At 39.1% G+C, this 58,799-nt stretch overlaps 2 protein-coding genes and 6 long non-coding RNA genes across 10 annotated transcripts in view; 6 read left to right on the top strand and 2 right to left on the bottom strand.

Annotated features, from left to right (window-relative positions):
* Positions 1–14,449: 14,449 nt before the first annotated feature.
* LOC124866402 lies at positions 14,450–15,207 on the top strand. Its single transcript, XR_007037797.1, has 2 exons — positions 14,450–14,484; positions 14,564–15,207. It is a non-coding gene; the product is annotated as an uncharacterized LOC124866402 (long non-coding RNA).
* A 1,571-nt stretch (positions 15,208–16,778) lies between these two features.
* Positions 16,779–17,536, top strand: LOC124865386. Its single transcript, XR_007037562.1, has 2 exons — positions 16,779–16,813; positions 16,893–17,536. It is a non-coding gene; the product is annotated as an uncharacterized LOC124865386 (long non-coding RNA).
* A 1,532-nt stretch (positions 17,537–19,068) lies between these two features.
* On the top strand, positions 19,069–19,826 carry LOC124865387. The gene is made up of 2 exons (XR_007037563.1): positions 19,069–19,103; positions 19,183–19,826. It is a non-coding gene; the product is annotated as an uncharacterized LOC124865387 (long non-coding RNA).
* A 1,989-nt stretch (positions 19,827–21,815) lies between these two features.
* LOC124866151 lies at positions 21,816–24,423 on the top strand. Its single transcript, XM_047361828.1, has 2 exons — positions 21,816–21,995; positions 23,962–24,423. The coding sequence occupies exons 1-2, from the start codon at positions 21,816–21,818 to the stop codon at positions 24,421–24,423; spliced, it is 642 nt and encodes a 213-aa protein (XP_047217784.1).
* Positions 24,424–26,896: 2,473 nt separating this feature from the next.
* On the top strand, positions 26,897–27,951 carry LOC124865357. The gene is made up of 2 exons (XR_007037555.1): positions 26,897–27,118; positions 27,308–27,951. It is a non-coding gene; the product is annotated as an uncharacterized LOC124865357 (long non-coding RNA).
* A 4,333-nt stretch (positions 27,952–32,284) lies between these two features.
* On the bottom strand, positions 32,285–42,705 carry LOC124865356. The gene is made up of 3 exons (XR_007037554.1): positions 40,187–42,705; positions 36,544–36,696; positions 32,285–32,419 (listed from the first exon to the last, which is right to left on the bottom strand). It is a non-coding gene; the product is annotated as an uncharacterized LOC124865356 (long non-coding RNA).
* Positions 42,706–48,794: 6,089 nt separating this feature from the next.
* smarcc1a (SWI/SNF related, matrix associated, actin dependent regulator of chromatin, subfamily c, member 1a) overlaps positions 48,795–58,799 on the bottom strand; it is a 25,105-nt gene continuing 15,100 nt past the window's right edge. For all 3 annotated transcript variants that reach the window (XM_047360972.1, XM_047360973.1, XM_047360974.1), the window contains 7 exons: positions 58,325–58,380; positions 56,439–56,592; positions 55,971–56,149; positions 55,736–55,870; positions 52,171–52,567; positions 51,785–51,910; positions 48,795–51,475 (listed from right to left, as the gene is read on the bottom strand). In XM_047360972.1, coding sequence (XP_047216928.1) covers positions 51,384–51,475; positions 51,785–51,910; positions 52,171–52,567; positions 55,736–55,870; positions 55,971–56,149; positions 56,439–56,592; positions 58,325–58,380 — 1,139 coding nt within the window. In that variant the 3' untranslated portion in view covers positions 48,795–51,383. The remainder of the gene's footprint in view (positions 51,476–51,784; positions 51,911–52,170; positions 52,568–55,735; positions 55,871–55,970; positions 56,150–56,438; positions 56,593–58,324; positions 58,381–58,799) is intronic.
* LOC124865671 lies at positions 56,555–58,285 on the top strand. The gene is made up of 2 exons (XR_007037646.1): positions 56,555–56,655; positions 57,196–58,285. It is a non-coding gene; the product is annotated as an uncharacterized LOC124865671 (long non-coding RNA).

The raw sequence follows: 58,799 nt of genomic DNA, 5'->3' as shown, positions 1-58,799 counted from the left end.
TTTTCCTTAGATCTGGTTTCCATTAGTTTTGTCATCCTGTTGGGTACCTTGTTTACCCTCTGTTCTGTGCTTATCTTGTTAATTGGTCACACTCCTTCTGTCTCCCTTGTCGTGGTCCAGTCCTGTTTGCCTTCCTGCCTGTTCCCTAATTTTCATGTGGGTTATTTTTTTCACCTGCCTAAGTTCCTGTGGCTGGTCAGCTGTAAGTTTATTTATTTTCTATTAAACCTTTCACCAACTCCACTCATCCTGCATTTGGGTCCTACATTAAAACTCAGCATGACAGAAACTACAGTAACACACTAAAAAGTACAATACCAATACAACATCAATAATATAATAAAAACAAAAAATACCAATACAGCAACAACATTTATACAATAAACAGTACAATACAAAAAAGGAGTATCAACAAGTTTACATTACAAACAGAACAATACAAAAACAGCAGCAAAGTTAAAACAACACAATTAAAACTGTAGAACACCAAACCAGAAACTACAGTAAAAAAAATAGAGTATAATACAAATGCTGCAAAAACAATACAATAAAAACAGAAAAATACAACATCAATGCAACACAAATTCAACACAGCTTAAGGACAGCCAGATGCTTCAGCTCCAACCACTGCTAAAAAGCAGCTAGATGCTTTAGCTGTTGCCTCAACTGAAGGTCTGCCAGATGCTTCAGCCCCTGCCTCCAAAGATCAGCCAGATGTTGTGGCTCCTTCAGCTGATGGTCAGCTAAATGCCTCAGCTTCTGCCTCTGCTGAAGGTCAACCAAATGCTTCAACTCGTTCCACTGAAGGCCACTCACTGAAGATCAGCCAGGTGCTGCTGCTGCTCCTTCTGCTTAAGGTCAGCCAGACACCTCAGCTTAGGACCACCTCTTGGCCATCCACCTGAACTCTGTTTTTGTTTTGGTTCTTGCTGTCTCATATTCCTCCTGATTAGTTCCTCTCTTAGTTCATTGGTCCGCACTCCATTTCACTCAGTATTTAAGCTCTCTGGTTTTCATTGTTCTCCACCAGTTTCTACTGATGTCAACCCTGTTATCATCCCTGGATGTTTCCTTGTTCTTGTCCTGCCTTGAATCATTTCCAGCCAGTCTGTAACTCTTTTGTTTACCATTACTAAAACTACACAAGAGTACCATGCTGCTACATTGCTCGTTCCTGCACGTTGGTCCTACAACAACCTCACACAGCCCGACACTACAGTAATACAAGAAAAGAGTACAATACGAAGACAGCAACTACAATCATAATACAATAAAAACTGTCAAATGTCAACAATAAAAAACAGCAGCAATATTCACAATACAATCAAATCTGTCCAATACAAAATCAGAAAAAACAATAAAATTAAAACAATACTAAAACAGCAACAACAGTAATACAGTAAAAACAGAACAATACAAAAACGGCCCAATAATCAAAGTACAATAAAAACAGCAGTACCAATCACAGTACAATCAAAACTGTACAATACACAATCCGAAACATCAGGAATACAATAGAAGAAAACAATACAAATACAGTAAAACTAGTACAATACATATAAGGCAACAACAGTTATACAACAAACACCGTACAATACAAAAATCAACATATAATAAAAATGGCAGCAATAAACACAACACAATAAAAAGTGTACAATACCAAAACCAGAAACTACAGTAATACAATAAATAGAATACAATACAAATACTGCAACAATACAATAAAAACAGAAAAATACAACCTCATCACAATACAATAAAAATGGTACAATTTCAAAATATCAAAAATACAATGAAACTGAACAACGCAAAATTAGCAACAACAATATCCATACAGAAAACAATAAAATACAAAAACAGCAAGAACATAATTAATAATGTACTACAGACCGTAGAATACAAAACAATAGTCACAATACAATCAAAACTGTACAATACACAATCTGAAACATCAGTAATACAATAAAAAGAGTACAATACAAAATACAGCAACAATGACACAATAAAACAGAACCGCAACACAAATTCAACACCGCTAAAGGTCAGCTAGATGCTTCAGCTCCGTCGTCCGCTAAAGGTTAGCCAGACGCTGCTACTCCTGCAGATAAAAAGAGTATAACACAAAAACACCAACATCAGTTATACAATAAATATAATACAATACAAAACAGAAAGATCATTAACAATTGTACAATACAAATAATACAATACAAAAATTAACATATAATAAAATGGCAGCATTAAACACAACACAATAAAAAGTGTACAATACCAAAACCAGAAACTACAGTAATACAATAAATAGAATACAATACAAATACTGCAACAATACAATAAAAGCTCTTGCCTCAGCTTCAGCTCATTCCACTGAAGGTCAGCCAGATGCTTCAGCCCCTGCCTCTGCTGAAGGTTAGCCATATGCTTCAGCTCGTTCTGCTGAATGCCTCCGAAGATCAGCAAGATGCTGCTGCTCCTTTCGCTGAAGGTCAGCCAGACGTTTTACTTTCTGCTTCTGCTGAAGGTCAACCAAATACTTCAGCTCGTTCCACTGAAGGCCTCTGAAGATCAGCCAGATGCTGCTGGTCCCTCTGCTGATGGTCAGCCAGATGCCGCTTGAGCCCAAAACTCCGCTAAAAAGCAGTTAGATGCTTTAGCTCTTGCCTCAACTGAAGGTCAGCTAGACGTTTCAGCTCGTTCCACTGACAATCTCCCAGATGCTTCAGCCCTGGCCTCTGCTGAAAGTCAACCAGATGCTTCAGCCACTGCCTCCAAAGATCAGCAAGATGCTGCTGCTCCTTTTGCTGAAGGTCAGCCAGACACTTCAGCTTTGGCCTCCACTGAAGGTCAGCCATATGCTTCAGCTCTGCTCCTTCCACTGAAGATCAGCCAGACGTTTTCGTTTCTGCTTCTGCTGAAGGTCAGCCAGATGCTTCAACTCGTTCCACTGAAGGCCACTGAAGATCAGCCAGATGCTGCTGCTGCTCCTTCTGATGAAGGTCATCCAGACACCTCAGCTTAGGACCACCTCTTGGCCATCCACCTGAACTCTGTTTTTGTTTTGGTTCTTGCTGTCTCATATTCCTCCTGATTAGTTCCTCTCTTAGTTCATTGGTCCGCACTCCATTTCACTCAGTATTTAAGCTCTCTGGTTTTCATTGTTCTCCACCAGTTTCTACTGATGTCAACCCTGTTATCATCCCTGGATGTTTCCTTGTTCTTGTCCTGCCTTGAATCATTTCCAGCCAGTCTGTAACTCTTTTGTTTACCATTACTAAAACTACACAAGAGTACCATGCTGCTACATTGCTCGTTCCTGCACGTTGGTCCTACAACAACCTCACACAGCCCGACACTACAGTAATACAAGAAAAGAGTACAATACGAAGACAGCAACTACAATCATAATACAATAAAAATTGTAAAATGTCAACAATAAAAAACAGCAGCAATATTCACAATACAATCAAATCTGTCCAATACAAAATCAGAAAAAACAATAAAATTAAAACAATACTTAAAACAGCAACAACAGTAATACAGTAAAAACAGAACAATACAAAAATGGCCCAACAATCAAAGTACAAAAAAACAGCAGTACCAATCACAGTACAATCAAAACTGTACAATACACAATCCGAAACATCAGGAATACAATAGAAGAAAACAATACAAATACAGTAAAACTAGTACAATACATATAAGGCAACAACAGTTATACAACAAACACAGTACAATACAAAAATCAACATATAATAAAAATGGCAGCAATAAACACAACACAATAAAAAGTGTACAATACCAAAACCAGAAACTACAGTAATACAATATATAGAATACAATACAAATACTGCAACAATACAATAAAAACAGAAAAATACAACCTCAACACAATACAATACAAATTGTACAAATTCAAAACATCAAAAATACAATGAAACTGTACAACGCAAAAGTAGCAACAACAATATCCATACAGAAAATAAAACAATACAAAAACAGCAACAACGATAACAAAACAGAGGGTATAATTCAAAACAGTAAGAACATCATTAATAATGTAGTACAGACCGTAGAATACAAAACAATAGTCACAATACAAAAAAAACTGTTCAATACCAAATCTGAAACATCAGTAATACAATAAAAAGAGTACAATACAAAATACAGCAACAATGACACAATAAAACAGAACAATACAAAAACCGCAACACAAATTCAACACCGCTAAACGTCAGCCAGATGCTTCAGCTCCTGCCTCTGCTGAAGGTTAGCCAGACGCTGCTGCTCCTGCAGATAAAAAGAGAACAATACAAAATACAGCAACATCAGTTATACAATAAATATAATACAATACAAAACAGCAAGATCATTAAAAATTGTACAATACAAACAGTACAATATAAAAATCAACATATAATAAAAATGGCAGCATTAAACACAACACAATAAAAAGTGTACAATACCAAAACCAGAAACTACAGTAATACAATAAATAGAATACAATACAAATACTGCAACAATACAATAAAAGCTCTTGCCTCAGCTTCAGCTCGTTCCACTGAAGGTCAGCCAGATGCTTCAGCCCCTGCCTCCGAGGAACAGCCAGATGCCTCAGCTCCTGCCTCTGCTGAAGGTTAGCCATATGCTTCAGCTCGTTCTGCTGAAGGCCTCTGAAGATCAGCCAGATGCTGCTGCTCCTCCGGCTGAAGGTCTACCAGTTGCTTCAGCCCGTGGCTCCGAAGATCAGCAAGATGCTGCTGCTCCTTTCGCTGAAGGTCAGCCAGACGTTTTACTTTCTGCTTCTGCTGAAGGTCAACCAAATACTTCAGCTCGTTCCACTGAAGGCCTCTGAAGATCAGCCAGATGCTGCTGGTCCCTCTGCTGATGGTCAGCCAGATGCCGCTTGAGCCCAAAACTCCGCTAAAAAGCAGCTAGATGCTTTAGCTCTTGCCTCAACTGAAGGCCAGCTAGACGTTTCAGCTCGTTCCACTGACAATCTCCCAGATGCTTCAGCCCTGGCCTCCGCTGAAAGTCAACCAGATGCTTCAGCCACTGCCTCCAAAGATTAGCAAGATGCTGCTGCTCCTTTTGCTGAAGGTCAGCCAGACACTTCAGCTTTGGCCTCCACTGAAGGTCAGCCATATGCTTCAGCTCTGCTCCTTCCACTGAAGATCAGCCAGACGTTTTCGTTTCTGCTTCTGCTGAAGGTCAGCCAGATGCTTCAACTCGTTCCACTGAAGGCCACTGAAGATCAGCCAGATGCTGCTGCTGCTCCTTCTGCTGAAGGTCATCCAGACACCTCAGCTTAGGACCACCTCTTGGCCATCCACCTGAACTCTGTTTTTGTTTTGGTTCTTGCTGTCTCATATTCCTCCTGATTAGTTCCTCTCTTAGTTCATTGGTCCGCACTCCATTTCAATCAGTATTTAAGCTCTCTGGTTTTCATTGTTCTCCACCAGTTTCTACTGATGTCAACCCTGTTATCATCCCTGGATGTTTCCTTGTTCTTGTCCTGCCTTGAATCATTTCCAGCCAGTCTGTAACTCTTTTGTTTACCATTACTAAAACTACACAAGAGTACCATGCTGCTACATTGCTCGTTCCTGCACGTTGTTCCTACAACAACCTCACACAGCCCGACACTACAGTAATACAAGAAAAGAGTACAATACGAAGACAGCAACTACAATCATAATACAATAAAAATTGTAAAATGTCAACAATAAAAAACAGCAGCAATATTCACAATACAGTCAAATCTGTCCAATACAAAATCAGAAAAAACAATAAAATTAAAACAATACTTAAAACAGCAACAACAGTAATACAGTAAAAACAGAACAATACAAAAATGGCCCAACAATCAAAGTACAAAAAAACAGCAGTACCAATCACAGTACAATCAAAACTGTACAATACACAATCCGAAACATCAGGAATACAATAGAAGAAAACAATACAAATACAGTAAAACTAGTACAATACATATAAGGCAACAACAGTTATACAACAAACACAGTACAATACAAAAATCAACATATAATAAAAATGGCAGCAATAAACACAACACAATAAAAAGTGTACAATACCAAAACCAGAAACTACAGTAATACAATAAATAGAATACAATACAAATACTGCAACAATACAATAAAAACAGAAAAATACAACCTCAACACAATACAATACAAATGGTACAAATTCAAAACATCAAAAATACAATGAAACTGTACAACGCAAAAGTAGCAACAACAATATCCATACAGAAAATAAAACAATACAAAAACAGCAACAACGATAACAAAACAGAGGGTATAATTCAAAACAGTAAGAACATCATTAATAATGTAGTACAGACCGTAGAATACAAAACAATAGTCACAATACAAACAAAACTGTTCAATACCAAATCTGAAACATCAGTAATACAATAAAAAGAGTACAATACAAAATACAGCAACAATGACACAATAAAACAGAACAATACAAAAACCGCAACACAAATTCAACACCGCTAAACGTCAGCCAGATGCTTCAGCTCCTTCCTCCGCTGAAGGTCAACCAGATGCTTCAGCCCCAACCACCGCTAAAAAGCAGCTAGACACTTCAGCTCCTGCCTCTGCTGAAGGTTAGCCAGACGCTGCTGCTCCTGCAGATAAAAAGAGAACAATACAAAATACAGCAACATCAGTTATACAATAAATATAATACAATACAAAACAGCAAGATCATTAAAAATTGTACAATACAAACAATACAATACAAAAATCAACATATAATAAAAATGGCAGCATTAAACACAACACAATAAAAAGTGCACAATACCAAAACCAGAAACTACAGTAATACAATAAATAGAATACAATACAAATACTGCAACAATACAATAAAAGCTCTTGCCTCAACTTCAGCTCATTCCACTGAAGTTCAGCCAGATGCCTCAGCTCCTGCCTCTGCTGAAGGTTAGCCATATGCTTCAGCTCGTTCTGCTGAATGCCTCTGAAGATCAGCCAGATGCTGCTGCTCCTCCGGCTGAAGGTCAACCAGTTGCTTCAGCCCGTGGCTCCGAAGATCAGCAAGATGCTGCTGCTCCTTTCGCTGAAGGTCAGCCAGACGTTTTACTTTCTGCTTCTGCTGAAGGTCAACCAAATACTTCAGCTCGTTCCACTGAAGGCCTCTGAAGATCAGCCAGATGCTGCTGGTCCCTCTGCTGATGGTCAGCCAGATGCCGCTTGAGCCCAAAACTCCGCTAAAAAGCAGTTAGATGCTTTAGCTCTTGCCTCAACTGAAGGTCAGCTAGACGTTTCAGCTCGTTCCACTGACAATCTCCCAGATGCTTCAGCCCTGGCCTCTGCTGAAAGTCAACCAGATGCTTCAGCCACTGCCTCCAAAGATCAGCAAGATGCTGCTGCTCCTTTTGCTGAAGGTCAGCCAGACACTTCAGCTTTGGCCTCCACTGAAGGTCAGCCATATGCTTCAGCTCTGCTCCTTCCACTGAAGATCAGCCAGACGTTTTCGTTTCTGCTTCTGCTGAAGGTCAGCCAGATGCTTCAACTCGTTCCACTGAAGGCCACTGAAGATCAGCCAGATGCTGCTGCTGCTCCTTCTGATGAAGGTCATCCAGACACCTCAGCTTAGGACCACCTCTTGGCCATCCACCTGAACTCTGTTTTTGTTTTGGTTCTTGCTGTCTCATATTCCTCCTGATTAGTTCCTCTCTTAGTTCATTGGTCCGCACTCCATTTCACTCAGTATTTAAGCTCTCTGGTTTTCATTGTTCTCCACCAGTTTCTACTGATGTCAACCCTGTTATCATCCCTGGATGTTTCCTTGTTCTTGTCCTGCCTTGAATCATTTCCAGCCAGTCTGTAACTCTTTTGTTTACCATTACTAAAACTACACAAGAGTACCATGCTGCTACATTGCTCGTTCCTGCACGTTGGTCCTACAACAACCTCACACAGCCCGACACTACAGTAATACAAGAAAAGAGTACAATACGAAGACAGCAACTACAATCATAATACAATAAAAATTGTAAAATGTCAACAATAAAAAACAGCAGCAATATTCACAATACAATCAAATCTGTCCAATACAAAATCAGAAAAAACAATAAAATTAAAACAATACTTAAAACAGCAACAACAGTAATACAGTAAAAACAGAACAATACAAAAATGGCCCAACAATCAAAGTACAAAAAAACAGCAGTACCAATCACAGTACAATCAAAACTGTACAATACACAATCCGAAACATCAGGAATACAATAGAAGAAAACAATACAAATACAGTAAAACTAGTACAATACATATAAGGCAACAACAGTTATACAACAAACACAGTACAATACAAAAATCAACATATAATAAAAATGGCAGCAATAAACACAACACAATAAAAAGTGTACAATACCAAAACCAGAAACTACAGTAATACAATATATAGAATACAATACAAATACTGCAACAATACAATAAAAACAGAAAAATACAACCTCATCACAATACAATACAAATTGTACAAATTCAAAACATCAAAAATACAATGAAACTGTACAACGCAAAAGTAGCAACAACAATATCCATACAGAAAATAAAACAATACAAAAACAGCAACAACGATAACAAAACAGAGGGTATAATTCAAAACAGTAAGAACATCATTAATAATGTAGTACAGACCGTAGAATACAAAACAATAGTCACAATACAAAAAAAACTGTTCAATACCAAATCTGAAACATCAGTAATACAATAAAAAGAGTACAATACAAAATACAGCAACAATGACACAATAAAACAGAACAATACAAAAACCGCAACACAAATTCAACACCGCTAAACGTCAGCCAGATGCTTCAGCTCCTGCCTCTGCTGAAGGTTAGCCAGACGCTGCTGCTCCTGCAGATAAAAAGAGAACAATACAAAATACAGCAACATCAGTTATACAATAAATATAATACAATACAAAACAGCAAGATCATTAAAAATTGTACAATACAAACAGTACAATATAAAAATCAACATATAATAAAAATGGCAGCATTAAACACAACACAATAAAAAGTGTACAATACCAAAACCAGAAACTACAGTAATACAATAAATAGAATACAATACAAATACTGCAACAATACAATAAAAGCTCTTGCCTCAGCTTCAGCTCGTTCCACTGAAGGTCAGCCAGATGCTTCAGCCCCTGCCTCCGAGGAACAGCCAGATGCCTCAGCTCCTGCCTCTGCTGAAGGTTAGCCATATGCTTCAGCTCGTTCTGCTGAAGGCCTCTGAAGATCAGCCAGATGCTGCTGCTCCTCCGGCTGAAGGTCTACCAGTTGCTTCAGCCCGTGGCTCCGAAGATCAGCAAGATGCTGCTGCTCCTTTCGCTGAAGGTCAGCCAGACGTTTTACTTTCTGCTTCTGCTGAAGGTCAACCAAATACTTCAGCTCGTTCCACTGAAGGCCTCTGAAGATCAGCCAGATGCTGCTGGTCCCTCTGCTGATGGTCAGCCAGATGCCGCTTGAGCCCAAAACTCCGCTAAAAAGCAGCTAGATGCTTTAGCTCTTGCCTCAACTGAAGGCCAGCTAGACGTTTCAGCTCGTTCCACTGACAATCTCCCAGATGCTTCAGCCCTGGCCTCCGCTGAAAGTCAACCAGATGCTTCAGCCACTGCCTCCAAAGATTAGCAAGATGCTGCTGCTCCTTTTGCTGAAGGTCAGCCAGACACTTCAGCTTTGGCCTCCACTGAAGGTCAGCCATATGCTTCAGCTCTGCTCCTTCCACTGAAGATCAGCCAGACGTTTTCGTTTCTGCTTCTGCTGAAGGTCAGCCAGATGCTTCAACTCGTTCCACTGAAGGCCACTGAAGATCAGCCAGATGCTGCTGCTGCTCCTTCTGCTGAAGGTCATCCAGACACCTCAGCTTAGGACCACCTCTTGGCCATCCACCTGAACTCTGTTTTTGTTTTGGTTCTTGCTGTCTCATATTCCTCCTGATTAGTTCCTCTCTTAGTTCATTGGTCCGCACTCCATTTCAATCAGTATTTAAGCTCTCTGGTTTTCATTGTTCTCCACCAGTTTCTACTGATGTCAACCCTGTTATCATCCCTGGATGTTTCCTTGTTCTTGTCCTGCCTTGAATCATTTCCAGCCAGTCTGTAACTCTTTTGTTTACCATTACTAAAACTACACAAGAGTACCATGCTGCTACATTGCTCGTTCCTGCACGTTGTTCCTACAACAACCTCACACAGCCCGACACTACAGTAATACAAGAAAAGAGTACAATACGAAGACAGCAACTACAATCATAATACAATAAAAATTGTAAAATGTCAACAATAAAAAACAGCAGCAATATTCACAATACAGTCAAATCTGTCCAATACAAAATCAGAAAAAACAATAAAATTAAAACAATACTTAAAACAGCAACAACAGTAATACAGTAAAAACAGAACAATACAAAAATGGCCCAACAATCAAAGTACAAAAAAACAGCAGTACCAATCACAGTACAATCAAAACTGTACAATACACAATCCGAAACATCAGGAATACAATAGAAGAAAACAATACAAATACAGTAAAACTAGTACAATACATATAAGGCAACAACAGTTATACAACAAACACAGTACAATACAAAAATCAACATATAATAAAAATGGCAGCAATAAACACAACACAATAAAAAGTGTACAATACCAAAACCAGAAACTACAGTAATACAATAAATAGAATACAATACAAATACTGCAACAATACAATAAAAACAGAAAAATACAACCTCAACACAATACAATACAAATGGTACAAATTCAAAACATCAAAAATACAATGAAACTGTACAACGCAAAAGTAGCAACAACAATATCCATACAGAAAATAAAACAATACAAAAACAGCAACAACGATAACAAAACAGAGGGTATAATTCAAAACAGCAAGAACATCATTAATAATGTAGTACAGACCGTAGAATACAAAACAATAGTCACAATACAAACAAAACTGTTCAATACCAAATCTGAAACATCAGTAATACAATAAAAAGAGTACAATACAAAATACAGCAACAATGACACAATAAAACAGAACAATACAAAAACCGCAACACAAATTCAACACCGCTAAACGTCAGCCAGATGCTTCAGCTCCTTCCTCCGCTGAAGGTCAACCAGATGCTTCAGCCCCAACCACCGCTAAAAAGCAGCTAGACACTTCAGCTCCTGCCTCTGCTGAAGGTTAGCCAGACGCTGCTGCTCCTGCAGATAAAAAGAGAACAATACAAAATACAGCAACATCAGTTATACAATAAATATAATACAATACAAAACAGCAAGATCATTAAAAATTGTACAATACAAACAATACAATACAAAAATCAACATATAATAAAAATGGCAGCATTAAACACAACACAATAAAAAGTGCACAATACCAAAACCAGAAACTACAGTAATACAATAAATAGAATACAATACAAATACTGCAACAATACAATAAAAGCTCTTGCCTCAACTTCAGCTCATTCCACTGAAGTTCAGCCAGATGCCTCAGCTCCTGCCTCTGCTGAAGGTTAGCCATATGCTTCAGCTCGTTCTGCTGAATGCCTCTGAAGATCAGCCAGATGCTGCTGCTCCTCCGGCTGAAGGTCAACCAGTTGCTTCAGCCCGTGGCTCCGAAGATCAGCAAGATGCTGCTGCTCCTTTCGCTGAAGGTCAGCCAGACGTTTTACTTTCTGCTTCTGCTGAAGGTCAACCAAATACTTCAGCTCGTTCCACTGAAGGCCTCTGAAGATCAGCCAGATGCTGCTGGTCCCTCTGCTGATGGTCAGCCAGATGCCGCTTGAGCCCAAAACTCCGCTAAAAAGCAGTTAGATGCTTTAGCTCTTGCCTCAACTGAAGGTCAGCTAGACGTTTCAGCTCGTTCCACTGACAATCTCCCAGATGCTTCAGCCCTGGCCTCCGCTGAAAGTCAACCAGATGCTTCAGCCACTGCCTCCAAAGATTAGCAAGATGCTGCTGCTCCTTTTGCTGAAGGTCAGCCAGACACTTCAGCTTTGGCCTCCACTGAAGGTCAGCCATATGCTTCAGCTCTGCTCCTTCCACTGAAGATCAGCCAGACGTTTTCGTTTCTGCTTCTGCTGAAGGTCAGCCAGATGCTTCAACTCGTTCCACTGAAGGCCACTGAAGATCAGCCAGATGCTGCTGCTGCTCCTTCTGCTGAAGGTCATCCAGACACCTCAGCTTAGGACCACCTCTTGGCCATCCACCTGAACTCTGTTTTTGTTTTGGTTCTTGCTGTCTCATATTCCTCCTGATTAGTTCCTCTCTTAGTTCATTGGTCCGCACTCCATTTCACTCAGTATTTAAGCTCTCTGGTTTTCATTGTTCTCCACCAGTTTCTACTGATGTCAACCCTGTTATCATCCCTGGATGTTTCCTTGTTCTTGTCCTGCCTTGAATCATTTCCAGCCAGTCTGTAACTCTTTTGTTTACCATTACTAAAACTACACAAGAGTACCATGCTGCTACATTGCTCGTTCCTGCACGTTGTTCCTACAACAACCTCACACAGCCCGACACTACAGTAATACAAAAAAAGAGTACAATACGAAGACAGCAACTACAATCATAATACAATAAAAATTGTAAAATGTCAAATATAAAAAACAGCAGCAATATTCACAATACAGTCAAATCTGTCCAATACAAAATCAGAAAAAACAATAAAATTAAAACAATACTTAAAACAGCAACAACAGTAATACAGTAAAAACAGAACAATACAAAAATGGCCCAACAATCAAAGTACAAAAAAACAGCAGTACCAATCACAGTACAATCAAAACTGTACAATACACAATCCGAAACATCAGGAATACAATAGAAGAAAACAATACAAATACAGTAAAACTAGTACAATACATATAAGGCAACAACAGTTATACAACAAACACAGTACAATACAAAAATCAACATATAATAAAAATGGCAGCAATAAACACAACACAATAAAAAGTGTACAATACCAAAACCAGAAACTACAGTAATACAATAAATAGAATACAATACAAATACTGCAACAATACAATAAAAACAGAAAAATACAACCTCAACACAATACAATACAAATGGTACAAATTCAAAACATCAAAAATACAATGAAACTGTACAACGCAAAAGTAGCAACAACAATATCCATACAGAAAATAAAACAATACAAAAACAGCAACAACGATAACAAAACAGAGGGTATAATTCAAAACAGCAAGAACATCATTAATAATGTAGTACAGACCGTAGAATACAAAACAATAGTCACAATACAAACAAAACTGTTCAATACCAAATCTGAAACATCAGTAATACAATAAAAAGAGTACAATACAAAATACAGCAACAATGACACAATAAAACAGAACAATACAAAAACCGCAACACAAATTCAACACCGCTAAACGTCAGCCAGATGCTTCAGCTCCTTCCTCCGCTGAAGGTCAACCAGATGCTTCAGCCCCAACCACCGCTAAAAAGCAGCTAGACACTTCAGCTCCTGCCTCTGCTGAAGGTTAGCCAGACGCTGCTGCTCCTGCAGATGAAAAGAGAACAATACAAAATACAGCAACATCAGTTATACAATAAATATAATACAATACAAAACAGCAAGATCATTAAAAATTGTACAATACAAACAGTACAATATAAAAATCAACATATAATAAAAATGGCAGCATTAAACACAACACAATAAAAAGTGCACAATACCAAAACCAGAAACTACAGTAATACAATAAATAGAATACAATACAAATACTGCAACAATACAATAAAAGCTCTTGCCTCAACTTCAGCTCATTCCACTGAAGTTCAGCCAGATGCCTCAGCTCCTGCCTCTGCTGAAGGTTAGCCATATGCTTCAGCTCATTCTGCTGAATGCCTCTGAAGATCAGCCAGATGCTGCTGCTCCTCCGGCTGAAGGTCAACCAGTTGCTTCAGCCCGTGGCTCCGAAGATCAGCAAGATGCTGCTGCTCCTTTCGCTGAAGGTCAGCCAGACGTTTTACTTTCTGCTTCTGCTGAAGGTCAACCAAATACTTCAGCTCGTTTCACTGAAGGCCTCTGAAGATCAGCCAGATGCTGCTGGTCCCTCTGCTGATGGTCAGCCAGATGCCGCTTGAGCCCAAAACTCCGCTAAAAAGCAGCTAGATGCTTTAGCTCTTGCCTCAACTGAAGGTCAGCTAGACGTTTCAGCTCGTTCCACTGACAATCTCCCAGATGCTTCAGCCCTGGCCTCTGCTGAAAGTCAACCAGATGCTTCAGCCACTGCCTCCAAAGATCAGCAATATGCTGCTGCTCCTTTTGCTGAAGGTCAGCCAGACACTTCAGCTTTGGCCTCCACTGAAGGTCAGCCATATGCTTCAGCTCTGCTCCTTCCACTGAAGATCAGCCAGACGTTTTCGTTTCTGCTTCTGCTGAAGGTCAGCCAGATGCTTCAACTCGTTCCACTGAAGGCCACTGAAGATCAGACAGATGCTGCTGCTGCTCCTTCAGCTGAAGGTCATCCAGACACCTCAGCTTAGGACCACCTCTTGGCCATCCACCTGAACTCTGTTTTTGTTTTGGTTCTTGCTGTCTCATATTCCTCCTGATTAGTTCCTCTCTTAGTTCATTGGTCCGCACTCCATTTCACTCAGTATTTAAGCTCTCTGGTTTTCATTGTTCTCCACCAGTTTCTACTGATGTCAACCCTGTTATCATCCCTGGATGTTTCCTTGTTCTTGTCCTGCCTTGAATCATTTCCAGCCAGTCTGTAACTCTTTTGTTTACCATTACTAAAACTACACAAGAGTACCATGCTGCTACATTGCTCGTTCCTGCACGTTGTTCCTACAACAACCTCACACAGCCCGACACTACAGTAATACAAAAAAAGAGTACAATACGAAGACAGCAACTACAATCATAATACAATAAAAATTGTAAAATGTCAAATATAAAAAACAGCAGCAATATTCACAATACAGTCAAATCTGTCCAATACAAAATCAGAAAAAACAATAAAATTAAAACAATACTTAAAACAGCAACAACAGTAATACAGTAAAAACAGAACAATACAAAAATGGCCCAACAATCAAAGTACAAAAAAACAGCAGTACCAATCACAGTACAATCAAAACTGTACAATACACAATCCGAAACATCAGGAATACAATAGAAGAAAACAATACAAATACAGTAAAACTAGTACAATACATATAAGGCAACAACAGTTATACAACAAACACAGTACAATACAAAAATCAACATATAATAAAAATGGCAGCAATAAACACAACACAATAAAAAGTGTACAATACCAAAACCAGAAACTACAGTAATACAATAAATAGAATACAATACAAATACTGCAACAATACAATAAAAACAGAAAAATACAACCTCAACACAATACAATACAAATGGTACAAATTCAAAACATCAAAAATACAATGAAACTGTACAACGCAAAAGTAGCAACAACAATATCCATACAGAAAATAAAACAATACAAAAACAGCAACAACGATAACAAAACAGAGGGTATAATTCAAAACAGCAAGAACATCATTAATAATGTAGTACAGACCGTAGAATACAAAACAATAGTCACAATACAAACAAAACTGTTCAATACCAAATCTGAAACATCAGTAATACAATAAAAAGAGTACAATACAAAATACAGCAACAATGACACAATAAAACAGAACAATACAAAAACCGCAACACAAATTCAACACCGCTAAACGTCAGCCAGATGCTTCAGCTCCTTCCTCCGCTGAAGGTCAACCAGATGCTTCAGCCCCAACCACCGCTAAAAAGCAGCTAGACACTTCAGCTCCTGCCTCTGCTGAAGGTTAGCCAGACGCTGCTGCTCCTGCAGATGAAAAGAGAACAATACAAAATACAGCAACATCAGTTATACAATAAATATAATACAATACAAAACAGCAAGATCATTAAAAATTGTACAATACAAACAGTACAATATAAAAATCAACATATAATAAAAATGGCAGCATTAAACACAACACAATAAAAAGTGCACAATACCAAAACCAGAAACTACAGTAATACAATAAATAGAATACAATACAAATACTGCAACAATACAATAAAAGCTCTTGCCTCAACTTCAGCTCATTCCACTGAAGTTCAGCCAGATGCCTCAGCTCCTGCCTCTGCTGAAGGTTAGCCATATGCTTCAGCTCATTCTGCTGAATGCCTCTGAAGATCAGCCAGATGCTGCTGCTCCTCCGGCTGAAGGTCAACCAGTTGCTTCAGCCCGTGGCTCCGAAGATCAGCAAGATGCTGCTGCTCCTTTCGCTGAAGGTCAGCCAGACGTTTTACTTTCTGCTTCTGCTGAAGGTCAACCAAATACTTCAGCTCGTTTCACTGAAGGCCTCTGAAGATCAGCCAGATGCTGCTGGTCCCTCTGCTGATGGTCAGCCAGATGCCGCTTGAGCCCAAAACTCCGCTAAAAAGCAGCTAGATGCTTTAGCTCTTGCCTCAACTGAAGGTCAGCTAGACGTTTCAGCTCGTTCCACTGACAATCTCCCAGATGCTTCAGCCCTGGCCTCTGCTGAAAGTCAACCAGATGCTTCAGCCACTGCCTCCAAAGATCAGCAATATGCTGCTGCTCCTTTTGCTGAAGGTCAGCCAGACACTTCAGCTTTGGCCTCCACTGAAGGTCAGCCATATGCTTCAGCTCTGCTCCTTCCACTGAAGATCAGCCAGACGTTTTCGTTTCTGCTTCTGCTGAAGGTCAGCCAGATGCTTCAACTCGTTCCACTGAAGGCCACTGAAGATCAGACAGATGCTGCTGCTGCTCCTTCAGCTGAAGGTCATCCAGACACCTCAGCTTAGGACCACCTCTTGGCCATCCACCTGAACTCTGTTTTTGTTTTGGTTCTTGCTGTCTCATATTCCTCCTGATTAGTTCCTCTCTTAGTTCATTGGTCCGCACTCCATTTCACTCAGTATTTAAGCTCTCTGGTTTTCATTGTTCTCCACCAGTTTCTACTGATGTCAACCCTGTTATCATCCCTGGATGTTTCCTTGTTCTTGTCCTGCCTTGAATCATTTCCAGACAGTCTGTAACTCTTTTGTTTACCATTACTAAAACTACACAAGAGTACCATGCTGCTACATTGCTCGTTCCTGCACGTTGGTCCTACAACAACCTCACACAGCCCGACACTACAGTAATACAAGAAAAGAGTACAATACGAAGACAGCAACTACAATCATAATACAATAAAAACTGTAAAATGCCAACAATAAAAAACAGCAGCAATATTCACAATACAATCAAATCTGTCCAATACAAAATCAGAAAAAACAATAAAATTAAAACAATACTTAAAACAGCAACAACAGTAATACAGTAAAAACAGAACAATACAAAAATGGCCCAACAATCAAAGTACAAAAAAACAGCAGTACCAATCACAGTACAATCAAAACTGTACAATACACAATCCGAAACATCAGGAATACAATAGAAGAAAACAATACAAATACAGTAAAACTAGTACAATACATATAAGGCAACAACAGTTATACAACAAACACAGTACAATACAAAAATCAACATATAATAAAAATGGCAGCAATAAACACAACACAATAAAAAGTGTACAATACCAAAACCAGAAACTACAGTAATACAATATATAGAATACAATACAAATACTGCAACAATACAATAAAAACAGAAAAATACAACCTCAACACAATACAATACAAATTGTACAAATTCAAAACATCAAAAATACAATGAAACTGTACAACGCAAAAGTAGCAACAACAATATCCATACAGAAAATAAAACAATACAAAAACAGCAACAACGATAACAAAACAGAGGGTATAATTCAAAACAGTAAGAACATCATTAATAATGTAGTACAGACCGTAGAATACAAAACAATAGTCACAATACAAACAAAACTGTTCAATACCAAATCTGAAACATCAGTAATACAATAAAAAGAGTACAATACAAAATACAGCAACAATGACACAATAAAACAGAACAATACAAAAACCGCAACACAAATTCAACACCGCTAAACGTCAGCCAGATGCTTCAGCTCCTGCCTCTGCTGAAGGTTAGCCAGACGCTGCTGCTCCTGCAGATAAAAAGAGAACAATACAAAATACAGCAACATCAGTTATACAATAAATATAATACAATACAAAACAGCAAGATCATTAAAAATTGTACAATACAAACAGTACAATATAAAAATCAACATATAATAAAAATGGCAGCATTAAACACAACACAATAAAAAGTGTACAATACCAAAACCAGAAACTACAGTAATACAATAAATAGAATACAATATAAATACTGCAACAATACAATAAAAGCTCTTGCCTCAGCTTCAGCTCGTTCCACTGAAGGTCAGCCAGATGCTTCAGCCCCTGCCTCCGAGGAACAGCCAGATGCCTCAGCTCCTGCCTCTGCTGAAGGTTAGCCATATGCTTCAGCTCGTTCTGCTGAAGGCCTCTGAAGATCAGCCAGATGCTGCTGCTCCTCCGGCTGAAGGTCAACCAGTTGCTTCAGCCCGTGGCTCCGAAGATCAGCAAGATGCTGCTGCTCCTTTCGCTGAAGGTCAGCCAGACGTTTTACTTTCTGCTTCTACTGAAGGTCAACCAAATACTTCAGCTCGTTCCACTGAAGGCCTCTGAAGATCAGCCAGATGCTGCTGGTCCCTCTGCTGATGGTCAGCCAGATGCCGCTTGAGCCCAAAACTCCGCTAAAAAGCAGCTAGATGCTTTAGCTCTTGCCTCAACTGAAGGTCAGCTAGACGTTTCAGCTCGTTCCACTGACAATCTCCCAGATGCTTCAGCCCTGGCCTCCGCTGAAAGTCAACCAGATGCTTCAGCCACTGCCTCCAAAGATTAGCAAGATGCTGCTGCTCCTTTTGCTGAAGGTCAGCCAGACACTTCAGCTTTGGCCTCCACTGAAGGTCAGCCATATGCTTCAGCTCTGCTCCTTCCACTGAAGATCAGCCAGACGTTTTCGTTTCTGCTTCTGCTGAAGGTCAGCCAGATGCTTCAACTCGTTCCACTGAAGGCCACTGAAGATCAGCCAGATGCTGCTGCTGCTCCTTCTGCTGAAGGTCATCCAGACACCTCAGCTTAGGACCACCTCTTGGCCATCCACCTGAACTCTGTTTTTGTTTTGGTTCTTGCTGTCTCATATTCCTCCTGATTAGTTCCTCTCTTAGTTCATTGGTCCGCACTCCATTTCACTCAGTATTTAAGCTCTCTGGTTTTCATTGTTCTCCACCAGTTTCTACTGATGTCAACCCTGTTATCATCCCTGGATGTTTCCTTGTTCTTGTCCTGCCTTGAATCATTTCCAGCCAGTCTGTAACTCTTTTGTTTACCATTACTAAAACTACACAAGAGTACCATGCTGCTACATTGCTCGTTCCTGCACGTTGTTCCTACAACAACCTCACACAGCCCGACACTACAGTAATACAAGAAAAGAGTACAATACGAAGACAGCAACTACAATCATAATACAATAAAAATTGTAAAATGCCAACAATAAAAAACAGCAGCAATATTCACAATACAATCAAATCTGTCCAATACAAAATCAGAAAAAACAATAAAATTAAAACAATACTTAAAACAGCAACAACAGTAATACAGTAAAAACAGAACAATACAAAAATGGCCCAACAATCAAAGTACAAAAAAACAGCAGTACCAATCACAGTACAATCAAAACTGTACAATACACAATCCGAAACATCAGGAATACAATAGAAGAGAACAATACAAATACAGTAAAACTAGTACAATACATATAAGGCAACAACAGTTATACAACAAACACAGTACAATACAAAAATCAACATATAATAAAAATGGCAGCAATAAACACAACACAATAAAAAGTGTACAATACCAAAACCAGAAACTACAGTAATACAATAAATAGAATACAATACAAATACTGCAACAATACAATAAAAACAGAAAAATACAACCTCAACACAATACAATACAAATTGTACAAATTCAAAACATCAAAAATACAATGAAACTGTACAACGCAAAAGTAGCAACAACAATATCCATACAGAAAATAAAACAATACAAAAACAGCAACAGCGATAACAAAACAGAGGGTATAATTCAAAACAGTAAGAACATCATTAATAATGTAGTACAGACCGTGGAATACAAAACAATAGTCACAATACAAAAAAAACTGTTCAATACCAAATCTGAAACATCAGTAATACAATAAAAAGAGTACAATACAAAATACAGCAACAATGACACAATAAAACAGAACAATACAAAAACCGCAACACAAATTCAACACCGCTAAACGTCAGCCAGATGCTTCAGCTCCTGCCTCTGCTGAAGGTTAGCCAGACGCTGCTGCTCCTGCAGATAAAAGAGAACAATACAAAATACAGCAACATCAGTTATACAATACATATAATACAATACAAAACAGCAAGATCATTAAAAATTGTACAATACAAACAGTACAATATAAAAATCAACATATAATAAAAATGGCAGCATTAAACACAACACAATAAAAAGTGTACAATACCAAAACCAGAAACTACAGTAATACAATAAATAGAATACAATACAAATACTGCAACAATACAATAAAAGCTCTTGCCTCAGCTTCAGCTCGTTCCACTGAAGGTCAGCCAGATGCCTCAGCTCCTGCCTCTGCTGAAGGTTAGCCATATGCTTCAGCTCGTTCTACTGAAAGCCTCTGAAGATCAGCCAGATGCTGCTGGTCCCTCTGCTGATGGTCAGCCAGATGCCGCTTCAGCCCCAAACTGCGCTAAAAAGCAGCTAGATGCTTTAGCTCTTGCGTCAACTGAAGGTCAGCTAGACGATTCAGCTCGTTCCACTGACGATCTCCCTGATGCTTCAGCCCTGGCCTCCAAAGATCAGCAAGATGCTGCTGCTCCTTCCACTGAAGATCAGCCAGACGTTTTCGTTTCTGCTTCTGCTGAAGATCAGCCAGATGCTGCTGCTCCTCCCGCTGAAGGTCAACCAGATGCTTCAGCTCGTGGCTCCGAAGATCAGCAAGAGGCTGCTGCTCCTTCCACTGAAGATCAGCCAGACGTTTTCGTTTCTGCTTCTGCTGAAGGTCAACCAGATGCTTCAGCTCGTGGCTCCGAAGATCAGCAAGATGCTGCTGCTCCTTTCACTGAAGGTCAGCCAGACATTTTACTTTCTGCTTCTGCTGAAGGTCAGCCAAATGCTTCAGCTCGTTCCACTGAAGGCCTCTGAAGATCAGCCAGATGCCGCTTCAGCCCCAAACTCCGCTAAAAAGCAGCTAGATGCTTTAGCTCTTGCGACAACTGAAGGTCAGCTAGACGCTTCAGCTCATTCCACTGACGATCTCCCAGATGCTTCAGCCCTGGCCTCCAAAGATCAGCAAGATGCTGCTGCTCCTTCCACTGAAGATCAGCCAGACGTTTTCGTTTCTGCTTCTGCTGAAGATCAGCCAGATGCTGCTGCTCCTTCCACTGAAGATCAGCCAGACGTTTTCGTTTCTGCTTCTGCTGAAGGTCAACCAGATGCTTCAGCTCATGGCTCCGAAGATCAGCAAGATGCTGCTGCTCCTTTTGCTGAAGGTCAGCCAGACACTTCAGCTTTCGCCTCCACTGAAGATCAGCCATATGCTTCAGCTCTGCTCCTTCCACTGAAGATCAGCCAGACGTTTTAGTTTCTGCTTCTGCTGAAGGTCAGCCAAATGGTTCAACTCGTTCCACTGAAGGCCTCTGAAGATCAGCCAGATGCTGCTGCTGCTCCTTCTGCTGAAGGTCAGCCAGACACTTCAGCTTTGGCCTCCACTGAAGGTCAGCCATATGCTTCAGCTCTGCTCCTTCCACTGAAGATCAGCCAGACGTTTTCGTTTCTGCTTCTGCTGAAGGTCAGCCAGATGCTTCAACTCGTTCCACTGAAGGCCACTGAAGATCAGCCAGATGCTGCTGCTGCTCCTTCTGCTGAAGGTCATCCAGACACCTCAGCTTAGGACCAACTCTTGGCCATCCACCTGAACTCTGTTTTTGTTTTGGTTCTTGCTGTCTCATATTCCTACTGATTAGTTCCTCTCTTAATTCATTGGTCCGCACTCCATTTCACTCGGTATTTAAGCTCTCTGGTTTTCATTGTTCTCCACCAGTTTCTACTGATGTCAACCCTGTTATCATCCCTGGATGTTTCCTTGTTCTTGTCCTGCCTTGAATCATTTCCAGCCAGTCTGTAACTCTTTTGTTTACCATTACTAAAACTACACAAGAGTACCATGCTGCTACATTGCTCGTTCCTGCACGTTGGTCCTACAACAACCTCACACAGCCCGACACTACAGTAATACAAGAAAAGAGTACAATACGAAGACAGCAACTACAATCATAATACAATAAAAATTGTAAAATGTCAACAATAAAAAACAGCAGCAATATTCACAATACAATCAAATCTGTCCAATACAAAATCAGAAAAAACAATAAAATTAAAACAATACTTAAAACAGCAACAACAGTAATACAGTAAAAACAGAACAATACAAAAATGGCCCAACAATCAAAGTACAAAAAAACAGCAGTACCAATCACAGTACAATCAAAACTGTACAATACACAATCCGAAACATCAGGAATACAATAGAAGAAAACAATACAAATACAGTAAAACTAGTACAATACATATAAGGCAACAACAGTTATACAACAAACACAGTACAATACAAAAATCAACATATAATAAAAATGGCAGCAATAAACACAACACAATAAAAAGTGTACAATACCAAAACCAGAAACTACAGTAATACAATAAATAGAATACAATACAAACACTGCAACAATACAATAAAAACAGAAAAATACAACCTCAACACAATACAATACAAATTGTACAAATTCAAAACATCAAAAATACAATGAAACTGTACAACGCAAAAGTAGCAACAACAATATCCATACAGAAAATAAAACAATACAAAAACAGCAACAACGATAACAAAACAGAGGGTATAATTCAAAACAGTAAGAACATCATTAATAATGTAGTACAGACCGTAGAATACAAAACAATAGTCACAATACAAACAAAACTGTTCAATACCAAATCTGAAACATCAGTAATACAATAAAAAGAGTACAATACAAAATACAGCAACAATGACACAATAAAACAGAACAATACAAAAACCGCAACACAAATTCAACACCGCTAAACGTCAGCCAGATGCTTCAGCTCCTGCCTCTGCTGAAGGTTAGCCAGACGCTGCTGCTCCTGCAGATAAAAAGAGAACAATACAAAATACAGCAACATCAGTTATACAATACATATAATACAATACAAAACAGCAAGATCATTAAAAATTGTACAATACAAACAGTACAATATAAAAATCAACATATAATAAAAATGGCAGCATTAAACACAACACAATAAAAAGTGCACAATACCAAAACCAGAAACTACAGTAATACAATAAATAGAATACAATACAAATACTGCAACAATACAATAAAAGCTCTTGCCTCAGCTTCAGCTCATTCCACTGAAGGTCAGCCATATGCTTCAGCCCCTGCCTCCGAGGAACAGCCGGATGCCTCAGCTCCTGCCTCTGCTGAAGGTTAGCCATATGCTTCAGCTCGTTCTACTGAAAGCCTCTGAAGATCAGCCAGATGCTGCTGGTCCCTCTGCTGATGGTCAGCCAGATGCCGCTTCAGCCCAAAACTGCGCTAAAAAGCAGCTAGATGCTTTAGCTCTTGCGTCAACTGAAGGTCAGCTAGACGATTCAGCTCGTTCCACTGACGATCTCCCTGATGCTTCAGCCCTGGCCTCCAAAGATCAGCAAGATGCTGCTGCTCCTCCCGCTGAAGGTCAACCAGATGCTTCAGCTCGTGGCTCCGAAGATCAGCAAGATGCTGCTGCTCCTTTCGCTGAAGGTCAGCCAGACATTTTACTTTCTGCTTCTGCTGAAGGTCAGCCAAATGCTTCAGCTCGTTCCACTGAAGGCCTCTGATGGTCAGCCAGATGCCGCTTCAGCCCCAAACTCCGCTAAAAAGCAGCTAGATGCTTTATCTCTTGCGACAACTGAAGGTCAGCTAGACGCTTCAGCTCGTTCCACTGACGATCTCCCAGATGCTTCAGCCCTGGCCTCTGCTGAAAGTCAACCAGATGCTTCAGCCACTGCCTCCAAAGATCAGCAAGATGCTGCTGCTCCTTTTGCTGAAGGTCAGCCAGACACTTCAGCTTTGGCCTCCACTGAAGGTCAGCCATATGCTTCAGCTCTGCTCCTTCCACTGAAGATCAGCCAGACGTTTCGTTTCTGCTTCTGCTGAAGGTCAGCCAGATGCTTCAACTCGTTCCACTGAAGGCCACTGAAGATCAGCCAGATGCTGCTGCTGCTCCTTCTGCTGAAGGTCATCCAGACACCTCAGCTTAGGACCACCTCTTGGCCATCCACCTGAACTCTGTTTTTGTTTTGGTTCTTGCTGTCTCATATTCCTCCTGATTAGTTCCTCTCTTAGTTCATTGGTCCGCACTCCATTTCACTCAGTATTTAAGCTCTCTGGTTTTCAGTGTTCTCCACCAGTTTCTACTGATGTCAACCCTGTTATCATCCCTGGATGTTTCCTTGTTCTTGTCCTGCCTTGAATCATTTCCAGCCAGTCTGTAACTCTTTTGTTTACCATTACTAAAACTACACAAGAGTACCATGCTGCTACATTGCTCGTTCCTGCACGTTGGTCCTACAACAACCTCACACAGCCCGACACTACAGTAATACAAGAAAAGAGTACAATACGAAGACAGCAACTACAATCATAATACAATAAAAACTGTAAAATGTCAACAATAAAAAACAGCAGCAATATTCACAATACAATCAAATCTGTCCAATACAAAATCAGAAAAAACAATAAAATTAAAACAATACTTAAAACAGCAACAACAGTAATACAGTAAAAACAGAACAATACAAAAATGGCCCAACAATCAAAGTACAAAAAAACAGCAGTACCAATCACAGTACAATCAAAACTGTACAATACACAATCCGAAACATCAGGAATACAATAGAAGAAAACAATACAAATACAGTAAAACTAGTACAATACATATAAGGCAACAACAGTTATACAACAAACACAGTACAATACAAAAATCAACATATAATAAAATGGCAGCAATAAACACAACACAATAAAAAGTGTACAATACCAAAACCAGAAACTACAGTAATACAATAAATAGAATACAATACAAATACTGCAACAATACAATAAAAACAGAAAAATACAACCTCAACACAATACAATACAAATTGTACAAATTCAAAACATCAAAAATACAATGAAACTGTACAACGCAAAAGTAGCAACAACAATATCCATACAGAAAATAAAACAATACAAAAACAGCAACAGCGATAACAAAACAGAGGGTATAATTCAAAACAGTAAGAACATCATTAATAATGTAGTACAGACCGTAGAATACAAAACAATAGTCACAATACAAACAAAACTGTTCAATACCAAATCTGAAACATCAGTAATACAATAAAAAGAGTACAATACAAAATACAGCAACAATGACACAATAAAACAGAACAATACAAAAACCGCAACACAAATTCAACACCGCTAAACGTCAGCCAGATGCTTCAGCTCCTTCCTCCGCTGAAGGTCAACCAGATGCTTCAGCCCCAACCACCGCTAAAAAGCAGCTAGAAACTTCAGCTCCTGCCTCTGCTGAAGGTTAGCCAGACGCTGCTGCTCCTGCAGATAAAAAGAGAACAATACAAAATACAGCAACATCAGTTATACAATACATATAATACAATAAAAAACAGCAAGATCATTAAAAATTGTACAATACAAACAGTACAATATAAAAATCAACATATAATAAAAATGGCAGCATTAAACACAACACAATAAAAAGTGCACAATACCAAAACCAGAAACTACAGTAATACAATAAATAGAATACAATACAAATACTGCAACAATACAATAAAAGCTCTTGCCTCAGCTTCAGCTCGTTCCACTGAAGGTCAGCCAGATGCCTCAGCTCCTGCCTCTGCTGAAGGTTAGCCATATGCTTCAGCTCGTTCTACTGAAAGCCTCTGAAGATCAGCCAGATGCTGCTGGTCCCTCTGCTGATGGTCAGCCAGATGCCGCTTCAGCCCCAAACTGCGCTAAAAAGCAGCTAGATGCTTTAGCTCTTGCGTCAACTGAAGGTCAGCTAGACGATTCAGCTCGTTCCACTGACGATCTCCCTGATGCGTCAGCCCTGGCCTCCAAAGATCAGCAAGATGCTGCTGCTCCTTCCACTGAAGATCAGCCAGACGTTTTTGTTTCTGCTTCTGCTGAAGATCAGCCAGATGCTGCTGCTCCTCCCGCTGAAGGTCAACCAGATGCTTCAGCTCATGGCTCCGAAGATCAGCAAGATGCTGCTGCTCCTTTCGCTGAAGGTCAGCCAGACATTTTACTTTCTGCTTCTGCTGAAGGTCAGCCAAATGCTTCAGCTCGTTCCACTGAAGGCCTCTGAAGATCAGCCAGATGCCGCTTCAGCCCCAAACTCCGCTAAAAAGCAGCTAGATGCTTTAGCTCTTGCGACAACTGAAGGTCAGCTAGACGCTTCAGCTCATTCCACTGACGATCTCCCAGATGCTTCAGCCCTGGCCTCCAAAGATCAGCCAGATGCTGCTGCTCCTTCCACTGAAGATCAGCCAGACGTTTTCGTTTCTGCTTCTGCTGAAGGTCAACCAGATGCTTCAACTCGTTCCACTGAAGGCCACTGAAGATCAGCCAGATGCTGCTGCTCCTTTCGCTGAAGGTCAGCCAGACACTTCAGCTTTCGCCTCCACTGAAGATCAGCCATATGCTTCAGCTCTGCTCCTTCCACTGAAGATCAGCCAGACGTTTTAGTTTCTGCTTCTGCTGAAGGTCAGCCAAATGGTTCAACTCGTTCCACTGAAGGCCTCTGAAGATCAGCCAGATGCTGCTGCTGCTCCTTCTGCTGAAGGTCAGCCAGACACTTCAGCTTTGGCCTCCACTGAAGGTCAGCCATATGCTTCAGCTCTGCTCCTTCCACTGAAGATCAGCCAGACGTTTTCGTTTCTGCTTCTGCTGAAGGTCAGCCAGATGCTTCAACTCGTTCCACTGAAGGCCACTGAAGATCAGCCAGATGCTGCTGCTGCTCCTTCTGCTGAAGGTCATCCAGACACCTCAGCTTAGGACCACCTCTTGGCCATCCACCTGAACTCTGTTTTTGTTTTGGTTCTTGCTGTCTCATATTCCTCCTGATTAGTTCCTGTCTTAGTTCATTGGTCCACACTCCATTTCACTCAGTATTTAAGCTCTCTGGTTTTCATTGTTCTCCACCAGTTTCTACTGATGTCAACCCTGTTATCATCCCTGGATGTTTCCTTGTTCTTGTCCTGCCTTGAATCATTTCCAGCCAGTCTGTAACTCTTTTGTTTACCATTACTAAAACTACACAAGAGTACCATGCTGCTACATTGCTCGTTCCTGCACGTTGGTCCTACAACAACCTCACACAGCCCGACACTACAGTAATACAAGAAAAGAGTACAATACGAAGACAGCAACTACAATCATAATACAATAAAAATTGTAAAATGTCAACAATAAAAAACAGCAGCAATATTCACAATACAATCAAATCTGTCCAATACAAAATCAGAAAAAACAATAAAATTAAAACAATACTTAAAACAGCAACAACAGTAATACAGTAAAAACAGAACAATACAAAAATGGCCCAACAATCAAAGTACAAAAAAACAGCAGTACCAATCACAGTACAATCAAAACTGTACAATACACAATCCGAAACATCAGGAATACAATAGAAGAAAACAATACAAATAAAGTAAAACTAGTACAATACATATAAGGCAACAACAGTTATACAACAAACACAGTACAATACAAAAATCAACATATAATAAAAATGGCAGCAATAAACACAACACAATAAAAAGTGTACAATACCAAAACCAGAAACTACAGTAATACAATAAATAGAATACAATACAAACACTGCAACAATACAATAAAAACAGAAAAATACAACCTCAACACAATACAATACAAATTGTACAAATTCAAAACATCAAAAATACAATGAAACTGTACAACGCAAAAGTAGCAACAACAATATCCATACAGAAAATAAAACAATACAAAAACAGCAACAACGATAACAAAACAGAGGGTATAATTCAAAACAGTAAGAACATCATTAATAATGTAGTACAGACCGTAGAATACAAAACAATAGTCACAATACAAACAAAACTGTTCAATACCAAATCTGAAACATCAGTAATACAATAAAAAGAGTACAATACAAAATACAGCAACAATGACACAATAAAACAGAACAATACAAAAACCGCAACACAAATTCAACACCGCTAAACGTCAGCCAGATGCTTCAGCTCCTTCCTCCGCTGAAGGTCAACCAGATGCTTCAGCCCCAACCACCGCTAAAAAGCAGCTAGACACTTCAGCTCCTGCCTCTGCTGAAGGTTAGCCAGACGCTGCTGCTCCTGCAGATAAAAAGAGAACAATACAAAATACAGCAACATCAGTTATACAATAAATATAATACAATACAAAACAGCAAGATCATTAAAAATTGTACAATACAAACAATACAATACAAAAATCAACATATAATAAAAATGGCAGCATTAAACACAACACAATAAAAAGTGCACAATACCAAAACCAGAAACTACAGTAATACAATAAATAGAATACAATACAAATACTGCAACAATACAATAAAAGCTCTTGCCTCAGCTTCAGCTCGTTCCACTGAAGGTCAGCCAGATGCCTCAGCTCCTGCCTCTGCTGAAGGTTAGCCATATGCTTCAGCTCGTTCTACTGAAAGCCTCTGAAGATCAGCCAGATGCTGCTGGTCCCTCTGCTGATGGTCAGCCAGATGCCGCTTCAGCCCCAAACTGCGCTAAAAAGCAGCTAGATGCTTTAGCTCTTGCGACAACTGAAGGTCAGCTAGACGCTTCAGCTCGTTCCACTGACGATCTCCCAGATGCTTCAGCCCTGGCCTCTGCTGAAAGTCTACCATATGCTTCAGCCACTGCCTCCAAAGATCAGCAAGATGCTGCTGCTCCTTTTGCTGAAGGTCAGCCAGACACTTCAGCTTTCGCCTCCACTGAAGATCAGCCATATGCTTCAGCTCTGCTCCTTCCACTGAAGATCAGCCAGACGTTTTCGTTTCTGCTTCTGCTGAAGGTCAGCCAGATGCTTCAACTCGTTCCACTGAAGGCCACTGAAGATCAGCCAGATGCTGCTGCTGCTCCTTCTGCTGAAGGTCATCCAGACACCTCAGCTTAGGACCACCTCTTGGCTATCCACCTGAACTCTGTTTTTGTTTTGGTTCTTGCTGTCTCATATTCCTCCTGATTAGTTCCTCTCTTAGTTCATTGGTCCGCACTCCATTTCACTCAGTATTTAAGCTCTCTGGTTTTCATTGTTCTCCACCAGTTTCTACTGATGTCAACCCTGTTATCATCCCTGGATGTTTCCTTGTTCTTGTCCTGCCTTGAATCATTTCCAGCCAGTCTGTAACTCTTTTGTTTACCATTACTAAAACTACACAAGAGTACCATGCTGCTACATTGCTCGTTCCTGCACGTTGGTCCTACAACAACCTCACACAGCCCGACACTACAGTAATACAAGAAAAGAGTACAATACGAAGACAGCAACTACAATCATAATACAATAAAAACTGTAAAATGTCAACAATAAAAAACAGCAGCAATATTCACAATACAATCAAATCTGTCCAATACAAAATCAGAAGCAACAACAAAAACAAAACAATACAAAAACAGCAACAACAGTAATACAGTAAAAACAGAACAATACAAAAATGGCCCAACAATCAAAGTACAAAAAAACAGCAGTACCAATCACAGTACAATCAAAACTGTACAATACACAATCCGAAACATCAGGAATACAATAGAATAAAACAATACAAATACAGTAAAAGTAGTACAATACATATAAGGCAACAACAGTTATACAACAAACACAGTACAATACAAAAATCAACATATAATAAAAATGGCAGCAATAAACACAACACAATAAAAAGTGTACAATACCAAAACCAGAAACTACAGTAATACAATAAATAGAATACAATACAAATACTGCAACAATACAATAAAAACAGAAAAATACAACCTCAACACAATACAATACAAATTGTACAATTTCAAAACATCAAAAATACAATGAAACTGTACAACGCAAAAGTAGCGACAACAATATCCATACAGAAAATAAAACAATACAAAAACAGCAACAACGATAACAAAACAGAGGGTATAATTCAAAACAGCAAGAACATCATTAATAATGTAGTACAGACCGTGGAATACAAAACAATAGTGACAATACAAGCAAAACTACAATACAAAATCTGAAACAACAGTAATACAATAAAAAGAGTACAATACAAATACAGAAACAACAATAATACAATAAAGACAGTAAAACACAAAACAGCAAGAGCATCAACAATGATACAATAGAATGAGTGAAATACAAAAACAGCAACAATAATCATAACACAACGAAAACTGTTCAATACCAAATCAGAAACTACAGTATACGATAAAAAGAGTACAATTCAAATACAGCAACAATGATACAATAAAATAGAACAATACAAAAACCGCAACACAAATTTAACACCGCTGAAGGTCAGCCAGATGCTTCAGCTCCTGGCTCCGAAGATCAGCAAGATCATTAACAATTGTACAATACAAACAGTACAATACAAAAATCAACATATAATAAAATGGCAGCATTAAACACAACACAATAAAAAGTGTACAATACCAAAACCAGAAACTACAGTAATACAATAAATAGAATACAATACAAATACTGCAACAATACAATAAAAGCTCTTGCCTCATCTTCAGCTCGTTCCACTGAAGGTCAGCCAGATGCTTCAGCCCCTGCCTCTGCTGAAGGTCAGCCATATACTTCAGCTCGTTCTGCTGAAGGCCTCTGAAGATCAGCCAGATGCTGCTGGTCCATCTGCTGATGGTCAGCTAGACGCTTCAGCTCGTTCCTCTGAAGTTCTCCCAGATGCTTCAGGTCCAGCCTCTGCTGAAGGTCAACCAGATGCTGCTGCTCCTTCAGCTGATGGTCAGCCAAATGCCTCAGCTCTGCTCCTTCCACTGAAGATCAGCCAGACGTTTTAGTTTCTGCCTCCACTGAAGGTCAACCAAATGCTTCAACTCGTTCCACTGAAGGCCTCTGAAGATCAGCCAGATGCTGCTACTGCTCCTTCTGCTGAAGGTCAGCCTGACGCCTCAGCTTAGGACCACCTCTTGGCCTTCCACCTGAACTCTGTTTTTGTTTTGGTTCTTGCTGTCTCATAATCCAGAAACTACAGTAATACAATAAATAGAATACAATACAAATACTGCAACAATACAATAAAAACAGAAAAATACAACCTCAACACAATACAATAAAAATTGTACAATTTCAAAACATCAAAAATACAATGAAACTGTACAACGCAAAAGTAGCAACAACAATATCCATACAGAAAACAATACAATACAAAAACAGCAAGAACATCATTAATAATGTAGTACAGACCGTAGAATACAAAACAATAGTAACAATACAAACAAAACTACAATACAAAATCTGAAACAACAGTAATACAATAAAAAGAGTACAATACAAATACAGCAACAATGATACAATAAAACAGAACAATACAAAAACCGCAACACAAATTCAACACCGCTAAACGTCAGCCAGATGCTTCAGCTCCTTCCTCCGCTGAAGGTCAACCATACTCTTCAGCCCCAACCACCACTAAAAAGCAGCTAGAAACTTCAGCTCCTGCCTCCGCTGAAGGTAAGCTAGATGCTTCAGCTCCGTCGTCCGCTAAAGGTTAGCCAGACGCTGCTGCTCCTTCCGCTGATGGTCAGCCAGATGCCTCAGCTCCTGCCTCCGCTTATGGTCAGACAGACGGTTCAGACCCAACCACCACTAAAAAGCAGCTAGATGCTTTAGCTCTTGCCTCTGCTGAAGGTCAGCCAAATGGTTCAGCTCGTTCCACTGAAGGCCTCCGAAGATCAGCCAGATGTTGCTGCTCCTTCCGCTGAAGGTCAACCAGATACTTCAGCTCCTGGGTCTGAACATTAGCAAGATCCTGCTGCTCCTTTTGCTGATGGTCAGACAGACGCTTCAACCCCTGCCTCCGAGGAACAGCCAGATGCCTCAGTTCCTGCCGATGCAGTACAGACCATAGAATACAAAACAATAGTCACAATACAAACAAAACTACAATACAAAATCTGAAACAACAGTAATACAATAAAAAATAAAATAACAAATACAAATACAGCAACAATATTCATACAATAAAACCAGTACAATACAAAAACAGCAACAACAATAATACAATAAAGACAGTACAACACAAAACAGCAAGAGCATCAACAATGATACAATACAATGAGTGAAATTGATTAGTCCCAGACCAATCAATAGCTACAACTCTTTTGAATATTTAATCCTTAATTTTCCTCATCCAAATTGCAAAGCACTAAAACCACTTCTGTTTTTTGTTTTGTACCGTCAACCAGGCCCTTACTCTCAATTTTTAGATCAGTTTTCAGACCTTTTATCTGATTTAGTGTTAAATACAGATAAAGTTATTATAGTGGGGGATTTTAACAGTCATGTTGATACTGGAAGTGATAGCCTAAATATAGCATTTAATGCTATCTTAGACTCAATTGGCTTTGCTCAAAACATTAACAAACCTACCCACCTTTGTCTTCATTCTCTGGACCTTGTGCTGACATATGGCATTGAGTTTAAAGACATAACAATATTCTCTCATAACCCTGTCCTGTCTAACCATTTCTTAATAACATAGCTGTAAAAACCTTTAAAGAATCTGTTCCACTTTTAATTTCCTCATTATCACCGAAAAGCACAATGGAGGGCAATAATTCTGTTTCTGCCCCTTCACAAATTGATTCTTTTGTTCATAGTGTTTCTTCATCATTGCGTGATGCATTAGACAATGCAGCCCCCTTGAAAAAGAAGGTAATCATTCATAGGAGGCTAGATCCTTGGTTTAATTTAGAGCTGCGTACTTTAAAGCACAATGTTAGAAAATTAGAGAGAAAATGGTGCTATACACACCTAGAGGATTCCTACTTAATCTGGAAAAATAGCCTACTGTTGTATAAAAAGACACTTCGCCAAGCTAGAACAGCTTATTTCTCATCATTAATAGAAGAGAATAAGAATAGGATTATTCTTATTCTCTTTAGTACAGTTGCTAAACTTACACAGAGTCATAGCTCTGTTGAGCCATCCATTCCCTTAGCTCTTAGCAGCCATGACTCTATGGGATTCTTCTTAAATAAAATTGATTCTATTAAAAAGAAAATCTTTGACATACTCCCGAAGATGATTACTTCATCCTCAGCAAGTGAGACAACATTGGAAGTAACTGCAGAACCTGATTTGTGTTTGGACTGTTTTGATCATGTGAAGCTTCCTGAGTTATCAGAAATATTAGCTTCATCTAAACCTTCAACTTGTATGTTAGACCCAATCCCAACCAAATTATTTAAGGAAGTGTTCCCTCTGATTACCAGCCCCATTTTAGATATGATTAATATATCTTTAGTAAATGGATATGTACCACAGGCTTTTAAGTTAGCTGTAATTAAACCTTTACTTAAGAAACCTTCGCTTGAGACGACTTGAAAAATTACAGACCTATATCCAATCTTCCATTCTTATCTAAAATTCTTGAGAAAATAGTTGCTAATCAAATGTGTGAGCATTTACACAGCAATGACCTGTTTGAAGAGTTTCAGTCAGGTTTCAGAGCTCATCATAGCACTGAAACAGCTCTGCTGAAAGTCACTAATGATATTCTTATGGCCTCAGATAATGGACTTGTGTCTGTACTGGTTCTGTTAGATCTCAGTGCTGCATTTGATACAGTCGACCATAATATTCTTTTAAAAAGGCTGGAATATGCTGTAGGAATCAGGGGAACAGCGCTAGGCTGGTTTAAATCTTATCTGTCTGACAGATTCCAGTTTGTTCATGCAAATGATAAATCATCTTTAAACTCGAGGGTTAATTGTGGAGTACCACAGGGTTCAGTACTTGGGCCAAATCTCTTTAATATATATATGCTTCCAATAGGTCAAATTATCAGGCAGCATGGGATACATTTTCACTGTTACGCTGATGATACTCAGCTTTACTTATCCATAAATCCGGATGAGCCCAACCAGTTAGATAGACTACAAGCATGTCTTGAAGATATAAAAACTTGGATGACCACAAAACGCAGTTAAAAGCCTTCAGCTGATTCCGATTGCTTCAGCAAGAGTTCTGATGAAAATTAAAAAGAGAGACCATATTTCTCCTATTTTAGCTTCCCTTCATTGGCTCCCTGTTAAATTTAGAATAGAATTTAAAATTCTCCTCCTCACATTTACAGCCCTTAATGATCTAGCTCCATCATACATCAGAGATCTGATGGTTCCATATGTTCCTAACAGGGCACTTCGTTCTCAGACTGCAGGTTTACTGGTGGTTCCTAGAGTCTCTAGAAGTAGAATGGGAGGCAGATCCTTTAGTTATCCGGTTTCTCTCCTGTGGGACCAGCTCCCAGCTTTAGTCCGTGAGGCAGACACCCTGTCTACTTTTAAGGCTATGCTTAAAACATTCCTTTTTGATAAAGCTTATAGTTAGTGACTTAGGTTATCCTGAGCTATCTTCCCTATTTTTACCTCTGTCTTCTTCCCTCCCTGTTAGATGGAGTCAGGTTTAGCCTAAACCGGCTCAATTATGGTTGAGGTGCAAACACACCCTCCATTTCTTCTACCTGTATGACCCCTTCTCTTTTCCAATATTTATAATCAGTCTGACAGAGAGAGGTATCCCAATCCTTGTGGTTTTTAGTATAACAATGACCATCAGTGGGACCATTTGTGGGGTTCCTTGAGACGACATTGTTGTAAATAAGCGCCATTTAACTAAATAATCTGAACTGAAACTATCTGTGTAGTTATGCTGCTATAGGCTTAGGCTGCTGGAGGACATGACGATCACTTTCACCCTCTTCGCTACATTCTCACACTACTCTCCAATTTTGCATTATTTGCTGTTATTTCAGCTTTTAACCTTGTTCTCTCTATTCTCTTCCTAGAAGCTACACCTGGCCTGGCTCTGTGTCTACCTGTGACACCTTTCTGGAGAGGGGAATCGTCCGAGCTTCTGCTGGCAAAAACTTAATGCTCACCTTCTACCGATGATCCACATAGCCCTGTCTTTTAGTGTTTAACCCTTTCTCTCTCCTAGACATGGCAATTGACTGAGCTTCTACTGTGACTAACTCTATGTGCTCTCTTTCAGACTCTAACCTTGAAAACTGGCTCAGAGTTTATCTGTTCTTTCTTTCTAGGTGAAACGACTAAAGGAGCTACATCCATTAACATTTACTCTTCCTTCCCATAGAAAGTACTCCTGGATCAGTGCTTCTGTGTTCTTTTTGTGTCTCTGCTCTGTTCTCTCAAACCCCCAGTCGGTTGTGGCAGATGACCACTCACACTGAGCCTGGTTCTGCTGGAGGTTTCTTCCTGTTAAAAGGGAGTTTTTCCTCTCCACTGTCGCTACATGCATGCTCAGTATGAGGGATTGCTGCAAAGTCAACGCAAGTGACTGTCCACTGTCTCTACATCCTCATCCAGGAGGAGGGAATGCTGCAAGTCACTGACTGGATGCAATCTGCTGGGTTTCCTTAGATAGAAAAACATTTTATCCAATTTGAATAAAAAGCTAACTCCGACTGCACTGTTCAATGATTAGGATTAATTGGAATGTATGTACCTGACTGTTGTGAAGTGCCTTGAGACAACATGTGTTGTGAATTGGCGCTATATAAATAAAACTGAATTGAATTGAAATACAAAAACAGCAACAATAATCAAAATACAGTAAAACTTCAACAATCACACAATACAAACAGAACAATACCAAAACTGCAGTAATAATCACAACACAATCAAAACTGTAGAATACAAAATCAGAAACTACAGTAATACAATATAAAGAGTATAATACAAATACAGTAACAATGATACAATAAAACAAAACAATACAAAAACCACAACAATATTTAAAATACAATAAACACAGCAGTAACAATCACAATACAATATAAACTGTACAATATATAATCTGAAACATTATTAATACAATATACAAAGAGTACAATACAAACACAGCAACAATAATAATACAATAAAAACTGTTATTTTCAGATACATCTTTAATGTACTTTGTGTAGGCATTTGAAATACTACCTACCCATCTTTAAAATGATCCTCTCCAGTGTTTCTCTTTCTTTTCAACTGACATCTAACTTGGACCTCAGAAGATGCTTCAGATGTTGCCTGCTTTGAAACATAGAGATGGTCAGTCCTCATTTTGTTCCTCACTGGATATTTGGTTTCCAAACTTCTGAATTAAGAGCAAAGATTTTAGTTTTAATACATATTTTACAAACATATTCAGAAATTCTCCAGTTCATGGTGTGAAAGAGTTGAGATCCATCATAGTTAACATGTCTGGAAACTGATGCTTGCTTAGTTCCCACAAGTCTGAAATTCCTAATAATCGGCATGCCAATGCTAACATTTGCACACTAATTTTAACTAAAACTTACATCGTTTAGCTGTAGACGTAAACACCAAAGTTGCCAATTGTATTTTGAAACATGGAATTAATCAGAACATGCATTTTTCTATTATCTAAATTTCAATATACACTCACCTGCCACTTTATTAGGTACACCTTGCTAGTACTGGGTTGGACCCCTTTTGCCTTCAGAACTACCTTAATCCTTTGTGGCATAGATTCAACAAGGTACTAGAAACATTCCTCAGAGAGTTTGGTCCATATTGACATGATAGCATCACACAGATGCTGCAGATTTGTCGGCTGCTCATCCATGATGCGAATCTCCTTTTCCACCGCATCCCAAAGGTGCTCTATTGGATTGAGATCTGGTGACTGTGGAGGCCATTTGAGTACAGTGAACTCATTGTCATGTTCAAGAAACCAGTCTGAGATGATTTGTGCTTTATGACATGGCGCGTTATCCTGCTGGAAGTAACCATCAGAAAAGGAGTACACTGTGGTCATAAAGGGATGGTCAGCAACAATACTTAGGTAGGCTGTGGTGTTGACACAATGCTTAATTGGTGCTAAGTCTGCCAAGAAAATATCCCCCTCACCATTACACCACCACCACCAGCATGAACCATTGATACAAGGCAGGGTGGATCCATGCTTTCATGTTGTTGACGCCAAATTCTGACCCTACCATCTGAATGTCGCAGCAGAAATTGAGACTCATCAGACCAGGCAACGTTTTTCCAATCTTCTATTGTCCAATTTTGGTGAGCCTGTGCAAATTGTAGCCTCAGTTTCCTGTTCTTAGCTGACAGGAGTGACACCCAGTGTGGTCTTCTGCTGTTGTAGCCCATCCGCCTCAAGGTTTGACGTGATGTGCATTCAGAGATGCTCTTCTGCATGCCTTGGTTATAATGGGTGGTTATTTGAGATAGTGTTGCCTTTCTATCAGCTCGAACCAGTCTGGCCATTCTCCTCTGACCTCTGGCATCAACTAGGCATTTGCGCCCACAGAACTGCTGCTAGGCGGATATTTTCTCTTTTTTGGACCATTCTCTTTAAACCCTAGAGATGGTAGTGCGTGAAATCCCAGTAGATCAGAAGTTTCTGAAATAATCAGACCAGCCCGTCTGGCACCAACAACCATGCCAAAGTCCCTTAAATCACCTTTCTTCCCCATTCTGATGCTTGGTTTAAACTGCAGCAGATCATCTTGACCATGTCTACATGCCTAAATTGAGTTGCTGCCATGTGATTGGCTGATCAGAAATTTGCGTTAACAAGCAGTTGGACAGTTGTACCTAAAAAAGTGGCCGGTGAGTGTAGCTAGCTGTAAATGCAGGTGTTAGGCCCTTCCAGTGGAGAAATATTTAGCAAGAAGGTTGCATTTTCGAATCCACACCTGGGCTATTTCTGCATGGAGTGTGTGTGTGGATTCTTAGCAGGTTCTCCAGCTTCCTCCCAAAAGCATGAGTTAGGTTAATTGTAGGGTGACCAGACGTCCCCGATTCCCAGGGACAGTCCCCGTTTTAGATTACATGTCCCAGCTAAAGCTGTCCCTGGGAATGTCCCCGATTTTAGCATCTTGTGAATGTTAACTGAATGAGGCAAGCAATTTATGGACTGAAAATGGTGAAGAGGGGAAGATACCTGGTTAAATGTGCATTTCTTCGGTTGTATATAATATAGCAATTTCTGGATTTCATCTGCTAAGAAAACTGATCAAATAATTAAAGAAATGTTTATATTTATAAGATTATATTAGGATTACCGTAGTTTCTCATCTAAAATAACCAAGTTCTAAAGGGTATCTGAAACAAATGTCTTATTTTATTTGTTACATTTAAATTTTTTTATAGTATGTTAAACGTTCTAATGTTTTTGGAGGGGACTATGATTATATTATGTCGGTTTTGGAGGAGTAAAAGACGAAGAAAATAGAAAGACAGAGAAAAAGAGTTAAAGAGCAGAAGAAAATTTGAAGAGTTGAAGAGATGGGAGGAAAACAAACTGATAGAAAGAAGAGTAAAGCTAAGAGGATGGAAAGAAAGAGTGTTAGACAGAAAAAGGAGGAGAGGAAAAAGACTGACTGTTATTACTTTGTTATATTACTTTTAGAAAATGCTAATAACAGTGTGGATAGACACAATCCCGCTATTACACTTGATTTTTATTGTTTAAATATGAATAAATATTTTTAAATAAATGAAACCGTAACAGTACCAATGTTTTCATTATATCTTGATAACATTTAATCCTTTAAACTCCAAACTGGAATTGTCCCCAGGTTGTCTGTCCTGTGTGTCTCTGCGTTAGCCTGTGATGGACTGTGTGTACCCCGTCTCTAACCCAATTTCTGCTGGAGATAGCATTAGCATGTAAGCTAACACCAGCTAGTGATAGCATGCTAGTGTAGGTAAACTGTCATTTGCTGTAACATAAGATTCTGATGTGATAAAAATGTATTTAATGTAATTAATTGCTGGGCTGATCACAATCTTGTCACATCCCTACGTTTTGTTGTTTTGGTCACAAGAAATCAGACTTTCTTTGTAATGTTGGTTTTGATGTTAAGTAAAATTCTTTCTATTTAAAAGTTTTCTTTTCACTTTGGCAGCATTTACCTTCATAGTCCATTATTTGATGATATCTAGGTTTCATGACTCTGATCTATGGATAATTCTTGTTTCAGCCAGAAACAAGAGACAACTTAGTAAAGAAACAGTTCTAAATTGGATATTTAAGACAATTTACTCTCAGTAACCTATGAAATAAGAAAACCTTGTTTGCATTTTTATACTTGATTGCATAAAAATATTAAAGATCAAACAGTTTGATAGACAAAATTTTACTTTAACACCACCAAGAGCTAGTTGAAAAGTTGTCTAAGCAAAGCAAAATCGGCTAAGCAAAATGTAAAGAATTAAGGGATTGAGATTTTTGCAATGTATTTGTGTTTACTTATTTAAATTAAAATTAAAATTAAATTATTTTTTGCAAAGCATTTGTCTTCTTGTCACTGAAATATAAGGAAATCAAGGGTGGTGAAACCTTTTTGACAGGGTTGTAGCTATTTTAAATCAGTTAAGTACAGGATACAGATCAAAAGAAAGCACAAATAAAATTCTCAGTGCAGTATTCGAGGTACATGTAAATAGGTGCAACTTTTTACTAAATACAATTTTATGAGTTAAGAAATGATACACACTAAGTAGGTTCACAGCTGAGCAAAACAAAGTTTTAAATTTTACTTTTCAACCTGAGAGTTTCAGTGTATCTTATAAATGGAACTGCTTACAAGAAAGTTTAAACTTACATTTCCTTTGCTTCACATTGTTGCTTTTTGATTCTATGTCGCAACAAATTAATTGTTTTTTCCTCAATATGAAGTCTCCCAGTTAATATTGTTGCTGACATTTGCTTGACGTTAGTTGAAATCAGCTGAGTTTCACGATTGACTGGATTTAGAAAAGTTCCATTTCCACATTCTAATTCCAAAAGTGTTAGTGATGTCATAACTTGCATTGTTTTCTCACACAGTTCAAAAAACAAAAGTAACAGAATCATTTTTGAATCATCTAAGATCATGTCTTTAGATTACCTTGCCTTACATTTGAGGCTAGTCAAAGAACAAAGGATATGTCCTGTACCAAATGATCCTGAGTCCTGACACTTCAAGACACTAATTGTGTCCCAGCATTCCTGTCACATGACACTTTTACATAGATTACTCAAACATATGGGTAAAAAATACAGTTTATCTTCATAAAAGAGATATTTAACATCTATATTTAAGTGTTACACCACAGTGTTAAACCACATCTGACTGCTGAAATATTCCAGGTTGTCCCAGCTAAAGGTGTATCTAAAGCTTTATAACTTCCCATTAAAAACAAAACTGAACAGTTGAGAAGCTTAAATCCTAATTGAAGCACAATTTACTCAGTGTACTTTGGTAAATGGTAAATGGCTTGCACTTGCATCTGTTTCACTGAATATAATTTAATTAGGGGCACTTAAGTCTGGGGACTTCATCAAGGCCCCAGAGACCCCAAAGCGCTTTACACTACAATCAGTCATTCACCCACACAGTCACACGCTGACAGTGGTAAGTTACATTGTAGCCAAAGCTGCCCTGGGGCACACTGACAGAACTGAAGCTGCCATACAATCGGCACCACCGAGCCCTCTGACCACTATTAGCAGGCAAGGAGGATGAAGTGTCTTGCCCAAGGACACAACGACTGAGACAGACAGAGCAGGGGTTTGAACTGGCAGCCCACTGGTTACAGGACGAACTACTACCATCTGAGCCACAGTCACTCCAATTTCTTTGTTTGAAGTAATAAAAGATTACAAATATGTCAGAGAGCCATGTATGTAGAGCCATTTAATTTTGCACCAAGAAGGTTACTTTCAAAAAGCTTTTGACAAAACAATTAGACTGCAAACATACAAAAATTAACCTCAGATTAACTACTTCCGTGACATGTGAACAGACAGATAGATCAGACCTTAGTTGGTCTAATTATTTGCCAAATCTTAGTTAACTCGTAAACTATATGAATGTATAAATATAAATAAATATATATTTCTTAAATGGAAGAAGGAAGAACAAAGGCCAGTTAAGTAAAGTTAATGGACAGCAGATTTAAGAAGAAATGCCTTTTTCTGTATTACAGCTGGTTCCTCTCGCCTAGTACCACACTGTCATGCTGGCAGTTAAGTACTTGTAATTAACCAATAAATGTTTTACCAGGTTTTATTTGTAAGCATTACACAAACATAAAATGTCACTTTACTGGTAGGGAAAGAGTTTCAGTTTGTGTCTGAGCATGACACCAGCTAGATATAGTTGGGTTCAATACAAAGCAAGGGGTCAGAAGTCACTCTCATAGACAGGAACGTATTCCTTTTGGCAATACTTTGGGTCATAGGTAGAGAGCATGGATGTTTACTTTTACACCACATCTGGTAACCAAAGGTGGGAAAGCTTGGTCTTCCAACACCTTTGGAAGAGGAAAGGGATTAGGATTATTGACTGCTGTTCATATTACTCTGCGTTCTTGGAGTAAATGTGGAGTTACCGTTGTATGATTGAACTGGAGAGAAATGGCTGGGAGTATTGGCGTGCTTGATCAAAACAAAAGTGGTGTTTTTTGCATCCCTTTGGTGCTGAACCCTACTGAGTGCTGCAGGTGGTATACCTATGAAGCTGTCACTATAGCAACAGCATTCTCTAATAGGGTCCCACTGTGTCCATCTCAGTTGTTGTGTCCTTGGGCAAGACATTGATTCTAGTGTAAAGGCCTAGGACTTGATAAACTGCTATACAAGTGCAGGCCATTCACCATTTTACCATAACAATTAGCCAGGGACCTGTTGGGTGGAGATTTTGTGCTCTGGCCCCTTCTTAGAATATTGTCAGGTGATGGATGATGTTCTTGTAGCTTGTCTTGAACACCTTCAGTTATGAGGCAGCATTCAGGGACTGAGGTCAATGAGTCCACTCTGCAGCACCTAGACTTTGTAGATTCAAGGATTTGAGGAAACTCAAGGAAATTAACCTGAGTTCCTGAAGGGTGTGAAACTTTCTCAGTCGACAAATTTGTGCAACAGCAGACTTCTAAACTGGGTGATGGTCCTTTAAAAAATAGCTACCAGAGGGGGTGTTCAATCTATAACCGATCACATTTCCCCATCTTCCCTTGTAAGGTCTTTCTAAGAAGGATTCTTCATAAAATGAAGAGCATTATAGAGAACCCTGAGCATCCTCTTCATGAGACTGTTGTACAACAACAGAGTGTTTTCAGACAGAGGCTTCTTCAGATATGCTGTAAGACGGAGCACTACAGGAGATCCTTCCTACCCACAGCCATCAGCATCTACCTGTATAATATGAGCTACAACAACATTGAATTTCCCTTTGGGATTGATAAAGTATTTTTGAATTGAATTGAATTGCCCCAGCATTGACTTTTGCTAGATAAGTCCAACTGATAGTTACAATGCAGTTTTTGTCCATGTCAACGAACTATTGACAAACTCTTTAATTTTCCAAAAACCTCTGAGGTTGCAGGTGCTTGGCCCAACTAGTTCTTGTGTATTTTACCGTCTTGTCAGATTTATCTCTGGTAAGGTTTCCTTTGCATCTTTCATGATTAAAAATGTTAACAGTCTTGCATACTGGAAAACTTCACATTTAGTGAATTTGTTGCACTGATGTGATCTTTTCTGCACTTACTCCTTAATTTGACAAAGCTGCTCAACATAGCAAGATTTTAATCTGACAAGAACAGTCATGTGGCGTTGTCATGGTAACATACTTTCCAATGTAGCTGCACAACCTTTTATGGATAAAATGTTTTAACCAAGCCAAATAGCAGATGGTCACCAGTTGGAGAGGGATTCATTGTTGCTCTTCTATTAAGATGTGGTCCTACTAATCTCATTAAGCAGGGACTTCCAGCAGGCACCAGACTGTTTTGCACCTTTTTGCTATGAAGTTGTGATTACACTCACACTCCTGACTAAAAATAAGATTACAAATACAGGCAGCTGTAATTAGTTTTCTCCATGCCTAAATGGCTTGTCACATATACCTTGTTGAGGTAATATGCTTAGCCTCATCTGGGTAGAATCTTTTGTCGTTCACATTAAGATCAGTTTTGATTAAGATTAATGAAAATGAAAAAATGTACATTCATAATCACCTTCCATTGCTTTAAACACATCTCACAAAACAATTACCTGTGGCATTATTGACTGCAAGTCAAGTATATATAGATACATGCTTGTATCATCAGAAAACTCCTTAGGTCTTAACCCCACTAAGAACCTTTGCTTACCTTTCAGCAAGCAAGTGTAAACTGCTCAAAAAAGTGTAATCAATTAAACATCTGGAATATTGTTCTGGACAGTTAAGAGGAGGAGGGGGTTGCTAATCAGTGCCAGCTGTTTTGGTGTTAATTAAATTAACAATATGTGCACTAAAGGGGCCACAAAAAGACAACCCCTAAAAACAGGAATGGTTTTACAGGTGGAGGCCACTGACATCTTTTCCCTCCTCATTTTTTGACTAGTAGTTTTGCATTTGACCAGGGTCAGTGTCACTACTGGTAGCATGAAGCAATACCTAGACCCTACAAAGTTTGCACAGGCAGTTGAACTCCACCAGGATGCCACATCCATACGTGCCATTGTCCATAGTTTGATGTGTCTCCCAGCACAGTCTATTTGTGCTGGGAGACACAAAGCATTAGAAATTAACTTCATGAGGGTGGGCTGAGGGCCTGACATCCTCTAGTATGCCCTGTGCTCACTGCCTGGCACCGTGGAGCTTGACTGGCATTTGCCAGAGAACTGGCTGCAATTGGCAGGTTTGGCACTGGCACCCAGTACTTTTCACATATGAGAGCAGGTTCACTATGAGCTCATGTGATGGATGTGAAAGGGCTTTCAGAATGTCATGCAACATTGTTTAGCATGATCAGTGTGGTGGTGAGCCAATGTTGATATGGGGAGGCATAACAATGGAGGGACGCACAGACCTATACAGGATAAACGATGCCAACTTGACTGCCATTAGGTATGAATTCCTTAGACTCATTGTTAGACCCTTCACTGGTGAAGTGGGTTCTCCATAAGGCCGAGACTTATGTCGCAAAAGTATGGCAGGCAGTTTCTGGAGAATGAAGAAATTGATCCCGGCCTGCTCCCTCACCTGACCTAAATCTAATAGAACATCTCTAGGACATCATGTATAGCTCAATCCAACACCACCAGATTGCACCTCAGGAGACCAATGAGGACATTGTCAGGATCTGGAAGGAGAAAACCCGGGACACCCTGCGTCGTCTCATAAGGAGAATGGTTGTCAGGCATGCATACAAGCACGTGGGGGCCATACAAACTACTGAATCCCATTTTGAGTGGCTGCAATGACATTTCAGCAAATTGGACTAGCCTGCTCCATCAGTTATGATGTGGCCTCCTTTTGTTCCGAACACATTACCCATCCTATATCAGTGTGCATATCCAGCATGACCTCTTATTTCCAACTGAGATCTGATGTGTTTTCAAAGTGTTCCTGAATTTCTTTGAGCCGTGTATAATCAGAAACCAACAAACTCTGAACAACTCCAGGGAAGAATGTATCAATTGTGCCCAAATGTAGATATCCAGCATGTAAGATCAAACTGCACAAACTGTAAAGAACTATAAATGTTACTTTTTGAATGCAGTTTGTGTATTTTGTGGTAAAAGCTTTTAAAACATGAACTGTTTTAGTTCTTCAACATACCTTAGACATCCGTTAGAAAGCTCATAGGTTCTGTATACAGTGCTCTAACTTTTAAAACAAGTCCAATCAGGAGCCCTTTTCATCAGTTTGTATTATATTATTTATTTATTTGATTGTTTTAATATTTATGTTTTACAAGTGCTTTAATGCTGAAATTTGTACATTTACAGTTGTTTTCTCAGTTTTTCCCCGATTTGATCTGGTTACTGCTGTGACTCCAGTTACCTGAAATCTGTCAAATGTTTTAAGATTTGATGTAAAGATTTATATTTTTCTCAGTGTTGACTAAATGACTTAAAATCGTTAATTACACCAGCAATCAACAACAATCCCAAAAAAACAAGTGCGGTGTGTATTAACGGTGTGCGTTAAAAAGGTTCTTTATATCATTGCATGGCAAATCATTCTCTGAATTTGTGGCAGTTACCTAAATTTTACCTTGCACTGGTGAAAGTAAACTGACTGCTGTGTAAAAAAGTGCTTTTAAAGGGCTTGAGTGACCTTGTTTTCCTCACACATTAACCTTTAGGGACCTCAGATCTCTGGCACATTTAAACCTGGGTCCTATAGAGGGCAGAACCTTTGAACACATGTGTGGCATTTTAAAAATGAAACATTCCTCCAAAAACATTTTATAATTAACGCGACTGCTCCCTCTGGCCTCCCACATCTGTGCTGAATGTGCCACGACTGATGAGTCTCACGCTTCACTACTCAACCGTTGTGTCTGTTGCTGTCTCTGGATTTTATCTGTCAATACCTCTCCTCCTAACAGCTTCACCTTTCCAACATTCTTAAACTTATACTCACATATTTTTAAATATTGTAATATTAAATAAAGAGGGGTTAATTTGTTCTTGGTTTCCCTTTGAATTTTGCCATAACATTTCTAGAAATCTTAATGATATTGGCAGGTTTATTAAATAGAAACAAGAGATGTTTCTTACATGGATTAATGATTTCAGAGGAGAATATGCATTCTGTTCCATACTGAAAGGGTTTTTACTGCAGAGTTAAGGGTTTTTTCTTACATAAAAGAAAACATTATTTCATTTATTAATTCCAGGAATGTAAAAGTTAAAGCATTAAATTATTTTTTTTTGTAGATGCAGTCTGTAAGCAGTGCTCAGTTTGTTGTAATTAACTTAATCATTTTGGAAATGATTTTTAATGATCAGTGACTTGAAAAACACAACCATTGTTTAATAGCATAGCTGTCCCAATTTAATTGCACAAATCCTCCTGACGGACGCTTTATATTACTAATTGCAAACGAAGAGTCTGAATGGGAGATGCCCATCATTTTGGATGCCCTTTCCCAGCTCTAGTGGTACCAATCTCTTTCTACCCTCCCATCTGGGTGAGTAATCTCTCTCTGGCCCTTCATCCCACTCAATAACACACTCATGCTCAATCTGCTGGGCACTGAAATCCGCCCTCACCAGATTACAGCACCAGGCGGCTTGGATTAGGTTTGAAAAGGCATCAGGACTCACTTATTCTTCTCGTTTCTACTTTGTGTACCCACAGATACTACAGGCAGAGTTTATGCAGCAAGAAACTAGTAATAAATGGACATCTACAAAGTCAGTTAATAGTTCAAATATAGAACATAATTTAACGTATATTTTAGACATTAAAATGTTTTTAATATGCATACATATTCTACTTGCTAGTTAGTCATTATGAGGATTAGCATTTATCCTGATAAATTTAAATTGTTGCATGAAAAACACATTTGTAAGATAGCCCACTTTATCAACGGTTTCTTGATGTTACAAATAACACTGTTGTCTGCTAACAAACCCCGAACACAAAGCATTGAAGCAGATTGAATGTGGTCAAGGAAATCTAAGCAGTTTCCCTTTACAATAGGTGGATAAGCTCTTGAGGTCGCCACAAACTGTAATTTACACAACGTGAACGCCTCATGTGCAGATGTTTCATAGCATTGCCCCTAATCCCAACACAAAAGCAAACCACAGATAATCCATCTTCTTACTGTGGATCTACAGTTTTGTGAAAAAAACAAACCTAGTGAAAGAAAATAATGTGACGATCCCCAACTTGACAGAACAAATCCAGTAATCCATGTTTCACATTTTATTTTACCAGAAAACATGGTCACTAACTTCTCATTTGGGATCCTAAATGAATACAGCTGGTTGTTTTTCTTTGAGGGCATTACAAAAATTTGACATCACTCATTGGACTGACCGATACTGTGAATAAAGGGGAAAACAAGAAATTCAGTGAATATCTTCGGACAATATTAGAATTACACCAGTTGAGGACGTCTTTTGGAGACATTTTTGAACAGCAATATAATAATTTCAAACAACTCTATGTAGATACACGGTAATCTGGTGTGTTTACACTTTCTCGAGGAAAATGACCCGACTCGTTGGTTAGGATGTTCCTAACCAACGAGAAAAAAAAAGAAAGATGAAAAAGGAGTTGCTTAGAATCTAAACCAAACATGTAAAAAGGTACCAGATCGAGTTTAAAACCCTCACACATGGTTTAAGGGCAAAAACAAAAGCAGTTCTAGAATTCAGATTTTCGTCTTTTCAAATGCATCTCAAATTTCTGTATCAAGAGCTCATATTGTTTTGCACATTTTCAGCTTTTACGTTAACTGAGTTGGAGCTACCTTTTCCCACAAACCAAATTTCATAGATTTTTACTGTTATCTTGAAGGGTGCCTTGCTGCTAAGGAGGGACATTTCTTGTATTGTAACAAAATCCCCAAAGCTGAAAGTATTTCTTGGGATTGTTGCTTTTACTATTTTCTCCAATCTAGGTTCCCTGTGAGAATCAAATATCAGATTTGAAACTATGAATTTTGAATTTTGTAAATGGTGTCCTGATGAAGCCCATTTCATGTCATGTTTTGTAAGAGCTTGTAGGACTGTGACTACAGTGACGCGCAGTCAGTTGCCTAAGAAAATTGCTACAAAGTTGCAAATACTTTATCGTCACTTTTCTTCTTATTCCAATGGAAAAAAAACACAAAATGTGAACATACAGGCGTTTAAATGGCTATGCGTATTTCAGGCTGATTTAGTACAATCTGATCCATTTAAAGTGGAAATAATGAAGTTTGACAGTATGTCAATATATGTTATTTTTTGTCAATAGGACCTTGAATGTTTCAGACTGATGGCCAATGTTTCTGCTGAGATAAATTACTTCTGAAGGACTGACTTGTTGGAAAAAAAAAAGAAAAACTCTCAGGGCCGATTAATGAAATTATTTAAGTTTTCATACCAACCTTTAAAAGAGTAAAAAAAAAAACAATTTTCTTCTTTTCTTTTTACAAGTTATCTTTTCTATTTTGTGAAGGAACATTTTCTCTCCCTAGGGACAAACGTGAGGCTTTTATAATGTTTACATAAGGAATAAACTGGAAACTCAAACATGTTTTTATATTCAATTTTCTTTCTTTCATATTTATCCAGATCTGGAAGATACTAAAATCAAACTGTACATTTTTCAATACTGTATAGAAAAAGAGTAAAACTTAAAGCAGAGTGTAAACCCTGGATATTGTTTTACACTTATTGGGCTTCTACTGTCTATAAGAGACATTTTTTGAAGCAATAAGAAACAAACAAACCGATTATTAGAAAACTGTTTATTTGACACTGTCTAGGTCCAAATACCAACAGACCCCATACAAAATAAAAAGAAAACAAAACAAATGCTACAAACAGAGAAAACTTCCATCTACACAAAACGTCTCCTTAAAAATACATTACCATCAACACAAAAAAGCATCCATGAAAGATAATATATGTAAGGGAATTATGTCATGTTTAAGTGAAGATAAATCACACACCTAGTAAGATGTTAACACAGGAAAAAATACATATATGATAAAAAAAAAAAAAAAGGGCAAATGAGAGCACGATCGAACGAACGTTTGTGTTTTCTTCTTCCTGCAGCCTGGGACAAGAGCACAGCAGGGACAGCAGTCATGTGGGCAGCACTCAAAAACAAAGACTGAAAAGGGAAGGAAAGGCTAACGAGAGGTAGCTACAGGGTGCGAGAGGTAGCAGAGAGCAAGAGAACGATTTCTAGAAGAGGTAGCTAGCAGATGAATGAGGAAGAGGTAGCAGAGATGCCAACAGCGCTAAAAAGAAGGAGTAACAGTTTTAAGCTAAGGTACCGTTTTTGGGTTTAATAGCAACTTGTGTGAACATGTGACTTATTTTATATTAAATAATTTGTACATAGGAAACTGGAATCAAATGCCAAACAGATCAAATTTTACATCTACAAGTTTAAATGTTGACAACTTGACTCAATGATGAGAAAACATCTTACAGCAATGGCTGTTAATATTTGGAAACATTTTTTAAGCTCCTGGTGAAGTAAAGCCAAAAAATTGAAACTTTTTCATCACATTTCGACAATATACTTTTACACCAAACGATGTTACTCATGGACTACATTAACAGCAATTTGAATGATTAATGCATCATTATTTCCATATTTTTCTTTGCTTAGTTCACAGATGTATAAGACTGCAGAAGAATATTGAAGTTTTACAAAGATTAGTAGCCGAAAAACAAAAAGTGATATTAGGAAGAGGAGGAGGCGTTAGCGAGGTAGGCAGTACTAGGCGTGAGGAAACTGAGCAGAGAAACAGGGGGTTGAATAGCTACAGTAGCAGCACCTAAAGAGTGACCAGAATACCCACGGTGCTGAGGAAGAGCTCAGTCTCGTTCGAGCAGAAACGCAGCGTCTCACTACGTAAAGGCTGTGTGAAGGTCAGCAGAGGGGTTGTGTGTGTTTGTGTGGGTCAGGTTTTAACCAAGACGTGGGTGTGTGCATGCAGCCCCCAGTGTTTGCCTGAGCTTAGCTTACATTTCTGTGTGTGTTACAGTGCTCTGGGTGCTGAGACAGAAGGAGGAATGTTAACCATCTGGGAATCCTTTATGGTCTAATCAGATCTGTAAACAAAACAATTTTATATTTACCATAAAGATAATTAAGTTTTATTTCAGTTATCAGTTCTAAAACACCATTTTTTATAAACTTTATTTATTTAAATTTTGTCACTGCTGCCAATTTATTTGAAATAATGCTTCAGATTTAGCAGAATGAGGTCAGCCTGCACCTGACTGTAGTTTCCTATCAGTAAACTCTAAATTCAGTGAAATCATCAACCAACATTAAACACAAAGTTTATGTCAGAAGATCAGAGCAACTGGGCGGGTTTTCATTTGAACTTAATAGGAACAACGCTGGTATTTCACCTTTTACAATTCGATCAAGGTAAGTAAACAAAACTTGATTCATTTAGACAATTCTTGCATTATTTTCTGACATTTAATTTGATGGGCAACAAAAAGTTGCCATGGACTGAATAACTTATTACACCTACCAGACGAAGAACTTGGATGCACCTCATCAGAAAAATAACAGTCTTTCCAGCAGCATTTGACCTACTAGGCTTTTTGTCTGAAGCTAAATCATTAAGTAACGTTTTGTCTTTTTATTCTACAGTTTAAATTTCTGTAACTTCAGCAGAAGGTAAAACCCCTTAAAAAACAAACAGACTAAAATCAATCCTCCATTTGTCTTCACACACGCACACACACAGAACTACAGTGTATCATTTAAAGAAGTGCGAGAGGTAGATACTCAGCAGGAGCGAGGGCAGGCTTTATCCACCATGTTTTTATTATTCACGGTATTCACTGAATCTGATGACTGCCTCACATGTCATAGCTCAGACTACTAAGCACACGGACTGGTCTCACAAGCATCCCCTCGAGGTTTATATCTAAGAGAAAAGGGGGTACAGGTGAGCATGTATGTTTCCTGTTTGTTTTTGTTACTCTGGAAAGCGTTACAGTGTCATTCGAACAAAAAAAGAAGCTGAGAAAGGAGAATTTTTCAAAAATATTTTCTGTCTCCTTGTTTGGTTTTTTTTATACACAGGGTTGTTGTCTTCAGCCTTACTTTTGCTCAACAGAGTGTATAACAGTGTTTATTACCTCGCCGCTGTGCCCTGAGAGGAAGTCTGCATGTGTTTGTGAAGTTGGGTCCTTTTTGCCAAGGAACCCAGAGTGTGGGTTTGTGTGTCAGGGGGGGTAAAGTTTATGGTTTCTTGAATGCGAGGGAGAAAAACGTAGCGACAAGCAAAGGCCAGAGACAGAGTTTTAGCTTTATGCACGTGTGCTTTTTCTGTATGTATGTCTTAATTGTCAGACACTCGTCCACTCGGGGGTGCTGGAGGAGCCACGGGTGCAGGAGGCACTGCCTCAGGCTGTGCAGGTGGGGGACCAGGATCTGCAGAGAGAAGCCAGTTTTAGAATAATGTTTTGAGATGCCACCGTTCTTGTACAGACTTTAGTCTTTAAGTTTATGAAATGTCTGAATCGCTTTGTCAACGGTTCAACTGGAACATTCCCCAGATCGCTTTTAGAGGGCTTTAATTTATAACCAAACATTTTATAAACAAATATCAAATAGTAGATAAAAACATTTGAAGACACAAAAACCAAGTTTTAAACAAATTAGACATAGCTAGAATCTTTTAAGCAATTTTGCACAATATCACAATGTCATCACAATGAGAGGATGGTTATTTGTACTCACACATGCCATTGGGGGCTCCAGGGTGACGTGGGGGCATCATGGGAGGAATGCCCCCTGGAGGTGGGCCGCCAGAGGGTGGACCGGTCAGCATGCGTCCTGGCATTGGCTGACCCGGTTCCATCGGTCCTACAGTGTGTGGTTGTTTGCAAGACAAGCGGATGTCAGATGAGATGAGCATTAAATCGTCTGTTCTTTTTTTCTCAATCCAGTTGTAGACCAATTGCCAGCTTTCTATTTAAGCTCAATATAATAAAAAATACACATATTTACAGTTAAAAGGTCTTTAAACATTTATTCCAACAGAACAAAAACTATAAAAATATAACTACATATCACAGAAATGTCCCCTCCACAATCACACACACGCTGTCTCATTAATCTCTCACCTGTCTGTCCTGGGTGATGGGGGGCCATGGTGTGGTGGCCCATTGGGGGAAATCCAGGATGCATTGCAGCACCCGGTGGGGGTCCACCGTGGTGGGGAGGAGGCCCTCCATGGTGTTGCGGGGGTCCTCCAAGGTGGGTAGCAGGAGGTCCTCCATGGTGGGGCAGGGGCCCGCCATGATGCATACCATGTGGAGGAGGGCCAGGATGGGGGCCTGGAGCAGGATGGGGGCCTGATCCAGAACCCTGACCTTGTGCCTGGACGGCGGCGGTGGCGGCGGCAGCGGCAGCAGCGGCCTGCTGCTCCATCTGTTGTCTCGCCTTCATCTCAGCGTATTTCAGCTGCTCCATGTGGAAGGCCTGCCGCTCGGTGAGGAGCTGCTGCCTCTGAAGCTCCAACTAGAACCAATAGACCAATAAAACATTTATTAACAGAGGTTTCAAAATGTCTCCATTCTTGGATACATCATGAGGACTTCATTAAAGGAGTCCCAAGAAATAATCGAGAGCTTGTTGCTAACAAAAGGATAATCAAAGTATGCTGTCAACTGGTGACTTTCTTTCTGCCATAAAAATAAAGCTACCCAGTTAGCTCAATATGCTACATCCAAATACACACTACTGTATACGATGCACATCGGAGAGTAAAAATACTTGTACTTAACTGGGAAAAAAAAAGGAAAAAATTGGGGTATTTCTCACTAGAATTGTACTCTGCAGCAATGGATGCAAATTTTGCACCCCAATAATGAGTAATTGAATTGACTTTCAGTGTATTTATTAGTGGCTGAGATTTTAGAGCTCTATATGAGTGACGAAGACATTTTGATGAATGTAAATAAAGCAGCATCAGGAAAATGAAGGCAATCATAATCCATATCGTCATTGCAATATGCAGCAATAGTACCGCAATTACTTGTATTCCTGACATGGTGCAGCCCTACTTGACAACAATGCAAAATCTACCAGCTTATTAAAGCCCAAACTGTGGGCATTTTATAGTTTAGGTTTACAAGGCAGCCAAGATAAAGACTATTCAGATTTATATAAAAACAATATGCAGTAACCCTCCAAAGTGGACACTTTTATGGCTAAATTCATCTACCACTGATAAGCAAATATTTGCCATTTCGTAATTCTGAGACATTTTTAATGAGATGAAAGTGATGATTGTCCCTCGTTTTTACCGAAGGGAGGCAACACTATTTTATCCGTTACCGGGCTATTTCCATGTATACGAGTTGGAGCACAGTCTGTTGAAAACTCGGATTGTTTAAAACCATCTTGTGTTTCTCTGCTGTTCTGTGTGCTTCTTTACAACCCTGATGTTTTATAACAGCAGCTCAGGTTTGGTTTCTCTCCAGTTCTACAAAAACATCTTTAAACACTTCTTTTCATGGAGTGTTTGCATCTGTGAAACTGGGCTTCACTCCAAACGCTGCCTCTATGAAAACAGAGTTTTCCACTCCCACCAGCGTCTCCAGGACACACGCATTCAAACTCATAAGCTAAATCACTCATTTGTCCCGTCGAGACTGCATCACTAAAGAACCGCTTTGCACTTGAAAACCTTCTAACTCTCCTTTAAGTTTTGTTTCCGCTTCTCAAAGTAATTCAGACAAAACTCATTGGGTGAGAACATCTGCTGATGGACTATATGTTTCCTGGCTACACCATCAAAGCAAAGTAGCATAACAGACAGGTACTCTTAACTGAAACAAGGGTTACCTGTCTTTCTTCTAGTAGCCACCTTATCTGCTGCAACACCAAGGTGAACACCAAAGTGGTAAAGTGCAAGTTAAAAAACAACAGAGAACAGCAGGAAACCAAGAGGAATTGTCTTTTCACAGTAGGCCTGTCATAAAAAAACTGATGTTGATGCTTTATGACTTTTTCGGCAATTTGCCTTTAGGCGGCTGACAGAAATCAGCTTATTCCATAAACAGCAGTTAATCATGTATGTTGTACTGTTTTCCTAACATCAAGCTCATACATTGTTAGAAATTTGACTTTATTTTTTAAATGGGACTGTGTTTTGTGTGAAGTAGAGGGAGGTGTAAGACAGGGCCTGTGTATCTGAAAACACAGTTTAAATAAGCGCAAAATCAAACAACCCGATCATGACCGGCGTTTATATGTACCACGCTTCATTCGTGATAGGAACGACTAAAGGAGCTACATCCATTAACATTTACTTTTCCTTCCCATAGAAAGTACTCCTGGATCAGTGCTTCTTTGTTCTGTTTGTGTCTCTGCTCTGTTCTCTCAAACCCCCAGTCGGTCGTGGCAGATGGCCGCTCACACTGAGCCTGGTTCTGCTGGAGGTTTCTTCCTGTTAAAAGGGAGTTTTTCCTCTCCACTGTCACTACCTGCATGCTCAGTATGAGGGATTGCTGCAAAGTCAACGCCAGTGACTGTCCACTGTCTCTACATGCTCATCTGGGAGGAGGGAATACTGCAAGTCACTGACTGGATGCAATCTGCTGGGTTTCCTTAGATAGAAAAACTTTTTATCCAATTTAAATAAAACTGAATCTGACTGCACTGTTCAATGATTAGGATTAATTGGAATGTATGAACCTGACTGTTGTGAAGTGCCTTGAGACAACATGTGTTGTGAATTGGCGCTATATAAATAAAACTGAATTGAATTACTGTATGCACCATACAGAGACAAAAAAAAAAAAAAACATGCCATGCAGCAGGTTTATTGACATCTAATTTTAGGGACTTTAAACCATAGGAACAATATGGCCAACAAACCTGAGCACCTCTGTGTACCAAAATACTAGTAACCAAAACTACAAAAATATATAATACTGTGATAAAGCTCAATAGTTTTTGTCACTCATTTCAGAAAGTCAAATACATTTTATATAGATTACACATAAAAACTTGAAATTATTCACTCCATTTCTTTTAATTTTGATAATTTTTGTTTACAGATAATGAAAATCCAAAATTCAGTGTCTCAGTAAACTTTAATATTGTGAAAAAGTAAAATATTGGAAACTCATGGTGTCACACCCTAATGTTTGACTGGCCAGGAAACTGCCCTGACCTGACCCTCATAGAGAATCTATGGAGTTTTATCAATATGAAGATGAGAGACAACGAACCCAATAATGCAGATGACCTGAAGGCTCCTAACAAAGCAACCTGAGCTTTCATTACCCCTCAACAGACCCAAAAGGAGCCCCAACCAAGTATTAAGTGTATAGAAATAAACATACTTTCGGAAGCCTGAAATGTTTGTTTAAAATATAATTTTTTATTGATCTTATGTAATATTTAAGTTTTCTGAGAGACTGAATTTTGGGTTTTTATTCTCTGTCAGCCATAATTATCAACATTACAAGAAATAAAGGCCTGAAATATTTCCCTCTATGTGTAACGAATCTATTTATGTGTTTTTTATGACATTCAAATTTTTGAGATGTACCTGTATGGTTACATGCTGGACATTACACAGTCGGTATGCGTGAATTGACTTTGCTAAATTTGTTGATCTTTAAGGTCAAAATCACTTCCTGACCTTTGAAAAGACAGATTATGCTTCCGACTTACAGCTTCTTTCTCACGGTCCATGATGGTCTCAAGCTCTTCGAAGTGTCTCAACTTGATTTCCAACTTCTTCATCTGGGTTTCCACGAGCAAAGCAACTAGAGACTTGATTTTCCTTTCCTCAACTGCTGCCAAGTGCTAAGAAGATGGATAAAGTAAGCTGATAAATATCCAACGTATATAACGGTCGCAGCCCAGCACGATGGAAACATCTGATCTGTTGAGCTGTAGGTTTCACCTTAGCCTTGGTGGCAGCAGATGCAAGAGCAGCAGCAGCAGCTGTAGCGATGTTTCCCTCTCCAATGTCGTGTTCCAACGTTTTCTGCTTTTCATCTCCCTCCTCATTAGCTGCCTTTTCCTCCTTATCCTTCTCTTGCTCTGAAGATGAGGAGTCCATAGTTTCATCCTTATCTTTATCTGAAACAGTTTTAAAGAGGTTTTGGATGTCTTTTTGTGAAATAAAATGGGTTTAAAGGGATTGTACAGCAAGAGAAACATACTGAACAAGAACAGTGTCCCAAAGCAAAAGGCAAGTTTTGCATATTTTTTATAAAAGCAGATTTGCACTTTGTCTCCAATAAAAATCAAGCAAACCAATATATTACTACAGACGAGAGAAATGAACTAAATAGGAACATCTAAATATTTTAGTTACATGTTGAAGAGACGTGATGACTTCCTTCATGTTTTCATTGATCCCTGTTACCTGTTGAAGCTGCTTTAGTCTCCCCTTCCTCCTCATTCTCCTGTTCATGCTCTGATGCCTCTGCTCCTTCCTTCTTCACCTTTTCTGCGGTCTCCATCTTGTCGCTTTTCTCTGCAGACTCACTGGGCTTTTCTGCCTCATCCTTCAGCTCAGCCTGAACAACATGGACACAGAACAACAAATACAAGAGGTTAATGGAAGACCCAATGTTATTCAGGTAGGTCTGACTTTTAAGACTGGTTGTACAACAACATTTTATTAGTGGATTGCAGTCTTTTTCACAATTGGATAACTGGAATGTAACAAGCCATAAGAGAACAACCGAAAACAAGTCTGCTTTGCTAAAGAACTAAACCCTAAAAAGTCTTCAGCAGGTCCAAAATGCTGCAATGACACTTTTGATGACAGTTAAGATGAATCAAATTTCTCCAGTTTTAACAGAAATTAAAGTCTAACAAATAAGGCTTGGACTAATCAAAGATTGGATCGATCAATATATTCTCAATCTGAGCACTTATTTGATCTTAGGCTGCAGGTTTATTGCTGGTTCTGAACGTAGAACGACAGGAACATCTTTTAGTTATCAGGATCCTCTTCTGTAGAAACCGCTCACCGTTTCTGTCCGACAGACCACTCTTAACTATGAGCTTCATAGTAGTGTGGCTTAGTTTAACCCGAGTTATGTCTATAATTATGTTGCAGCTTTATTTGCAATTACTGCTGTCAGTTAACTCAGTTTTTTCCTTCCATATTGCAGTATGCTTGGACGAAGGCTTCTGGGCATCTACGGCAACCCCAGCCTGTCACAGCAGCTTGCAGGGGGCATTCCTCACAATTTTCCAACTATGCTTGCTCAGGATGAGGGATTGCTGCAAGGTCAATGACCCAATGCTCAATTTGCTTGTCTTGAATATATAATTAGGACTGAATTGGACTGTAAACAACTGGATCTGAATCCAACTATATGATGATTCATTAGGAAAGAACAGTATAACTTCACTGAATTTGATTCTATATGACTGGGCATTAAGAGAAACCTGTTTCCCTTGTAAAATACCAATTTACATTGCTGTAAATTTATTAATCTGTAGTCTCACAGCATAAGGTCCTAGGTCATATTTAGCCAAATATGACTTCTGTTATGAGGCTAGCCAAATGAAAAAGACTACATTGCTTTTAAATGCAGTCATGTTTAAACCTTGTGGATTATTAGTTCAAATCTCACCTCCAGTGATGAGGTCAAAGTGCCTGAAACTGGTTAATGAAGGATAACGAAGCAGACAGACAGCGAGCTAGCCCGCAGACACCGCGAGCACCCTGGAAAACACATTACTTCCACCTGCAGCTCCTTCTATAGGCAGGAGACGGCAACTAAATGCAGATGAGTGGAAAAATAAGCTTCACCTGCCACATGGGGTAGAGAGCACTTACGAAAGGAAAATTAATGTTTGCCAAGATCTATTTTACATCTTAACAGATTTAAACAGTGTATCGATTTCCCTGATAAAACATAGTGAATGATACAGACTGCAGATGTAATGACTTGATTTCAACCTCTTCTTTAAAGAAAACAGAAAAGAAAAGTGTGTGGTGAAAGCTCCACCCCAACCCCCCACCAACAGTTTGTCCTGTACAGATGTGACCAGATATGGGTTGTTCTACGGCCGGTGTTAATATTTTAAACTGACCAATACATAAGCCTAATTATTTTATTTCAGTTTGGCAGATATAATTGCCACTTTTTCTATGGGCATCAAACATGTGTTCCACCAGGATTTATCCATACCAGTTTCTAGCATTATACTTTGTCTTTCTGGAGATGACTTGATAAAATGTTTCCAAATTTTTTTAAATACACAAATGCATGAGTTGACTTTTCACCTCACCTTATCAGCCTGCTGGGAGTCTGAATTTGTTTCCATCTTTTCTGGTTCTGTGCTTTCTGTGAGTGAGGAGGTCAAAGAAAATATACATCAGGAAAACAAAAATGTTCAGAACACACACATCCTTTTAACCAAAACATGTTTCAATCCATCAGATAAAACCTCTTAAGAGGAATCAAGTTAGCAAGTTATTTTTGGCAAACAGACCAGCGGGGAAAACGTGTGAAAGCATCTGAACACGGGTGACCAGCTGAAGATATGTTTACAGCTGAGAGTAAAACCATAGCACAGGTGCACTTAGGTCAATGTTAAGAGTCTGATTATTGATTGTGGTTCAGGCGAGTGCCTCAGGCTGTGTGAGAACTGGAACACATTTAGGCCTATTGGTCATCGCTGTAGTTCAAGAGGGCAGTAATTCACGCACCAAAGCCATTTAATCAGGAAGCATGTGTGCATTGATAGCAGTAAAAGACAATTT

Source organism: Girardinichthys multiradiatus, chromosome 3 (assembly GCF_021462225.1).
Source record: "Girardinichthys multiradiatus isolate DD_20200921_A chromosome 3, DD_fGirMul_XY1, whole genome shotgun sequence".
Taxonomy (NCBI): domain Eukaryota; kingdom Metazoa; phylum Chordata; class Actinopteri; order Cyprinodontiformes; family Goodeidae; genus Girardinichthys; species Girardinichthys multiradiatus.
The sequence above is the reverse complement of the archived record's forward strand: the minus strand, read 5'-3'. Positions and strand labels throughout refer to the sequence as shown.

Excerpts from the sequence above, each read along its gene's own strand:
- LOC124866151 (XM_047361828.1), top strand. The coding sequence starts at position 21,816 with ATGGTTCAACTCGTTCCACTGAAGGCCTCTGAAGATCAGCCAGATGCT. Across the intron at positions 21,996-23,961 it reads CGTTTCTGCTTCTGCTGAAG|GTCAACCAGATGCTTCAGCT; the intron begins GTCAGCCAGATG and ends CTCCCGCTGAAG.